Genomic DNA, 72,089 nt, shown 5'->3' on the forward strand with positions numbered 1-72,089 from the left:
ATCCTCTGTCTTTTGGCTCGTCCAGTCTTGGAGTCGACTCGAGCTTCCTCGGAGTCGACTCGGCTCTCAGTTTCCGAAACTTGGTCTTCTGCCTTTTTGATGTGAAGCTGTCTTGGAGTCGACTCGAGCTGTCTGGGAGTCGACTCGAATCTCAGAGGCAGTAACTTGGTCTTCTGTCTGTTGATGGTCGCGGATTCTTGGAGTCGACTCGCGTATTGCGGGAGTCGACTCGAATCTCAGAGTCAATAAAATGCTCTCTGACTTTTTCTTTGTGTACCGCTGAGAGTCGACTCTTGCTTTCTTTGGAGTCGACCTGCCAACCATCGGAGTCGACTCGCGTTCCACTGGAGTCGACTCGAATCTCAGACCCGAAAACTGCTCTCTGACTTTTTCTTTGTGTTCCTCTTGGAGTCGACTCTTACTACCCTGGAGTCGACTCGGTGAACATCGGAGTCGACTCGCGCACTTTGGGAGTCGACTCGTTGACAGGTTCTGAGTTGAAGCTTTCTGTTCTTCTGTCTGTTCTCAGTCGGAGTCGACTCGTACTGATCTGGAGTCGACTCGAGCTCGTGCCAGTGAACTTGATACGCTTGGAGTCGACTCGTGATACTCTGGAGTCGACTCGAGTCTCAGACTTTGGTTCAGGCTGATTTCTTAACTTATCCAAAATACTATGAACCAAGTCTAGAGACACGTAGACAGGATTTTCACTGAAACACTTAATTGAATTCATTAGTAAACAAGAATTATACTCAAATGCTTTGAGCTCATCAAAATCAAATGGGGTTTTAATCAATCACTCCACAATCTCCCCCTTTTTGATGATGACAAAACATTGAGTATATGTAAAGTGAATTGCACAATAAACAATGAAATAAAATCCATAAATGAATTCAAATGTCTGGTAATTCAATTTATCCAAGCTTGAAAGGAGTGAAACAATAAATTTCGGAGTCAAAGCTCCCCCTTTCATTTGGAATTATATAAGCCTTCATATCATGCAATCAATTGTTTGGCTTATATATGTTTAATAATTTAGCTTGCTTAAAATTCAGATTCTCCCCCTCAACATATGCATTCTACTATGTTTTGATTCTCTGAATTTCCTTTTAATGCTTTGAAGTTTATGAACTGAAATTTTTAGTTTTTAGAGAGAAAATCTGTCAATTTGTTCTTGAGTAGGATTCAGCTAATCTCCGAATATTTCTTGAATAGATTCTGGAGATTACTCCATTAGGAGCCCCAAAAGAGAGATAATGAGCCTCGAGGTACCGAATCCACTAAGAACAAATTTGTGTGTTTTAAGAGTTTATCTTTTTATTGATTTCCATTGATTCCTTTTACATATTTTATGCATATTTCTCCCCCTTTTACATATTTTATACATATTTCTCTCCCTTTTTGTCATCATATCAAAAAGGAGGTAATCAAAACACACAATCAAACATAAATCAAAAGGCACAGTATTGAATAAAAATGCGGCTACTCATTGTATTAATTTGTATGTAAGTACATTTCAGAATACAATAAGTAACGTAAAGCAATACATGTCAAAGCAAAATACAAAAAGTAGCTACGGTCTCCTCGAGGATGTAGCTCCTCCTCTCGAGGATGTATCTCCTCCTCTCGAGGATGTGGCTCCTCCTCTCGAGGATGTGGCTCCTCCTCTCAATCTGTTCTCCTCCATGAGGAGGGTGACCGCATCTGTAAGATGCCCGAGCTGAGTGATGATGGATGAGGTGGCCCTGCTGTGTGTAGTGGAGAGCTCAGTCACCGACGTCTGAAGTGTATCCAGCTTGTCGATGAGCACATTCGACAAGCGCTCGGCCCCCTGGGTGGTGGTGCTCATGTCCTTCCGGATGTCATCGCGCATCTTCCGAGTGATGCCCGTGACCTCACTCATACTGGAGGACTGACCCTGGACCAAACTCCGAACATTGTAGATCTCTTCCCGTACATGAGCCGTCATGTCAGTCACGGCTGTCAAGGAAGGGACCAACTGAGAAGATACGGGTGCAGGAGTGGGAGCAGGCACCGAACCTCGGAGCTCCTGGAGCAGATCTCGGACTATCTCCTGCCGCAGCTCCCGGAGCTGCTCAGACGAGATCCGGACCTCCATAGGCTGTGTGGGTGGAGCTGAGGAGGAGGGTCCGGCGGAGGTGGTAGGAGCAGGAGGAGTGGATGGAAGGTCTGGATGGTCTGGAAGGTCTGGGTGGTCTGAATCGGGCTCAGGACTGGGGGAAGGTCTGGTGGTCTGTGAGGTGAGGGACGACTTCCTAACCCAGATCCCCTCTCTCTTCCGAAACCCCATCCTGTGTAGGGTCCCTGCACGCGTGCGATCAGTCCATCGCAATGCGCGAAAGGGCTCCCCCTCAGGAATGGGAATCTCGTACTCCCTAAACAGAAGGGTGAATATCATGCCGTATGGGAGGGTGAGCCTAGGTCTATCTAGGGGCTCACACATATACCTATAGATGAGTTTGGGGAAGTTGATCGGGGTGTCCTGAAGAATATAAAACATAAGAGCTAGGTCTCTCTCATTTACAAAATCAAATCTCCCTGTCTTAGGGAAGATGGACCTAGACAGTATACTCAAAAGGATTCTCACCTCAATCGGAAGTGAGCTAGCAGAAACCTCGTCTAGAGGTGACTGGGGTGGATGCCCTAGAACGGCCGTAAGGGCCTCAACCCTGTCCTCAGGGTGTGTGGGAGCCACCCCTACTAATGGAAGGTGGAGGATGTGGGCAATAAGATCCTCCGTAACAAACAGAGGGACACCGGCTACTGTGCCCTCGATACCCCCATCTCTCCGATGGACGGTACCATAGAACTCTCTAACAAGGCCAGGGTAAGTGGGGAGATCTAAAGTGAGGAAGTACTCTAATCCCTGTGTCCTAAGCCTATCACCTATGGTGAACCCTTCCCGGGAGAGATAGTCGAAGTCGACATATCTCCCGGTGGTGACGGCCTTCCCGGCCAATGGCCTCGCGGGAACCGCCCTAGGCGGGGAACGAGCCGGAGGTGGTTGCCTCGCGGGATCGTGCCGCGCCTTGGAGCGCCGCTCGGGACCGGCCTCGGGTCGGGACCTCTTCCGGACAACGGTCTTACGCGGCATTATGACCTAGATGGAATGAAAAACCTAAAGGACGGAGAAAGGTCGACGGAGGAGGCTTGGGACCGACCGGGGGCGACCTAGGAAGGGATGAAAAATCGAAGAACCGGTGAATTCGACGGAAAAGGGGTTGGAGACGATCGGGGACGACCTAGGAGTCAGCTCTAGGGCTTTTGAACAGTGGCGGCTTGAGAGAAAAGTGTTTTCGAAACGACAAATCTAGGATTAAAAAGTCGGATCCCGACTGCGAGTCGACTCCACTGAGTCGCGAGTCGACTCGACCTCGAGTCGACTCCAGAATATGCGCGAGTCGACTCTCCTTATGCGCCTGTAGACTTCGAGTCGACTCCGACTATATGCGAGTCGACTCCCCCTCTGCTGCCATCTTTGCGAGTCGACTCCCGCAAATGCGCGAGTCGACTCCCCCTTAGGAGCCGACTCTGAAACTTACTCGAGTCGTCTCTAACCTTGGCACGCACCTAAAAATCATGCTATAATCGTGCCAAATGAGGGAAAAACACTAAAGTATGATTTGATTTGATGATTATTGAAAAGAAACTCTATTTTAACCACAATCTAGTCATCAAAATCAATGAATCTAGTGGAAACCACCACTAGGATGGATCAATCACTCCTAATCCCCTCCTAAGCACACTAAACCTCTCTTCACTTAGGGATTTTGTAAAAATGTCTGCTAATTGATTATCAGTACAAACAAATTGGAGTGTCACATCACCATTCAATACATGATCTCTTATGAAGTGATGTCTTATCTCAATGTGTTTAGTTCTAGAATGTTGAATTGGATTTTTAGTTAGATTAATGGCACTTGTATTATCACAATTAATGGAAATTTTATCTTGTTTAATGCCATAATCTTCTAATTGTTGTTTAATCCACAAGATTTGAGCACAACAACTCCCGGCTGCAACATATTCAGCTTCAGCAGTAGATAATGCAACCGAGTTTTGTTTCTTGCTAAACCATGAGATAAGATTTTCTCCTAGAAATTGACACGACCCACTGGTACTTTTTCTATCAAGCTTACATCCAGCGAAGTCTGAATCTGTGTATCCTATTAAGTTTAGGCTAGATTCTTTAGAGTACCATAGCCTTATGTTCTTAGTTCCTATTAAGTATTTAAAAATTCTCTTAACTGCAACTAGATGTGATTCTTTAGGATTAGCCTGATATCTAGCACACATGCAAACACTAAACATAATATCAGGTCTACTTGCAGTAAGATACAATAAGGATCCTATCATACCTCTATAAAGTTTTTGATCTACAGATTTACCTGATTCATCTTGATCTAATTTGCATGATGAGCTCATGGGGGTGCTGATTGACTTGTTTCCCTCCATATCAAACTTCTTGAGCATCTCCTTGATATACTTGGCTTGATTGATGAAGATGCCTCCTTCAGACTGTTTGATTTGAAGCCCGAGGAAGTAGTTCAGCTCTCCCATCATGCTCATCTCAAACTCACTCTGCATCAAATCAGCAAATTCTTCGCAGAGGCGATTGTTAGTAGCACCGAAAATGATATCATCAACATAAATCTGTACTAATAACATATCTTTGTTTTGCTTTTTCAGAAATAGGGTTGTATCTACATTTTTCCTAGAGAATTCATGTTCTAATAGGAATTTGCTAAGTCTCTCATACCATGCTCTAGGTGCTTGTTTTAAACCATAAAGTGCTTTGTTCAGTTTATATACATGATTAGGGTATTGATGATTTTCAAAACCAGAAGGTTGTTCTACATATACCTCCTCATTAATATACCCATTTAAAAATGCACTTTTTACATCCATTTGAAAAAGTTTGAAGTCCTTAGAGCATGCATATGCTAATAATAGTCTAATAGTCTCAAGTCTAGCTACAGGAGCAAAGGTTTCATCAAAATCTATACCTTCTTCTTGATTATAACCCTTTGCTACTAGTCTAGCCTTATTCCTTATAACAATTCCATTTTCATCAAGTTTATTTTTATAAATCCATTTCGTGCCTATAATAGGATATTCAGAAGGTCTCTCTATTAGATTCCATACCTTGTTTCTAGTAAATTGGTTTAATTCTTCTTGCATTGCATTTATCCAATTTACATCATTTTCGGCCTCTTCTATGTGTTTGGGCTCAAAGTGTGAGACAAAAGCTAGATGGTTATTTAAATTTCTAAGGGATGCTCTAGTCCTAACCGGTTGAGATGGATCATCTAGAATTAGTTCCTTAGGATGCCCGTGAGCATACCTCCAAGCTTTAGTTAGCCCATGATCCACAATAGCCTCTTAGCTTGATGGTGCTCCTTCACTCAACTTTTGATTATCATCTTGTAATGCCATCTCATCTATCTTTTCTTCAAGAATTTCAACATCATCATCAAAATTAACTTTCTTACTAGAGGAGATGTCACTAGAGTCATCAAATACAACATGTATAGATTCTTCTATAACTAAGGTTCTTTTATTAAAGACTCTATAGGCTTTACTAGTTGTAGAGTAACCTAAGAATATTCCTTCATCCGATTTAGAGTCAAATTTACCTAGATTATCTTTCCCATTATTATGAACAAAACACCTACATCCAAAAACATGAAAGTAATTAACTTTTGGTTTTCTGTTTTTCCACAGTTCATAAGGTGTTTTCTTTATGATGGGTCTTAATAAAACTCTATTTAATATATGGCAAGAAGTATTAATGGCTTCTCCCCAAAAGTACTTAGGAAGGTTACTTTCACATAACATAGTTCTAGCCATTTCCTCTAGAGTCCTATTTTTCCTTTCCACAACTCCATTTTGTTGTGGTGTCCTAGGTGTAGAAAAATTATGGGTTATCCCCTTTTTACTACAAAATTCCTCAAATGACTGATTTTCGAATTCAGTTCCATGGTCACTTCTAATGGCTATGACTGAAGACTCTCTAGCATTTGTTACTTTCTTATGGAACTTCTTAAAAACAGAAAATGCTTGATCCTTATGTGCTAGGAACATGACCCATGTGTACCTAGAGTAATCATCTACAATAACTAGACCATATTTATTTCCACCTAGGCTTGTTGTTCTAGTTGGTCCGAATAGGTCCATGTGTAATAATTCTAGAGGCCTAGAGGTAGAGACACATTTTATGGATTTAAATGAGTTCCTAGATTGTTTGCCAAATTGACATGCTTCACATATTTTGTTCTTTTCAAATTTTAATTTTGGCAAACCTATCACGGAATCTCTTTTAACTAGTTTAGTTATTGTGTCCATGCTTGCATGACCTAACTTACGGTGCCATAACCAACTAGCATCATTATCTTTAGTTTCATTAACAACTAAACATTGGTTATGTTTTGCAAGATCTTCTAGGTCAACAACATATACATTTCCACGTCTAATCCCTTTAAAAACTAAACTATTGTCATTAGGGTTTGTTATAATGCATAGTGATGGTTTAAACATAACATCATATCCTTTATTACATAATTGACTAATGCTTAACAAGTTATGCTTAAGACCATCAATATATCTAACATTATCTATAAAAGTTGAAGGGGTGATTTGAACTTTACCAATACCAATGATGTGACCTTGGTTGTTGTCTCCAAAAGTCACAGTACCTCCCTTCTTAGCTTCAAGGGTGAAAAATTGATCCTTATCACCCGTCATGTGCCTTGAGCAGCCACAATCCAAATACCAGCAGTTTTTGTTGACCTTGGCTCCAAGACACTCCTACACAAGCAAATCATGTCAACTTAGGTACCCAAGTTTTCTTGGGTCCTTCATGGTTAGTCAAGTTGGTTCCTTTTGGAACCCATACCCTTTTAATTTTTCTTCTTGATTTACCTTTCTTAAAATTACACATATTTGCTTTATGACCTATAGTTCCACAACAAAAGCAGGTTACTTTCTTAGTTTTAGTTTCTCCAGCTTTAACAAAGAAGTTACTAAGAAGTTTTTGTTTATTTCTTGGTTTATATCCTAAACCCGCTTTATTAAATACTGCTCGTTGACTATTGAGTATCATATTTAACTTTTCAGAACTATATGTAAATTTTTCAACTAAGAGTTTGTATTTGTTAAGTTCTTTAGTTAGTGTTTGATTTTCTGTTTTTAGATCATTTAGTTTGTTTGTTAGATCCTTGTTTAAGATTTGTTTATGGTTTTTAAATTCTGAAAATTTCTTAGTTAGTTTTTCATTATCTTTAGTTAAGGTATTAGTCTTTTGAGTTAAAAGTTGGTTGCTTGTCTTAAGTTCTATATTTTCTTTGGTGATTAAATCCTTATCCTTAACTAATTTATCGTATTTATGTAGGTATGATTGATTAGTTATTTTTAGTTCTTTATTCTTAAGATTTATTGTCTTATATTCTATCATTAATTCATTAAAAGCATCATAAAGTTCATCAAATGTAAAATCAAGCTGTGTTTCGGAAGTTACCTCATTTTCATTGGCCATAAAGTAGAAATTGGCCTTCTCTTCTTGTTCTTCATCCGATGATGAAGATGATGTGTCGGAGTCCGATAGGGTGGTGACAAGGGCTTTCTTCTTCTTGTACTTGCTGCCCTTCTTTAGTAAGGGACACTCAGCTCTGATGTGTCCCGGCTTTTTGCACTCATAGCACCCAATCCCCTCATTTTCCCTTTCCTTACCTTTGTCCTTGCGGTAGGAATTTGAGGGGCCTCTCCTTTGATGATAAGCCTTCTTGTGGTTGATGAATTTTTTGAACTTGCGCACAAGAAGTGCCTCACCATCATCTTCCTCATGTTCTTCTCCTTCACTGCTGCTACTGCAAGATAATTCCTTGTTAGATGAAGTAGATTTTAGAGCTATTACCTTTTTCTTGTGGGAGGACTCTTCCTCGTTGTGTTGCTTCATGGTTAGCTCATGCGTCATTAAGGATCCAAGAAGCTCCTCGAGTGGTAATTTGTTCAAGTCCTTGGCTTCTTGGATTGCCGTCACTTTAGCTTCCCACGACCTTGGTAGACACCGAAGGATTTTTCTGACAAGCTCACTGTTAGTATAGTTCTTGCCAAGGCTTTTTAGGCCATTGACAATGTCAGTAAACCTAGTGAACATGCTAGTGATTGTCTCATTAGAATCCATTTTAAATAGTTCATACTTATGAACCAATATATTAATTTTGGATTCTTTAACTTGATTTGTGCCCTCATGGGTCACTTCAAGTCTATCCCAGATCTCTTTTGCAGAGTTGCAAGTAGAGACCCTATTGAATTCATTTCTGTCTAAGGCACAGTAAAACACATTCATAGCTTTAGAATTTAGTTGTGCCTTTCTCATGTCATGTTCATCCCAATCCTTTTCTAATTTGGGTACCGTGATACCCTCTACATATGTGGATGGGATGTATGGGCCATTTACTACAATGGTCCATATCTCATAGTCTTGAGCTTGGATGAATATTCTCATCCTAGCCTTCCAGTATGAGTAGTCGGATCCATTAAAGAAAGGGGGTCTTTGGGTGGACTGACCCTCAATGTGGGAAGATCCAAATGGGGTTGTCATTTTGATCTTTTAACTCTTGGGTGGAAGAGTTTAGGCTCTGATACCACTTGTTGCCCAGATAGACAACCCAAGAGGGGGGGTGAATTGGGTTTTAAAATAATTTGGGTATTTAAAACGATGTGGATAAGTAATTAAAACTAGTGTAAGTTATTTAATTAATTACTATGTGCTGTGAGTGATATGAAAGGAAGAAGAATAGAGACACGCAATCACAAACACCAAGTTTTATAGTGGTTCGGAGCTAACCCTTGCTCCTACGTCCACTCCCCAAGTCTCACTTGGAAATTCACTATAACCCCCTTGGATTACAGCCGGTTGTTTTCCAAGCTCACAACCAAACTTGTTGTTTTACGAGCTCACAACGAACTCGGTCGGTTTTTCCAGGCTCACCGACTAGAACCACCCCGATTGTTTTCTCGGGATCACAATCGAACCCTTACACACGTTGGTTTTACACTCGGCTCACCAACCAACCTCAAACCCCTTGATTCAGTCCCCCGATTGAACCAAGCAAATACAATGTGTAAATAAAAAGAAGAAACAGAAAAATACAGCTTCTCAAAAGCAGATAAAAGACAATATGAACAATAAATGAAGTTAAGAAGCCTCAAACGCTTTTAGGTTGGAGAAGAGGAATGGCTTCTTAAACTTCTGGTCTCCTCTTGAGTGAGTAGTCGACTTGAATGCAGGAGGAGAAGGCTTTAATTGCTGGGAAGATGTAGGTGGATGCAGTAAATGCAGATCTTCCTCTTTTTCGTTGAAGAACACGTTGCAGAGCTTGAATGCTTGATTAGTTGGAGTGGAATAGTTCTTCTCTACCTTGCTACAGTCTTCTGTGGCTATTTAAACCAACCCCCACGGAAACTAGCCGTTAGAGAGCTTTTTCTGCCCGTTCTGCACACTCTGCGCACCCTGACAATGTGTCCGTTGGTGGGTTAGAGTCGACTCACGCGATCAGGAGTCGACTCGGCTGTAGCGGGAGTCGACTCAAGCTTTTCCGGAGTCGACTCGGCAACTGTTCCAAATTTGAATTAAAGTTGCCTTCACGACTGGGAGTCGACTCGTCTTGACCTGGAGTCGACTCGCCAACTTCTGGAGCTGACTTGGCAATTTCGGAGTCGGCTCATCCACTGAAGTCCGTGGATCCAATTTTGAATTTGATCCACTCGAGTCGACTCGACTGTCCTGGAAGTCGACTCGAATCTCAGAGCCCGAACTCCCGATCCTCTGTCTTTTGGCTCGTCCAGTCTTGGAGTCGACTCGAGCTTCCTCGGAGTCGACTCGGCTCTCAGTTTCTGAAACTTGGTCTTCTGCCTTTTTGATGTGAAGCTGTCTTGGAGTCGACTCGAGCTGTCTGGGAGTCGACTCGAATCTCAGAGGCAGTAACTTGGTCTTCTGTCTGTTGATGGTCGCGGAGTCTTGGAGTCGACTCGCGTATTGCGGGAGTCGACTCGAATCTCAGAGTCAATAAAATGCTCTCTGACTTTTTCTTTGTGTACCGCTGAGAGTCGACTCTTGCTTTCTTTGGAGTCGACCTGCCAACCATCGGAGTCGACTCGCGTTCCACTGGAGTCGACTCGAATCTCAGACCCGAAAACTGCTCTCTGACTTTTTCTTTGTGTTCCTCTTGGAGTCGACTCTTACTACCCTGGAGTCGACTCGGTGAACATCGGAGTCGACTCGCGCACTTTGGGAGTCGACTCGTTGACAGGTTCTGAGTTGAAGCTTTCTGTTCTTCTGTCTGCTCTCAGTCGGAGTCGACTCGTACTGATCTGGAGTCGACTCGAGCTCGTGCCAGTGAACTTGATACGCTTGGAATCGACTCGTGATACTCTGGAGTCGACTCGAGTCTCAGACTTTGGTTCAGGCTGATTTCTTAACTTATCCAAAATACTATGAACCAAGTCTAGAGACACGTAGACAGGATTTTCACTGAAACACTTAATTGAATTCATTAGTAAACAAGAATTATACTCAAATGCTTTGAGCTCATCAAAATCAAATGGGGTTTTAATCAATCACTCCACAGAAACATTTGGATGAAATAGGGGGAGACTTCACTCTCAAATTTGAAAAGCTGAAATTCAGCAATTTGAGCCCTTTTTAAAACTAATTTTAAGATAAGTATCAATAGGCTCATACTCTATATTTTGTAATCATCAAAAAGGGAGAGATTGAGGATGATAGTGGTATTTTGATGATTAATACAATAATCAAGAGTATGTTACAAATTAATTCGATACTTCATTTATAAGTCTGTTACTCTCAGTATATTCGTATAATAAGATAAAGATGCATTTCATTGTTTATATGGATGAATCTAACCTTGAGTTGCAGCAAAGTGTGGATTGAGTCGACCCCAAGGTTGATTGGGTCGACCCCGGCACATCAAGAAAGCAGTCTGGCACACTTCTGCAAAAATGGCACGGATGAACAGTAGTTGGGTCGACCCAAGGAAAGCATGAGTCGACCCAAACCTCAAGCCTCTCAAGCCTCAAGAAAGCAGTTCTCTGGAAACACTGAGAGGGTCGATCCAAGAGGAAGTTGAGTCGACCCAACCTTGAGTCGACCCAAACACTGAGAGGGTCGACCCAAAGGCAATGACATTCAAAATAGGTTCTCTGGAAACCCTGAGAGGGTCGACCCAAGTGGAAGTTGAGTCGACCCAACTGCACCTTGAGTCGACCCAAAAAGATGTTGAGTCGACCCAAGTGAAGGAAGGCTGAATTGCAAGGTTCTATGTGTGGAGTGATTGATTATAACCCTATTTGATTTTGATGAGCTCAAAGCATTTGAGTATATCTTTTGCTTACTAATGAATTCAATCTAGTGTTTCAGTGAAAATCTTGTAAATTTATGGTTAAGTGTCTCTAGATTTGGTTCAAGACATTTTGGATAAGTTAAGAAGTCAACTTGAACCAAAGTCTGAGACTCGAGTCGACTCCGGAATTTTACGAGTCGACTCCAAGCGTATCAGAAGCATTGGCACAGGCGCGAGTCGACTCTGGAACATTACGAGTCGACTCCGACTGAGAACAGACAGACGAACAGAAAGACCCAACTCACAACCTGTCAGCGAGTCGACTCCTGAAGAGCACGAGTCGACTCCGATGCTTGCCGAGTCGACTCCAGAGTAGTATGAGACGACTCCAGGGAGTTACAGACAGAAAGACAGAAAAGTCATTTTGGACCCTGAGAGCCGAGTCGACTCCTGAGGAACGCGAGTCGACTCCGATGGTTGGCAGGTCGACTCCAAAGGAAGCGAGAGTCGACTCTCAGTGTTATACAAGGCAAAAGTCAGAGAGCAACTTTCGGGCACTGAGAGCCGAGTCGACTCCCACAAAGCCCGAGTCGACTCCGAGACAGCGCGACCCCAAAAAGACAGAAGACAGTATTTTTGTCTCTGAGACGCGAGTCGACTCCAAGACAGTTCGAGTCGACTCCAAGGCAGCGCTACTCCAAAAAGACAGAAGACTGGCTTTCGGATACTGAGAGCCGAGTCGATTCCGAAACAGTCCGAGTCGACTCCAAGACTGCACGAGCCAAAAGACAGAAGATCGGGAGTTTGGGCTCTGAGCGCCGAGTCGACTCCCAGAATTTTAGAGTTGACTCGAGTGAGCGAAGTTGAAGAATGCCTCTATGGATTCCTTGGAATGAGCCGACTCCAAAAGTGCCAGGTCAGCTCCAGATTTTGGGGAGTCGACTCCAAATTAAGTCGAGTCGACTCCCAGTCGAGAAGACCACTTTAATTCAAATCCGGAACAGTTGCCGAGCCGACTCCAGAAAAGCATGAGTCGACTCCTGCTACAGCCGAGTCGACTCCAGATCGCGCGAGTCGACTCCGATCCCAACGGACACATTGTCAGGATGTGCAAAATATGCAGAACGGCTAGTAAAGTGTGTCTAACGGCTAGTTTCCGTGGAAAATGGCTTAATTAGCCACAGAGGACTGTAGCAAAGCAGAGAAGTGACACTCCTTACAAAGAAAACACATATTCTTCATCTGCCAAAAAGGATTTCAACGAAAAGAAGGAAGAGGGCCATTAACTACATTCAACCAACTCTTCCCAACATTAAAGAAGTCTCCTTCAGCCTTCAAGTCTTCAAGACATTCAAGAGGAGACCCAGAGTTCAAGAAGCCCTCCACTACATCATCATAAACTTGTTTGAGGGCTCTTAACTTTTCTCTTATTTATATCGCTGTACATCTGCTTTTTAGAAGCTCTATTTTTCTGTTTGTCTTTGTTCAAACTGTTTGTTCCTTACTTGATTCAATCAGGGGATTGAATCAAGGGTGTAAAGGTTTGTTGGTGAGCCTAGGTTGAAACCAACAGTGTAAGGGTTCGATTGTGATCCCAGAAAAACAATCGGATGGTTCTAGTCGGTGAGCCTGGAAAAACCGACCAAGTTCGTTGTGACCTTGTAAAATAACAAGTTTGGTTGTGAGCTTGTAAAACAACCGACTGTAATCCGAGGGGTTATAGTGAATTCCCAAGTGAGGCTTGGGGAGTGGACGTAGAAGCAAGGGTTAGCTCCGAACCACTATAAATTCCTTGTGTTTGTGATTGCTCTATTGTCCCTTATCTTCATTTCATTCACAGCACATAGCATCTAATTAATCAACTTGCAAACGGTGTTAATTAGTATTTCATAAATCATTTAATTGTTATAATTATTTTTAAAACCCAATTCACCCCCCCCCCCTCTTGGGTTGTCTATCTGGGCAACAAGTGGTATCAGAGCCGGAACTCTTTTACCCAAAGAGTAAAAGATCAAAATGACAACCCCATTTGGATCTTCCCACATTGAGGGCCAGTCTACCCAAAGACCCCCATTCTTTAATGGATCCGACTACTCATATTGGAAGGCTAGGATGAGAATATTTATCCAAGCCCAAGACTATGATGTGGACCATAATACTAAATGGACCATACATCCCTTCCATTTATGTAGAGGGTGTCACTGTACCCAAACTTGAAAAAGATTGGGATGACAATGACTTTAGGAAGGCACAACTCAATGCCAAAGCAATGAATGTGCTTTACTGTGCATTAGATAGAAATGAATTCAATAGAGTCTCTACTTGCAGTTCTGCAAAAGAGATTTGGGATAGACTTGAAGTGACCCACGAGGGCACAAATCAAGTAAAAGAATCCAAAATAAATATATTAGTACATAAGTATGAATTATTTAAAATGGACTCTAATGAAACAATTACTTGCATGTTCACTAGATTTACTGATATTGTCAATGGCCTAAAAAGCCTTGGCAAAAATTATACTAACAGTGAGCTTGTTAGGAAGATTCTTCGTTGTCTACCAAGGTCATGGAAAGCCAAGGTGACGGCAATTCAAGAAGCCAAGGACTTGAACAAGCTTCCACTTGAGGAGCTTCTTGGATCCCTAATGACGCACGAGCTCACAATGAAACAACACAGCGAAGAAGAGTCCTCCCACAAGAAAAAGGTAATAGCATTAAAATCTGTGTCTACTAACAAAGATTTGTCTTGCAGCAGTAGCAGTGAAGAGGAAGATAATGAGGGAGATGATGATGAGGCTCTCCTTGTAAGAAAATTCAGAAGATTCATCAACCGGAAGAAGTCATCACATCAAAGGAGAGGCCCCTCAAGTTCCCATCACAAGGATAAAGGTAAGGAAAGGGAAAATGAGGGGATCGGATGTTATGAGTGTAAGAAGCCGGGGCACTTCAGAGCTGAGTATCCTTTGCTGAAGAAGGCCAGCAAGTACAAGAAAAAGAAGGTCCTCGTCTCCACCCTATCGGACTCCGATAATCATCATCATCATCGGATGAGGAACAAGTAGAAAAGGCCAATCTGTGTTTTATGGCTAATGACAATGAGGTAACATCCGAAACACATTTAGATTTTACTTTCGATGAGTTATATGATGCGTTTAATGAATTAATGGATGAATATAAGACAATAAGCCTTAAGAATAAAGAGCTAAAACTAACCATTCAATCTCACCTCCATAAATATGATAAATTAGTTAAGGATAAGGATTTTATCACTAAAGAAAATTTAGAACTTAAGACAAGCAACCAAATGTTAATTAAGAAAAATAATACCTTGAGTAAAGATAACGAAAAACTAGCCAAGAAAATTTCTGAACTTAAAAAGGATAAACAAACTATTGAAAGTAATTTCACAAAAGACTTAGATGTACTAAAAACTGAAAAACAAAAGTTGGCACTAGAACTTGAGAAGTACAAGTCTTTTGTAGAAAAATTTACTTATAGCTCTGAAAAATTAGAAATGATACTTAATAGTCAACGAGCTGTGTTCAATAGAGCTGGTTTAGGGTATAAACCTAAAAAAAGGCAAAAACTCCTTCGTAATTTCTTTGTTAAGGCAGGAGAAAACAAAACTAAGAAAATAACATGTTTTTGCTGTGGAACATTAGGACACAAAGCAAATGTATGTGATTATAGAAAAGGAAAATCTAAAAGAAAAATTAAAAGGGTTTGGGTTCCAAAAGGAACCAACATTACTAACCATGAAGGACCCAAGAAAACTTGGGTACCTAAAATAGTATGATTTGCTTGTGTAGGAGTGTCTTGCAGCCAAGGTCGACAAAAATTGTTGGTACTTGGATAGTGGCTGCTCAAGACACATGACGGGTGACAAGGATCAATTCTTCACCCTTGAAGCCAGGAAGGGAGGTGCTGTGACTTTTGGAGACAATAACCAAAGTCACATCATTGGTATAGGTAAAGTACAAATTACCCCTTCAACCTTTATTGATAATGTTCGATATGTTGATGGTCTTAAGCATAATTTACTTAGCATTAGTCAATTGTGTGATAGAGGTTTTGATGTTTTGTTCAAACCATCACTATGCATCATAACCAACTCAAATGACAATAGTTTAGTTTTTAAAGGAATTAGACGTGGGAATGTGTATGTTGTAGACCTTGAGAATCTTGCCAAACATAACCCATGTTTAGTTGTTAATGAAACTAAGGATAATGATGCTAGTTGGTTATGGCACCGTAAGTTAGGTCATGCAAGCATGGACACAATATCAAAACTAGTTAAAAGAGATTCCGTGATAGGTTTGCCAAAACTAAAGTTTGAAAAGAATAAAATATGTGAAGCTTGTCAATATGGCAAACAATCAAGGAACTCCTTTAAATCCATAAATTGTGTCTCTACATCTAGACCTCTAGAACTACTACACATGGATCTATTCGGACCAACTAGAACCACAAGTCTAGGTGGAAATAAATATGATCTAGTTATTGTAGATGATTATTCTAGATACACTTGGGTCATGCTCTTAGCTCATAAAGATCAAGCATTTTCAGTTTTTAAGAAATTTCATAAGGAAGTAACAAATGCTAGAGATACTTCAGTCATAGCTATTAGAAGTGACCATGGAACTGAATTTGAAAATCATTTATTTGATGAGTTTTGTAGTAAAAAGGGGATAACTCATAATTTTTCTACACCTAGGACACCACAACAAAATGGAGTTGTGGAAAGAAAAAATAGAACTCTAGAAGAAATGGCTAGAACCATGTTATGTGAAAGTAACCTCCCTAAGTACTTTTGGGGAGAAGCCATTAATACCTCATGTCATATATTAAATAGAGTTTTATTGAGACCCATTATAAAGAAAACACCTTATGAACTTTGGAAAAATAGAAAACCCAAAGTAAATTATTTTCATGTCTTTGGTTGTAGGTGTTTTGTTCATAATAATGGAAAATATAATCTAGGAAAATTCGACTATAAATCTGATGAGGGTATATTTTTAGGGTACTCTACAACTAGTAAAGCCTATAGAGTTTTTAATAAAAGAACCCTAGTTATAGAAGAAACTATACATGTTGTTTTGATGATTCTAGTGATATCTCTTCTAGTAAGAGAGTTAATCTTGATGATGATGCTGAAATTCTTGAAGAAAAGATTGATGAGATGACATTACAAGATGATGAACAAAAATTAATTGGAAATGCATCATCAAGCCAAGAGGGTATTGTGGATCATGGGCTGACTAAGGCTTGGAGGTATGCTCACGGGCATCCTAAGGAATTAATTTTAGATGATCCATCTCAACCTGTTAGGACTAGGGCATCTCTTAGGAACTTAAATAATCATCTAGCTTTTGTCTCACATTTTGAGCCCAAACACATAGAAGAAGCTGAAAAAGATGTAAATTGGATAAATGCAATGCAAGAAGAATTAAACCAATTTACTAGAAACAAGGTATGGAATCTAGTTGAACGACCTTCTGAATATTCAATTATAGGTACCAAATGGATATATAAAAACAAACTTGATGAAAATGGAATTGTAATAAGGAATAAGGCTGAACTAGTAGCAAAGGGGTATAATCAAGAAGAAGGTATAGATTTTAATGAAACCTTTGCTCCTGTAGCTAGACTCGAGGCAATTAGATTATTATTAGTATTTGCATGCTCTAAGGATTTCAAATTATTTCAAATGGATGTAAAAAGTGCATTTTTAAATGGGTATATTAATGAGGAGGTGTATGTAGAACAACCTCCTGGTTTTGAAAATCATCAATACCCTAATCATGTGTATAAACTGAACAAAGCACTTTATGGTTTGAAACAAGCACCTAGAGCATGGTATGAAAGACTTAGCAAATTTCTACTAGAACATGAGTTCTCTAGGGGAAATGTAGATACAACACTGTTTCTAAAGAAGAAAAACAAAGATATGTTAGTAGTGCAAATTTATGTTGATGATATTATTTTCGGTGCTACTAACAATCGCCTCTGCGAGGAATTTGCTGATTTGATGCAGAGTGAATTTGAGATGAGCATGATGGGAGAGCTGAACTTTTTCCTCGGGCTTCAAATCAAACAATCTGAAGAAGGGATCTTCATCAATCAAGCTAAATACATCAAGGAGATGCTTAAGAAGTTTGATATGGAGGGAAACAAGTCAATCAGCACACCTATGAGCTCATCATGCAAATTAGACCAAGATGAATCAGGTAAATCTGTAGATCAAAAGATGTATAGAGGTATGATAGGATCTTTATTGTATCTCACTGCAAGTAGACCAGATATCATGTTTAGTGTATGCATGTGTGCTAGATATCAGTCTAATCCTAAGGAATCTCATCTAATTGCAGTCAAGAAAATCTTTAAATACCTAATAGAAACAAAAAATATAGGTTTATGGTATTCTAAAGAATTTAGCCTGAACTTAATAGGATACACAGATTCAGACTTTGCTGGTTGTAAACTTGATAGAAAAAGCACCAGCGGGTCGTGTCAATTCTTAGGAGAAAATCTAATCTCATGGTTTAGCAAGAAACAAAACTCGGTTGCATTATCTACTGCTGAAGCTGAATATGTTGCAGCCGGGAGTTGTTGTGCTCAAATCATGTGGATCAAACAACAATTGGAAGATTATGGAATTAAACAAGATAAAATTCCTATTAATTGTGATAACACTGGTGCTATTAATCTAACTAAAAATCCAATTCAGCATTCAAGAACTAAACATATTGAGATAAGACATCACTTCATAAGAGATCATGTACTGAATGGTGATGTGACACTTCAATTTGTTTGCACTGATGATCAATTAGCTGATATCTTCACAAAAACCCCTGTGTGAAGAGAGATTTAGTGTGCTTAGGAGAGGATTAGGAGTGATTGATCCATCCTAGTGATATTCTCTTCTAGTTCATTGATTTTGATGATTACCTTGTGTTAAATATGGAGTTTCTCATCAAATCAGATCATAACTTAGTGATTGTCCCTTGGTTGGTACGAAAATAGCATGATTTTTAGGTGCGTGCCAGAGTTCGAGTCGACTCGAGTAAGTTTCAGAGTCGGCTCACAAGGGGGAGTCGACTCGCACATAGACGGGAGTCGACTCGAGATCGATGGCAGCATAAGGGGAGTCGACTCGCCCATAGACGGGAGTCGACTCGAGATCGATGACAGCATTAGGAGAGTCGACTCGCGCATATTTTGGAGTCGACTCGAGGTCGAGTCGACTCGCGACTTACTGGAGTCGACTCGCAGTCGGGATCCGAGTTTTTAACCCTAATCCAAGCGTTTAATCAACACTTCTATTCACCGCCTCCACTGTTCACAAACCCTAGAGCCGTCTCCTACTTCGTCTCCGACCGTTATTAGGGCTTTTCCGTCGACCTTCTTCCGTCCCTTAGGTTTTTTTACCCCATCCCTAGGTCAACCATGCCCCATAAGTCGGTTGTCCCAAGCCGGAAGAGGCCCCAACCCGCGAGCGGCACCGAGCGACGGTCCAAGGCTCGGAACGATCCCGTGAGGCCACAACCTCCGGTTCGTTCCCCGCCAAGGCCGGTTCCCTCGCGACCGTGCGCCGGAAAGGCGGTCTCCACCGGGAGATACGTCAACTTCGACTATCTCTCCCGGGAGGGCTTCACTATAGGAGATAGGTTGAGGGCCTAGGGACTCGAGTTCTTTTGTTCACTAGATCTCCCCACATACCCAGGTCTAGTTAGGGAATTCTATGGAACAGTACATAGGGGAAATGGTGGGATACAGGGAACCGTAGCGGGTGTCCCGTTATTTATTTCGGAGGATTTCATTGCTCAAATCCTCCATCTTCCCCAAGTAGGGGTATCTCCTACTCATCCTGAGGATAGGACTGAGGCCCTTACGGCCATTTTAGGGAGTCCACCCCAGTCCCCACTAGATGAGGTGTCCGCTGGCTCCCTTTCTATTGAGATGCGGCTACTCCTGAGCATTATTTCTAGGATACTATTTCCTAAAACCGGCCGTTTTGACTTTGTGTCTGAGAGGGACCTAGCCCTCATGTATTACATTCTCCAAGACACACCTATTAACTTCCCCAAGATGATCTACAAATACCTCTGTGAGCCACTAGACAGACCTAGGCTCACCCTTCCGTATGGGATGATGTACACCCTGATCTTTAGAGAGTCCGAGATCCCCATTCCTGAGGGGAACCCTCTCGCGCACTGCGATGGACAGATCGCATGGGTGAGGGAACCCTACACAGGATGGGATTTCATAAGGTAGAGGGAACCTGGGTCAGGAAACCATCCTCCTCCACACCTACTACTAGACACTCCCCCAGTCCTGATCCTGAATCTGACTTTCCCACCTTTTCCTCCACCTCAGCACCATCCACCTCAGCCGGACCCTCCTCCTCAGCTCCACCCACTCAGCCGATGGAGGTCCGGATTTCTCCTGAGCAGCTCCGGGAGTTGCGGCAGGAGATTGTCCGAGATCTTCGGGACGATCTACTGAGGGAGCTCAGAGGTCCAGCCCCTGCCCCCTCTTCTGCATTAGTTCCGTCCCTATCAGCCGTGACTGAGATGACGGCTCATCTGAGGGAGGAGATCTTCAATGTCAGAAGCCTGATACAAGCCCAATTCTCCAACATGAGCGATGTCACAAGCAACACACGGAAGATGCGAGATGACATCCGACATGACTTTGGCACTCAGAGTCGGGGGGCCGAGCGCTTGGCGAATGTGGTGATCGCCAAGTTGGATACACTTCAGGAGACTCTGACTGAGCTATCCACGACGCACAGTAGGGCCACCTCGGCCATCATCACCCAGCTAGGGAACGTCACTGACGGGGTCAGTCTCCTAATGGAACAATCCAGACTGAGGGGAGGAGCCACATCCTCGAGGAAGCCCTAGCTTATTTTATTTATTTTGACATGTATTTACTGCTTTACTCTTTGTATTCACAAATGTAACTACAAATACATCAATACAATGAGTAGACAATTTTCTTCAATATTGTGCACATTAATTTCTAATTGCTTGTGTGTTCTGCTTACTTCCTTTTTGATACGATGACAAAAAGGGGGAGAAATATCTTTAATAGATATGTAAAAGGAATCAATGAAAATCAATAAAAAGAAAACTTTTAATACACACAATAATTTGTTCTTAGTGGATTCGATACCTCGAGGCTCATTATCTCTCTGTTGGAGCTCCTAATGGAGTAATCTCCAGAATCTATTCAAGAAATATTCGGAGATTAGTTGAATCATACTTAAGAACGAATTGGCAGATTTTCCCTCTAAAAATCAAAAATTTAAGTTCAAAAGCTTTCATACACTAAAAGAAATTTCAGAGAATCAAAACAAAGTTGAATGCATGTGTTGAGGGGGAGAATCTGAATTTTTAAGAAAGCAAAATCATTAAATATATATAAGCCAAACAATTGATTGCATGACATGAAGGCTTATATAATTCCAAATGAAAGGGAGAGTTTTAACTTCAAAATTTATTGTTTCACACCTTTCAAGTTTGGATAAATTAAATAACCAGACACTTGAATTCATTTTAAAATTTTATTATAAATTTCCTTATTTGTTGAGCAATTCATTTTACATATACTCAATGTTTTGTCATCATCAAAAAGGGGGAGATTGTGGAGTGATTGATTATAACCCTATTTGATTTTGATGAGCTCAAAGCATTTGAGTATATCTTTTGCTTACTAATGAATTCAATCTAGTGTTTCAGTGAAAATCTCGTAAATTTATGGTTAAGTGTCTCTAGATTTGGTCAAGACATTTTGGATAAGTTAAGAAGTCAACTTGAACCAAAGTCTGAGACTCGAGTCGACTCCGGAATTTTACGAGTCGACTCCAAGCGTATCAGAAGCATTGGCACAGGCGCGAGTCGACTCCGGAACATTACGAGTCGACTCCGACTGAGAACAGACAGACGAACAGAAAGACCCAACTCACAACCTGTCAGCGAGTCGACTCCTGAAGAGCACGAGTCGACTCCGATGCTTGCCGAGTCGACTCCAGAGTAGTATGAGACGACTCCAGGGAGTTACAGACAGAAAGACAGAGAAGTCATTTTGGACCCTGAGAGCCGAGTCGACTCCTGAGGAACGCGAGTCGACTCCGATGGTTGGCAGGTCGACTCCAAAGGAAGCGAGAGTCGACTCTCAGTGTTATACAAGGCAAAAGTCAGAGAGCAACTTTCGGGCACTGAGAGCCGAGTCGACTCCCGCAAAGCCCGAGTCGACTCCGAGACAGCGCGACCCCAAAAAGACAGAAGACAGTATTTTTGTCTCTGAGACGCGAGTCAACTCCAAGACAGTTCGAGTCGACTCCAAGGCAGCGCTACTCCAAAAAGACAGAAGACTGGCTTTCGGATACTGAGAGCCGAGTCGACTCCGAAACAGTCCGAGTCGACTCCAAGACTGCACGAGCCAAAAGACAGAAGATCGGGAGTTCGGGCTCTGAGCACCGAGTCGACTCCCAGAATTTCAGAGTCGACTCGAGTGAGCGAAGTTGAAGAATGCCTCTATGGATTCCTTGAAATGAGCCGACTCCAAAAGTGCCAGGTCAGCTCCAGATTTTGGGGAGTCGACTCCGGATTAAGTCAAGTCGACTCCCAGTCGAGAAGACCACTTTAATTCAAATCCGGAACAGTTGCTGAGCCGACTCCAGAAAAGCATGAGTCGACTCCTGCTACAGCCGAGTCGACTCCAGATCGCGCGAGTCGACTCCGATCCCAACGGACACATTGTCAGGATGTGCAAAATGTGCAGAACGGCTAGTAAAGTGTGTCTAACGGCTAGTTTCCGTGGGGAATGGCTTAAATAGCCACAGAGGACTGTAGCAAAGCAGAGAAGTGACACTCCTTACAAAGAAAACACATATTCTTCATCTGCCAAAAAGGATTTCAACGAAAAGAAGGAAGAGGGCCATTAACTACATTCAACCAACTCTTCCCAACATTAAAGAAGTCTCCTTCAGCCTTCAAGTCTTTAAGACATTCAAGAGGAGACCCAGAGTTCAAGAAGCCCTCCACTACATCATCATAAACTTGTTTGAGGGCTCTTAACTTTTCTCTTATTTATATCGCTGTACATCTGCTTTTTAGAAGCTCTATTTTTCTGTTTGTCTTTGTTCAAACCGTTTGTTCCTTACTTGATTCAATCAGGGGATTGAATCAAGGGTGTAAAGGTTTGTTGGTGAGCCTAGGTTGAAACCAACAGTGTAAGGGTTCGATTGTGATCCCGGAAAAACAATCGGGTGGTTCTAGTCGGTGAGCCTGGGAAAACCGACCGAGTTCATTGTGACCTCGTAAAACAACAAGTTTGGTTGTGAGCTTGTAAAACAACCGACTGTAATCCGAGGGGTTATAGTGAATTCCCAAGTGAGGCTTGGAGAGTGGACGTAGGAGCAAGAGTTAGCTCCGAACCACTATAAATTCCTTGTGTTTGTGATTGCTCTATTGTCCCTTATCTTCATTTCATTCACAGCACATAGCATCTAATTTATCAACTTGCAAAAGGTGTTAATTAGTATTTCATAAATCATTTAATTGTTATAATTATTTTTAAAACCCAATTCACCCCCCCCCCCTCTTGGGTTGTCTATCTGGGCAACACTATGGTTCTGAGAGGGTCGACCCAAGGAAAGGTTGAGTCGACCCAAGTGAAAGTTGGGTCGACCCCAGTAAAAGTTGAGTCGACCCAAGCACGGGCAGAAGCATAACGGCTAGTTCTGCAGAAGTACTTTTTGTCCTTCCAACAGTGAGTAACGGCTAGTTTTTGAATTCTAACCATTGGGGCTTGTCCAATGGATGAAGGAAACTATTTAAAATGGCACTATTCATCAGAGAAAACATCCTTTTGCAAAATATCAAAGAGTATACAAGAAAGACAAGTGCCCTAATCTTCTTCATCCAAGTGCTTCAGTCAAGAGTAAAAAGAAAGTGGTTGAGCAGATTCCAAGAGTCATTAAGAGCTCCATCCACCCTTGAAGAGTGAAGCATCCTTGAAAAAGAAGAGAGAAGTCTCATCAAGCAATAACTATTCTCTAAACTCTTCTTTGTAGATTATATTGTTATATTTGCTCATCTAGGAGCTTAAATCTTTTTTCTTCTTTTATTAATCACCTTGTAAAGGTTTGTTGGTAAGCCCGCAAAACCAACGGTGTAGGTTGATTGGTGAACCCGTAAAACTAATTGTAAAGATTCGTTGGTGAGCCCAGAAAACCAACATAGGTTCGTTGGTGAGCCCGTAAAACCAACATAGGTTTTTGGTGAACTTGGAAAACCAAAGTGTAAAGGTTTTTGGATTGTGAGCCCGAAAAACAATCCAACTGTAATCCGCGGGATTATAGTGAATTCCCAAGGAGTCGCTTGGGGAGTGGTCGTAGGTGCTTAGGAGAGCACAGAACCACTATACTTCTTGTGTGTTTGTATTGTGCTTTGTTAAATTCCACTAACTCATCAATTGACATAAGTAATATAGTAAAAATTAAGAGAAACCAATTCACCCCCCCCCCCTCTTGGCTTGTCACCTTGGGCAACACCCGGCAACTTCCCCAGCGAGAGCCACTTGAGCCGTCTGCTCGGCCTCGGCGACCTCTCCCTCGACCTCGGTCTCGGCGGCCTCTTCTTCGGCCTCAAGTGTCGAGAGCAGATCGAACTCGCTCTCCTTGCCGACCCTCGATCTGGGCCGAATCCCCGAGAGGTCGAGCTGGGGGCAGAACCTGTGCATCTGCCTCCAAAAATTTTTGAAGCCGCGGAGAAACCCATCCACGGTCTCCTCCTCCAACATATCACGGAACTCTTCCGACTCCTTGAAGAGTTCCACGGCGTTTTGGGCCTTCTCCAGCTCCCTCTTCTCTCGAGCCTCGAGCTGCTCGACTTTTAGGCGGAGGACCCCGCCCTCGTATTTATGGTCAGCGGCCTCCGAACGGGCCTCGGCCAGACGCGCCTCGGAGGCGCGCAACTCTGACCACGCCAAAGTATGCGCGGCCCTTTCCTCCTCGAGCTGATCGACTCTCGATCGCCGCTCGGTCACGACAGCCTCCATCTGCGCGACGGCCTCAGCCCGCGTAACCTCGGACTCGGCAAGCCTCTTCTTGGCCATTTCCAACTGTCGTTGGAATCGCCGAGCCTCATCCTGGCATCCCGAGGCTATGAACACCAGCGTATCAATCTCGTGGATATGTTGCAGGAAAAGCGACGATAAGTGAGAATCAAGTGAAGGAAATAACTAGAGCGAGAATGAAAAGGTAGCTTACCCGAACAGCGTTACAATAGGTCTGGTCAACGATGTCCCCGAGCGCGATGCCTGCGAACTCGGCCCGGTCGGCCGGGAGCATCGCTGTGCGAAATACCGCGCGCGCGACATCGCTGTTTCGTAGGGCCGAGCTGCCCTCAATCGGGGACTCTGAGTCACTGGACCCCCTCCCGGAGCGATCTCCAGCCCTCGACGAGCTCGGGACCCTGGGGCCTCTGCTCGGCTCAGGGCCCGAACGCCGCAGACGGATAACAGGTCGGCCTGCCCGTTGAGAAATAGGGACGGGGCAGGCAGGGGCGTCGAGCCCGCCGCCCCTCGCGAACCCGAGCTTGCCTACTCGGTAGCCGGGGCTTCCACCCAGACAGACCTGGAAGGTCCGGCTCCAGAGCCCCTCGCCTCGGCAGGGGCGGAAGTTGAGGCCGACCTGGCCTTCCTCCTAGGCTCGGGAAGAGCCTCGCCAGCTTCGGCCGCCCTCCTCTTGAGATGGGAGAAAAGCGCGGTATTGCTCGTCACCATGTTGGGAATGTCTGAAAAGAAAAAAATTTCTAAGTGTTAGATCAACGCTAAGAAGAGGAGAGAAGCAAATAAAATAGAAAATAGCGAAATGAAGAAGGAGCAGTACAACTACTCTTACCCTCGGGGGCGCGCCGAGCTCAAGCCGACATTCACCAATGCCTCCTCGCTCAGGAGGCCGGTCAGAAGAATATCGCCCCCCGAGACCGCGTAGAGCATCAAATGCCCTCTGCTCATCCGCCGAAAGCTCAGTAAGCCGGTTGAGGGCCTTCAGTCGGGGATGCCCCATCTCGGGTCAAATCCCCATGACAGCTCGAAAGAGAGGAAGAAAAACTTCTCCTTCTAATCATAAATAGAGGAAGGGGCACCTCGGAAGAGTGACATACCGCCCCGAAAGGCGAAGTAGAGCCACTCCCCATCCGCCGGGTTTGACTTCAATAAGAAGCACCGGTGAAAAATGCTTATCAGGGTCGGTATCCCGTGCGCAAGGCAGAGGGATACGAACCCAATGATGGTCCTCCACGAGTTCGGAGCAAGTTGTGCTGGTACGAGCTGATACTCTACCAACAAATCGTTCACGAACTCGTGAAGAGGAAACCGTAGGCCGGCCCAGAGTGTCTTGACGTACACTCCGATCCAACCTGGAGGAGGTTTTGTCACCCGGTCCTCCGACCCTGCGAGCTCGAGATGAAACCCGGGCCGGAAGAAAAATCGGGAATGAACCAACTCTTGTTCCTCCTCAGTCAGGATAGACCCGACCTCACCGGGACCAAGACCCATCCTAGAAAAAGAAAGAAAAATGAAGAAGAAAACAAAGAACGAAGAAAGAAAGGAAGAAGAAGAGGGATCCCTGAGCCTACGTGGGAAAATGACCTATGGAGGGGTCGCCAGAAATCGCCTCAACACACCGCCGGGGAGACTCGTCCACGACAGTGGAAGAAAGAAGGAAGCGAAAGGAAGTGGGAAAAGACAGTGACGGCCAAGCAATACCTTTCTAGGGCTAAGTCGAAGGGTTTATATAGACCCTCCCGATGGCCCAGATCGGCGGGACTGGATCCCGCCTTCCATCCCGATCATACCACGTGTCGGACCCAAAAATTGAAGCGACATATTTAACCTGGATCGACGCTTCGAATACAGAATCAAGGCAGTGTCCCATCGGATCTCGGAGCCCCATCATGAGCCCACTACACGAGGCGACCTCGAAGGACGAAAGGGCGTCGCCCCGTCTTCTTTCATTAAAGATGCCCCGAAGCGCGCGGAACGCCGGAATAATTTAAGGCTCACTGGCCCCCACTAATGCAATAAAGGCAATTACTTTCCGAGCCCGAGCTCGCAAAATGGCTCGAACTCGGAAGTCGAGGGGTAGTGTTGGGGGAATATAAATCGCCCCAAAGCACGTGAACACATTGCCAGCACGTGATTGGAAACGCCCGACGTCGGACACCCGGTCTAGCGCTCGACCTCGGAAGCGCCCGACCTCGGACGCCCGGTCTGGCGCTCGACCTCGGAAGCGTCCGACCTCGGACGCCCGACCAAGCGCCCGACCTCGGATGCCCGACCAGGCGCTCGACCTCAAAATGCCCGACTAGGCGCCCGACCTCGGAGCTCTCGACCTCGGGAGCCCGACCTTGCTACCCACCTGCAGCGGTCACATCCCTCTGCAGCTCGGCCGAGGACCATATCCTGCCACCGCTGTCAACAATTAATGCACATGGCCTCTGCAGACCTTCGGCTCACTCAACAATTAATGTGCATGACCTCTGTAGACCTCCGGCTCACTCAACAATTAATGCGCATGCTATCTACGGATCTCAAGCCCTTCACGGCAACAGCTGACCTGCTCGGTTACGTCCGATCAGCCACGACGACTTACTGGCTTCGGCCTGATCTCCTACGGTAATGCAATAATTCACACGATCGTGCATTAATTCGGACGACATGCTCAATTATGACGGTAACCCGCTCGCTCCGTCACATCGCAGGTATACCTATATCCCTCTATAAAAGGAAAACCCCTCCTCCTTAGAGGGGGTTGGACTCTGAAACTCGGGAGACATATTTTCTCCCTCCTTCTATACATTAGCCCCATCTGACTTAAGCATCGAAGGGTCGGCGTCGGAAACTCCGGCCACCGACTTTTTGCAGGTCCCTTGGAGGACGCCACCCGCCGACAGACCACCACCCGCCAACTCTCGCCGGAGCTCCTCCTTCTCAGCCGAGCGGTCACCCGGGGTCCAAATTCCAGCAACATCTATATCCGTACTTGTATTCGTCAAACAAAATAAATATAAATATGGATATACTAGTATCAAATCCGTATCTGATCCAACATACTTAGCTCTTGGATGAATTAGGTGTAGTGCAATTCATGTAGGGTCAAGGCATTGGTTTAGGGCACTCAAAAGAAAGATGATAATTGACATGCAGCCAGCTTGCGTCTCATTATGCCTCTAACATCAGAGTACGATGGTAGATGCTTCTGTAAGTCATGCATAAAGATAACATAGTGACCGCAATAAACACAATGAAAAATTTGAAAAATTTGAAAAATAAAAAATAATTAAATTTGAGACAAACAGGTGAACTAATAATAAAGCTTAACCTAAATACAAGTCAGATGATTTACCAAGAACATGATACGGACAAATTTGTGAAAGCCTCTTATCAAAAGAAAGGAGAGCTGCAAGCATTTTCCTTTCTAGAAATATAATATCTGAAAAGCAGATTTCTGTAAAGAGGATACCTAGAAAAATACTTTTGGAATGTTTAGTTGACAATGGAAAAGTAACAGATTTTTAGAGTGCTTATGTTTGGTTGATCATCCACTTTTCTAGAAAAGTTATGTATAATTCCTATTATACCCTTAATAAAAATTAGGTACTTAATGTCTCTTTAATGCTGAAGTGCCTTTTTAAGAAAAAAATAAAAATAGAGTAATTTTCGGCTCATGAGAAAATAACTTTTTCATGTTTTTCATGGGAAAGACTTTCCCATGAAGGATTCGTTTGGTTCGCGGAAAGCATTTTCCTTCCTAAAAATATGATTCCTGAGAAGCAGATTCTTAGGAAGAGAATGCCTAGGAAAGTACTTTTGGCATGTTTGGTTGACCATGGAAAAGTGACAAATTTACAAAGTGCTTATGTTTGGTTGACCATCCACTTTTCTGGGAAAGTTATATATAATTCCTATTATACTCTAAATAAAAATTAGGTATTTAATGCCTCTTTAATGCTTCTTTAATATTGAAAAGCCTTTTTGGAAAAAAATAAAAATGGAGTGATTTCCGCTTAATGGGAAAGTAACTTTCCCATGTTTCTCATAGAAAAGACTTTCCCATAAAATGTGAGAATCATATTCCCATGCGAATACAACTTTTCCATCTCTCTGCTTTGAAAACTCCAACCAAACAAGAGGCATCTTGTTACTTTCCCGTTGACCACACTTTCCCCCCTTCTTTTTCCGTGAACCAAACGAGCCCGAAATGTGGGAATCATATTCCCATGGAAATACAACTTTCACATCTCTCTATTTTGAAAACTCCAACCAAACAAGAGGCATCTCATTACTTTTTCGTTGACTACACTTTCCCCCTACTTTTCTCGCGAACCAAACGAGCCCAAAATGTGGGAATTATATTCCGATGAGAATACAATTTTTCCTTTTTTCTCTCTTGAAAGCTCTAACCAAACAAGAGACATCTCATTACTTTCTCGTTGACCATATTTTCTCCTCTTCTTTTCTTGCAAACCAAATGAGCCCTTAGAGAGGACATGTATTCTTTTGAAGCATGGGAGGAAAAAAAAAAAAACCATAGCATTCCGAACGCAATAAGATAATTGAAATCAAGTTCGTGCAAGCTCTGTTAAGATACACCTATGGTCATTGAAATCACTGACCAGAACTTCCTAGGAACTTGGACCCGCGCCGAGAAAGCTGGATTCTGACCTGAGAAAAGGTTGTTGCATCAGGCAGTACAAGGAGAATTATTTATTGACTTCGCGCCCTAAAAGAAAGCTTGTTTCCAAAATGATGGCCGGAGGTTGTGAGGGCAATTTTTTTTTTTTCAATTAGTATTTTGTTTTCCAAATCATGTCATGTTGATCGTCAATGTATTTTTAAATTTTTATTTTTGTATAGAAGAATTAATTTTAGGATGAAGTTTAACATTTTGGAGCTTGAATTTACCACCTCACATATGACCTCCCTTGTGTATATAAGATGCTTTCTACTGTGTATGTTGGACTTTGACCAATCTATTCTATTATTTTTTATTTATATCTAAAATGGGGGTATCATAAATGTAGAGCCCTCCATTCATGTCGTGGCACCTATATTAATAACAATAATATTAATATACTCGTATCATTAGAGTTCATTCTTAATATACAATATATATTAATGGTATTAGTTTTAATACATAATTTATTGCTAAATATGCAACAAAAGTTACTGACACCTTCTATATATTATAATTTATTGCATTGTCACATTGTCTTTTAAAAATAGTTTTAAAAGAAAGAGAAAATATATATCCCGCTATCATGCGGGAGTGATATTAATAACATTAATAAAAAAATTTACATGGAGACTTAGCGTGTAGAGAGTTCTCCATCTAGCATTAACAATGTTGGTATTAATGCTGAAGTTAAAATTTATTACTTTATGTGTAACATAAATTTAATTAATGAAGTATTCTGGTTATTATAATTTGTTACACTATTATATTGCATTTGGAAAAAAGATAAAATCATACCCCATGTATCATGTACGTTATATGCTAGTCATATCCTAATCGATGTTTGTCATATTTATGTGAGGCAAGCTGTATTAACGGGTAATCACTTAGGTTTACAAGATATTCTATCTTGCTCAAAAAATTCTTAAGTACGCTTTAGTAATAAAAAATATGGTTGGAAGATTTGTTTTTGGGAGGCTATAATAAGAAGATTTGATAATTTGAAAGTTACTCACCATGATATTGATGTTTTTTGAAAAAAATCCAACAAAATGTCGTGATGTTTGATAAGATGAGTAGAAGCCAATAATAGAAAACTAGCCCTAACCACAATTTCTTTGATATCGGATGAATAAAAGAGGTGCAGTGAAGAGGATCTTATTTAGTTTCTAAAATATTTGAGCTTGATTGCAAAAAGCTTGGCAATGCCACAATAGATGAAAAGATAGAGAATGGTAGGTAATCATGTATCATGCAACAATTTCATTTCCAGTATTATAATGACAACTTTGAGAATTGAACTTCGACTTCATTTTATTTTATTTTCCTCAATGCCTAAATGATCATAACGTCAGTATTTTTTTTTAGGATAACTCAGTAGATCTCACCATCCATAAATCATTTTACTTTCTAATGTGCTTTAACCTGTGCTCTTTCCTCATGATTAATTCATATGTAAGATCATATGCATTGCATGTACACCAAGCTAGTATGATGAAAACTAGCAGCAAAATGGGCATATGAGCCAACACCTGCATTAATTTTATAGGTCTCATTGTGAATATGGCGCTTTCTAACTGTATCTACCTTAATTGCTACTTCATAGCTACTCAAATTTAAGCCCTTTTTCAATGCTTTTGTTTGCGAATCTTTTTTTTTAATATATATATGTATATATTCATGATCCTTTTTTTTTCTTTTTCATAACAAATTAGGTGTCACGTAGTCCTTAACCTTCATTGAACTATAAATTGGATGCAACCATACTAGCCCTAAGGCACTGGATCCCATCGGAACCACAATATAACTTTGAAATTCATCTAAGATAATTGCTCAATTCTTCAACCTGCCTTACCTTCACTCATGCATTGGAGCTCTCTCATAGTTAAAACGTGAACCTCTATTCAAGTACCGATGACAAAATTGGCAACTTTTGGCACCTCCCCAGATGGCGCCCATTTATGGAAGTGGTAATATCAACCGACCCAAATATAATTTTATCCGTTTACGATTCCTCCCTCCTCCCTCGCATTCCGCCGCGCTCGAAACGACTTCGTTTTTTGTTTTTTTGGGTAAGCCCAACGGTCCGAAAACCCCTTCAAATTCCTCTACCCTCTGCCCCCTCATTTCTCTCCAATTCCGGCAAAAAAAAAGAATTTAAAAGAAAACTAGGGCTAGGGTTTAAAACATCTTTACCGGAGCTCTCGCCATCCCCGTTCGTAATCGTATTGTAGATGGGTACGAACCAGAAGAACGACTCTAGGGCTTCCGTGCCGGAATGGCCAACGCCGGAGGTCGACGGCTTCGAGGTCTTCTCCGGCGATCTCGAGCGCTTCTCCACCGAGGATCTCGTCTTCTTCTTGGAGTCCTCGTTCCGGAAGTCGGAGTACGAGAAGGTCGCGGCGATTCTGAGTTCGCGGGAGAAATCCCTCGAGGCCGAGATCGAGAGGATGAGGGCGGCCGGAGGTGGCCATCCGGATGCGAAATGTAAGAGCTTGGATGCCCAAGTGGAGGCCGTCGCAGAGAGGTGCTTGGAATTGGAAGAGAAGTCCAAGAAAGGAGAGGCGGGGCTTGGAAGAAGAGTCTCCGAGCTAGAGCAGAAGCTTGTCGAAGAGAGGGACAGGAGTGCTTCGCTGGAGGCGAAGCACAGGGAGTCAGAGGTCGGGAAGCTCATCGCAAGTGAGGAGTTTGAGAAATCCAGGAGGAATTGTGCGAGGCTTGAAGAGCAGTTAACCAGAATCAAGGAAGACCTAGGGGTAGTGCAAGTGAGGGAAAAGAGGGCTCTAGAAAGAATCGATGCTTTATCAGCAGAGCTTGAGAAGAAGGAGAAGGAGAGGAGGGAAGAGTTTGTTGAGCTCAAGGCAGCGATCGGGGACCTAGAGTTGGCAAAGAGAAGGGCAGAGCATGAACGGGATGAGTGGAAGGAGAAGTTTGGAAAGTTGCAAGTTCGGGCTTTGCGGCTGATCGAAGAGAATGCTGGTATAATAGAGGGGCAAAAGTCGGCAAAGAAAGAGAAGCGGGGGAAGCAGTCAGAGGAAAATAGCAGCCAACGGAATGTGGAAGATCGTGGAAGCCATGCTAGAATGCGGTGCTCGACAATGCTTCGAGTGGGTTCTAAGAGAAAAGAGGCTTCTTCCATGCAGGTTAAGGCAAACGCTCCATCAGAAATGTTCATTGATATCACTGGTAGCAGCAGCAGTGATGAAGAGATAAGCGCCACTGCCAACACTTTGAAGAGTGCTGAGAAGTCCAATTCTTATTGGAGAAAGGTTGGTGAATTGGACTATGGAAATAAGCAGTACAAGGAGAATTGCTTATGCACATCATCTTCCAAAAGGAAGCATGTTTCTGAAATGGTGGCCAGTGGCAGAAAGAGAAAGAATGATGATAAGGACGATGACGATGATGACGACAATGATGATAGGATTCCAATTGGGAAACTTAAAATAAAGAGTCTTGAAGAGGCAACGACAGTAGGTGAAATGCTTGGTGATTCTTAATCTTTCTTCTAGTTAGAGAAAGTGGAGGAAATATGGCCACTTTAAGGAATTAATTGGGTTCAATGCAACAATTCGAAGGAGCAAAAGGTGAGCAGAAGGAAGCTTCTATCACAGAGCTAAAGGCTAAAATTTTGCTACCATATGATGCTGGATTCGATAATGGTTTTGAAGAGAAGCTGGTGATTTAACTTCTGATGGAGAGATATGCATGGAAGAATCATTATAGAAAGGAAACTATGAATTGGGAATATGGGAGAGAAATGCTTTTCACGGCCGGGGAAATGGTTTTATACGCAATTTCCTCTTCTAGTGGATCCTGATCTCTGCATGGAAGCTCTTTGTGCTATATACCATCAATCAATCAAGGAATCAGTGAAGGGAAAACAACATCCCAGCAGGAGATTTAGCACCTTTGATGCATACAGGTATTGACTTTCTTTTAAAAACTTTTTTTTTTCTGTATTCTTTCTTATTCAAACTAAGCAATGCTTCTGGATGTGCTTACTACCTCTAATATGATGGTATAGCGAACATCCATCTCTGGTTCGCTGAACCAAATACATGAGCATAGAGATTTAGCACCTTTGATGCATACAAGTATTGAATTTCTTTTAAAAACTTAAATTTCCTATATTCTTTCTTAATCGAACTAAGCAGTACTTCTGGATACACTTACTACCTCTAGCGTGATGCTGTAGCAAACATCCATCATTTGTTCACTGAGCCAAATACATGTGCATTTTTAGTTGTTTCTCTCTATTCCAAGTCTTAAATTTCTCAATTCTTTGGATATTACAGTTTCAGAATAAGTTGAAAGGCTTGCTTCAACAGATTGTTTCTTTAGATTTTCCCATGATGCAGAGAGTTCATTCACAACCATTTATTGCTAGAGACTGAATTAGTGTCTTTACAATGTACAATAGCTTAACCCACATTATTTGATCATTTGATCAGTGTTGATGATTGAAACTGATCGTCATGATTGATTTAAAAACAACCATTACTATGATATCACCATCATAGGCCTTGTTTGATATAATTTTCTTCATAATTCTTCAGAACGTTGTCAAATTTGTAAATTGGATATTTGGTTGCATACTATTCTATTCAGATTTAAGCATGCATTAGCTGTTTTTTCATGTCATTCATCAAGATATGACTATGAGCAACTAAAATTCTTCTTCTTATATGATTCAGAATGCATGATTTATTTGACCAAGTCTATTGTGAATTCAGTGATTTAAATATTGAGGGCATGTCTATTCATTATCATACTGCACAGAAAAGTGAATTGAATAAGAGAGAGATATAACTTATCATACTCTTTGGAACCTCTAAGTTGACCATTGAAATGATTTGCATCTTTCTATATCTATATGTGTGTATGCTAGACACATTATGATGTATTGATATATTTTCATTTTTATAGAGACCGATGCCAAACAGTTGGAATAGGGCTTGATGCTTATGATGATGGTTATTTTTTTTTTTTTTTGATAGAGATCAATTCTGGCTCACTAAGTGGCACTTAAAATTTTTTGTGGGTCATTTCTTGTTAATTTTGTTGCCAAAGATCATATGTAATGAATCTGTGAAGGAAGGCCATTGGTCATTTAATTTTTAATGTCATAAAGTGTAAAAATTTGATTTGTTGATGAAGGTAACTATAAGATGAATGGCAAGAAGATGAGCAAGAGGACTCCGCCTATTACTTAAAGTTGCTTGGTTATTCATTTAGGATGGCTGTTATCAGTTATTGTGGTGAGAAGCTCATGCTGACTATGAATTTTATTGGATAGTAACATAGAAGAGCAACTATGAACCAAGAGGAAGGACTGTATAACCTGTTATTTGACAGAAGTTATGAGAGTATAATCTTGCAAGAGATGGTGGTCAAACTCCCTAAGAAACTTTATCACATTTGTAGCTGAACCACTTGGGCTGACAAGTGACAATGCCTTGTTTTTTTAACTAGAACAATATATCTGGGTAAGATATTTGTGATGTTGTGAGCATGGTGTTGGCATGTGGTATTAGGTTCACTACAGTGACACGGTTGTAGGACCATCCATCTCAATGGTTAGAAAACTTATGCTATCCATGAGGATGACATGTTCACTTCTGGAGGGATGAGGGCTTTTCCAAGTTAAGGGGACGAAAAGTTTAGTAACATTACATGGAAGTTTTGATGGATTTTAGACCAGATTTTGTGCTCCTAGTGACACAAAATGGTGCTAAATTAGACAAGCCTTATACCAAGGAGTTTGATAAGTTCTTTAAGAGATGGTCATTGGAGGTTAGCCCCCATGGATCTTGTCTTCTCATGCTTTGATGCTAATTTTTGATGACACATAATTTCAGATATGTGGATTTGAGTTATTAACAAGATGTCAATCTTAGATGTCCTCTGCCTAAATTGGATTTGATCTTGGTATGTCGAATGGAAGGTCATCTATAGGGTTAATCTAAAGAGTTGTTACAAAATTCAGTTAGGAAGGTGACCCAAGATTGTTTTGTTAATTCCTTTTTTTATGCTTGGTAACAGAAAAGCTTAGCAATAAGATTAGTTGTAAAAAGATAAGCTGTTTAATGGATGTCCATGTCTGCTGAAAAAAGTGAAAACAATTTGAAATAAGCTTCTTAGTAGTGTTTCTTACCCTTCATCTGGCATCACTTTGATAAGATGAGTTTTGTTTCTTATGCTTATGGGCCTTTAGATCATGTTTACTTCATACCATGGCTGGCCTGAACATGGAAATGGATATGGTTTTTAATTGTCGATAACACTTTAAAATTGAAGAAGAATGTTCATAAGCAGAGAAACTATGCACAATAACTTTCTGATATAGTTTTATCACAAAACGAAATGATTAAACTACTTTTTTTTGAAATTCAATGCTTGAGTCACTTTGTGTTGTAGCAGACTTATTTGGTGCATTTGATTTGATTAGGTTTCTATTTAGCATGCTGCCTCTGTCCTTTATTGGACGGCACTTGTAAATCATAAATGTGATATTGTTTCAGGGGAACTCTGTCTTTCTTTTGGATGGTGATCCAGATGGCTGATTAAAAAAGTCTGTTGAGGAATTAGAGAAGCATGATCCTTAGGGTCTCAACTACTGCTGCAAACTGGCTACCTGTTACTCCAAACAGCTGGGTGAGATCTACAAAAATAAAGAGGATCCTCGTTGCTTTCCACACTAATGTTTTGTCTTGTTACTGCTAAAATAGACAGCTTGAAAGCAGGCTGTCTTCTGTTTCCCCTCTTTGTGTGCCAGCAATCCCTTCTTCATGTGAATCAAAACAATACAGACAAGCAGAGCACTTATGATTTTCTGTGGTAATACTGCCCTTATCACTTTTTATCTGTGAATATAAAGGTTCATGCGTAAACATCAAGATATTGAGTTTTCTTTTTGAAAGACAATATATATTTTTAATACTTTTATACAATGCTCCATCAGGACATGGTATACCTCAGCTTTATTTTGTAATAAGATTATGTAATGGTTGGACAAAAACAAAAGGTCTTACACATCAATGTAGATCTTTGATCTAGCTAATAGTAAATTTTATATTTCTCACTCCTTTTAGATTATTTTAAATGCTTGCCAAGAATGAAGCGCTGGATGGGTACCTACGTGAATGTAAAGCTGAGATTAAGAGCCGTAACTCGCCAATTGAAGTACAGGGACTGGGAGAATACTTTAATGATGCATGCTGTTTTCTTCTCCTAGAATCACCAGTTTACACTATGTTACACGATTTCTAACATTTAGTAATATTCATGGGAAATTGTTGTTGCTTATTAATGGTTAAAGTCTTTCTTTCTGGAGTATGGACATTTTTTTTAAAGAAACAAATTTTGTTTGGTATGCAAGTTGGACCACTATGATATCTTGTGCGCAAAGCATTTCTTACAGTGGCAGATGATCTAATACTTGAAGACAAGTGGACAGAAATAGGCCAGGGAAAGTGGATTGCAGATATTCTGCCTTGTGCCCACAGTTTATTGCAGGGATTGTTCATTAGGGTAGTTGTAGCTGGTGCCTTGGAATCTTCTTCCGGATTTGCCCAACACAAGTAACTCGGTAGTCATAACAGCAAGCTATCTAGATAATCTTTATTGTGTGTTTTATTTTCTAGTTGAAATCATACTGCTTAAGTAACCTGGTGATTACGGACATACCTGGTTCTTTATGGCCTAAATAGACACAGAATCCATGATATCAAAGGTGATGCACACCTGCTCTTTTTTTTTTAATCTTCTCTGTAGTATTAAATGTTGAGTGGTACATTGTATCTGGTTCAGTGCTAAATATGCAATCTCTAACTTCCAAACCCTGCTCTTGTTTCATGATCTTTTAGTTGAGCACTAAAAGGAAGAGTTAGCCTCCTATGATGATCTAATAATAGTACCTGGTACATCATACGAGGCTTTATAACATCTATCATCTTTCTTTTTTTTGTGGTGAAAAATAGAAAGGGCGGGGAGAGAACTTCACCCGCGTAGCAGCCTCCACTGGCCCTTCTTCCATCAGAAAATGTTCGATGCAGGCTGCAAAAATTCCGTGTACCCTTCCCGACCTGTGGATTCTCCTCACTAGGTTCCTCATCCACGTGTGAGTACGTCATTCCAGCGTCATCTCGGTACCAGCGGATTAGTAGCGCTTCCACCGAAAGCATCCAGGCATGGAGCATCCGATCTCCAAATTTAATCGACGTTCGTGCGTTTCGAATCTAGACCATTCCTGTGGAAATAAAGCTCCGTTCCATCTGTGCTACCACTTTGGTGGCATCACCATAGTTATTTTAAGGCTCATTTTGCCACCACCCAGAAAGCGATAAACAGGGAATCATATTGCAGTTGAAATCATGTCCTACATAGATTGGGTTTAGATTTTTTTAGTTAGCAGGTTGGATTTAGTTTAACACCATAAGGAGACACGTTGGTGAAGATAGATTATTCTAACAAATTGCTGACGCTAATATAGTATTGCTGATGTGACTAGAAGGGAAGCTAGTTGTCTCTTCCCTGATTTTGTTATTTTCTAGCCTTCTTATGTGGCTTCCGGGCATGTGAATGCCACTTAGTAGTTCTTGTGTTGCCACAACCCACAAATTTTCAAAAGTAAAAGGTCATCTAATACATGGCACTCACAAAAAAAGCTAGCAATTCTTCTATAGAAAAATAAATAGCAGGGACATATATATTTGTTCCCGAGTGTTGCCTAAACTAACACACTCACTAACCCATTGTTTTGGTCCACATACACAGTTTTGTTATTAAAATCATCTGCGATGAGACTTTTTAAACCACTTCTCTTACACTATAATGCCAAAAAGGGGCATGCATGCATGTTCTTGCTGGCAAAACCCACATGATATATTGATAAGTAGCGAAAAGCAGGCTGTCAAAAATTCTCAAAATCTATTGCAACATTTTAAAGATAATCGTCACTATTGTAAAAATAAAAAATAAGAATAAGTTGATGAAAAGTATAAATATGCAATAATACATTACTAACTTGGAACAATGGTATTCATGCCTCCATGGATGATTATAGAATGCAGAGTACTATGTTATGATGTAAAGCTGGTTCGCAATAATGTTTGTGAAATCTAATGATCATATCTCCATCAAAAAAGGCATTGAGTTCAGATGAAAAAAAATGATAGTATACATGGTAAGCAACAAGAAAAGAATTAAATACAACAGGGATGACAAAAGTGACTAGAGATTAGGAGATAAGGCTATACGGGAGAGAATGGGTATGCAATACTTATAGGGCTCGTTTGGTTCGCGGGAAGTATTTTCCCTCCTAGGAATATGATTCCTGGGAATCAGATTCCTAGGAAGAGGATACCTAGGAAAGTACTTTTGACATGTTTGGTTAACCATGGGAAAGTGACTAATTTCCAAAGTGCTTATGTTTGGTTGACCATCCATTTTCCTAGGAAAGTTATGTATAATTCCTATTATGCCCTTAATAAAAATTAGGTCTTTAATGCCTCTTTAATGCTTCTTTAATGCTGAAGGGTCTTTTTGGGAAAAAATAAAAAAGGAGTGATTCCCACCTCATGGGAAAGTAACTTTCCCATGTTTCTCATGGGAAAGACTTTTCCATGAAATGTGGGAATCATATTCCCATGGGAATACAATTTTCCCATCTCTCTCCTTTGAAAACTCCAACCAAACAAGAGGCATTTTATTACTTTCCCGTTGACCACACTTTCCCCCCTCATTTTCCTGCGAACCAAACGAGCCCATAGTGAAATGCTAATTCCTTTGTGAAAGTGAAAAGTTCAAGAAAGGCTAGATAGATATGGGGGAAGGTAATAAGAAACGGTGCAGCTCATTTCAAGAGTATAACACATACGATGAAGTGAATTTAAGCTTCTCCTGTGGGATAATGAAAACATATAATAAATTGCCATTTCCTATATGAACCATGGTAACTAGATTATGCTCTTCTTTGCTCTTCATGATAAAATAACAAATTTATACTTGTCTTTCTCTGCCAATCTCGTCACTTACTTGAATTTTTCCGCAAAAAACTACTCCTCTCATTTTAACAAGTCATCTTAAAAGCAATATCTTAAAATCAAAATACAATAATAAGCATATCCTTGTCTTGCTTTGTCAAACAAATAATCTGTTCAATTTTTCTATAATTACTCTTTTCATGTTCCTAAGTCTTCTTAGAGCCCTCGCCTTTCTAGAATGCTATGATTTTTTTCCCACGGATAAGGACTAAGAACAATGCAATAATCTTTTTGATGGATGCTACTTTGCCAATACAATCGATGCAAATTATATAATAAAATAAAAAAAAATGGAGGCAAACTTTTCGAGAGCAGTAAATATGCAACATTATTTGTCCAGACTGCGCATGATGCCATATAATGCATCTCTACTCAAATTCCTACTCAGTCGGCTTGTATGCTCTCCATTCATCATCCTACTATAGGTAAAAAATACATATATGTTATATAATTCAAAATTTCTTTGTAGTTACATAATCTCCTTTTATCTTCTTCACTGTTACAGTTTTTTTAGGGGACGGAATTATGATGTCCTCAACATGGTCCCCTAAATCATCCCCACACTATCCGATCGACCATGTGGAATCCGCCCTACCTGATGATATGGCAGGTCCCTTCGCCGTTCATTCCCTCGTGGCCCCACGACTGCCCACACGATGTGCCTTTGTCCCCACTTGCCGTGCACATGGTGACAAAACATATGATTTATATAGTTCTAATATGGATATATTCAATAAAATTAAAAAAATATATATTTTGAAGTGTTTTAAGCAATTCTTCTTTTCCAACTTACAGAGTTTCCGTTTGCCTTCCACTCGTTTCGGCCTGTTCTTTCCTGGCCTCCCGGGCCGAAGGCCCACTTTTTTTTTGGTCAAGCAGAACTTGGCCCGCCAAAAAGAACACGTTGAAACTGATGCTGACGTGTCCGGTAAGGAAGACTTCGGAGAACTCCATGCGGGATGGGGCCGCCGATGAAATGAGGGAAACTCTCCGGGTCTTGGAGCGCGGGCCCCACTTTGTGGCCTTTGATATCTGCGGGTTAGAAAACATTATGATCTCTTGAGCTTTTTCTCAATCCTCTAATTTGAAGTGACTTGGCGTGTTCACGAGAAGAGAAAGGAAGGCATACAGGAACCTGAATCAACAAAAAAAAAAAAAAGGGACAAAAACAAAAACAAAAGCAAAGAAACAAAACGCAGCAGCAGCAGCTTGGGCAAAATATAATATCTTTAAAGAGTATTTTTTTAACCCTTTGGTAGTGGGCAACAACAAGTGGCAAAATAAGTTAAACATAAGACAAGTTAAAATCTAGTCATGATGGCACACCATACATGTGTCACATTGAACAAAGAAAGAAAATGAACCTAAAAGAAACTATTTTTTAAAAAAAATACAAAAGTTGCTATTACTGTTTACAAGTGACTTACGACCCCCCTGTCCTCCATAAGATACAATCTTTAGCCTCTCTCCCACATAGTTTTCAGCCAAGAATGCCGTCTCTGTCCTGAAGGGTTGCCATGCTTGCACAGAAAGAAAGAGAAGGCAAGGAATAGAGTGTGCTAGATCGAGCTTACATTTCTAGGAAAATTCCTCATCCATGCAAGCTTAAATCTTAAACTGCATAATTAACCCATGGTCCAGTATAGCTGAAGTACGAAAAGTGACAGGAAAGATTTATATCATAGGTGAATTCCTTGAAAGAATAGATATCAAATGTAGTGATCTCATTTTGGGACTGAATATGTCCATTGCATGATATCTTTGTAACAGTCCTAGAAATTAAAAAGGAGGCATCTCTAGCCATTATTACTATAAGGTGCATCATTATGACTCTAGATTTTGAAAGCAATAAAAGCATGTCTCTATTAATGTGGCTTATTCATATAACAATTACAGAACCCTTTGAATGTCTGGTAAATCAAAAGAATATTTTCTTATAAATCTTCTGCCAACATGATGGAAAGTTGGAATCACCAAACCAACTCAAGAGCTGACTGGTAGCCACCATTCATTCATTATATTCCATACAATCTACCCCTATTACCATAACCAAACATGCAAAAAAAAAAAAAACCAAAAAAATAAATAAAGGCCATCAAAATCATTTACCACACACCTTTTAATGTTGGGCTCCTAGTAACAGCCATCTAGGCAGGACTTCACCAAGTGAGCATCTAACAACCTAATGCCGGTGGATTGTACAAGCTAGAGCGATAGATCGAGGTAGACGCCGTGGGACAGAAATCTTAGAGATACTCATGGGATTCCTCTTCTTGAGATGAAGGGTTGGGGTTTCCAGGCGAGGTCAAAGAAGAAGAGAACCTTAAGCGATCGAGTCGGGGGAGTAGAGAGGAGAGGAAGGATTTGTAGGAGGCCATTGGACAAGAGAGGGGACGCTCGAGAGAGCGATCTTGGAAGCATTGAAGGGAGGGCCAGAGGCTTTGATTGCTGGGCATGCGGCTGGATTCATCCTGGAGCCCCAGTGCTTTTCGAGTCACGTGATGGCATCCGGTATGGTCCAGCTCGGGTTGGCGAGACACTAGCTAGGAGTCGGCGATGCTCCCCCTTGTGGCAGGAGATCAACAGATATGTGCCTTGATTTTGTCTAATTGCAGGTGGTTGATCGGTGACGGACAGAGTATGGAGTAGTGGTAGACTCTTGGGTGGATTCGTTTCCAGTAGGGTGGTGGCCGACCATGGTCAGCATCGACGCTCTAGAAGGGCTGCAGGTTTGTCCCTTCGGCCATGTGGGGCAGGATGGGATACTATCCGCTTAATCCAGCTGTTTAATGACCAGCTTGCTGAGAAGATCCGTCCGGTACTAGTTTCAAGTTGTTCCGGCCCCGATGTGCGGGTATGGAGCTCGACATGCAGATCTAAAGTTAGGGTTGGCGATGTCCTCAGCCTTCTTCAGAGTGTGCAGCACATAGGGGTTGTCTGTGCTTGGGTCTGGCGCTTTGGTCTACATCTAAGGGTGGCCTTGTTTCTTTGGAGGGTGGCCTGGGGCAGACTACCAACAAGGCTCGTCTTGAGTGGTAGGAGCTTGGTGATCCATTCTCAGTGCCTCTTGTGCCAGGTGGATGAGTCTGTGGACCATACATTATTCTAGTGCCAACATACGGGGAGGATTTGGGAGCTTGCCAGGTGTCACAACCCCCGCCCCGCTTTCGGTGGGCCGCCGCGACGGTCCTAGGGTGCGGGTAGACATAAGGCCACCAGCCACCACGTAGAATCCTACTACCTATCAATCATCAATAAATTTTGAAAATTTTGGCATGATATATGCACAAAATGATTATATTTTCTATATTGACCTGTCAGGATTATCTCAATACATACAACACTATCTGTCAGAGCAGCAATCATATAATCTGTCACATAATAAACCTGAACAATATATAGCAATACATTATCACAGGCACACAACTGATCCGCACATATATATATGTACCTGCTTCCCAATCCATCCATGGTCAACCCATATCCACAATAGGATCTATAACTGTAACTATACACTATATACAACAGAAGGTTTATAATACACCAAAAGGTATAAACCTCTATCTACATTATACTATGGAGCGGTACAACTAGCAGGCAATCTCTAACCCTACTCCTCTCTAAACAACACATGCTCTGCAATCAAAAACACCAAACAGGGGAGTGAGCATATGAATACTCAGTGAGTGGAGTAGAAAGTACTATGCACATAAAACAAGATATAATCATTGCTCGAGGTGAAATCTCAAGAGCATATGAGCAGTCATCAATAACAGGATATACATAACTCAACATAAGAAATATGGAATAAATTATCAATATCGCTACAATCAATATCAACTCATCTGAAGCACATATGGAATAATCAAGTAAACATATATGCTACTCATGAATATGCTCGACAGATCATAATACTGAAATGTGTAAATCAGGGTGTCAATATGCGAAGTCATCACTAGACAGCTGCCGGAAGGTGGGTCTTACGCCCCAGGCGAACCACAACAACTTCCTACTATCACATGCGCAGAATAAGACACCACACTGATCATGTAAATGCTGGCCAATATTCAGAACAGAAATTCATAGAAAACCATGAGACTCATTTCACATCTGAATACTAAATGGCACCTCGCGGAAATTCTACATCCGCGGAAAGCCATACTGCACCTCGCGGGCTCTTACAATGCCCGGCGGCAAGCAGATATATAAGTCGCAGGACCGGCCAATCCTACGCCTAGGGCCGTGTCCCCCTAGGAAGGGACTGGGCTCCGCTCACCCAGAAGGCTACTATGTACACATAGGCCGATGTCTAACCCCATCGACTATGGTTGTCCTGTAGATACTGCCAAGCCATGCATGAATACCATAATGCACTCTCCCAATACTCTACTAAAAAGGAGCATAATCAAGACTACTACTCACTCGACCACGACCCAATCATAACTAACATCAGGGTTGGGAGTGAGGAATTATAGGAGTGCAATGCAACTCAATATACCACTGAAAAGTGTGGAGTGATTGATTATAACCCTATTTGATTTTGATGAGCTCAAAGCATTTGAGTATATCTTATGTTATACTGATGAATTCAATCTAGTGTTTCAATCAAATACTTGTAAATTTATGGTTAAGTGTCTCTAGATTTGGTTCAATACATTTTGGATAAGTAAAGAATTCAATTTGAACCAAAGTCTCAGACTCGAGTCGACTCCGGAAGATTACGAGTCGACTCCAAGCGTATTAGAAGCACTGGCACAAGCTCGAGTCGACTCCTGGACATTAAGAGTCGACTCCGACTGAGAACAGACAGCCGGACAGAAAGATTAATCTCAAAACCTGTCAACGAGTCGACTCCTGAAGAATTCGAGTCGACTCCAATGCTTGCCGAGTCGACTCCAGCGTTGTACGAGTCGACTCCAGGGAGTAACAGACAGAAAGACAGAGAAGCTATTTTGGACTCTGAGAGCCGAGTCGACTCCCGAAGAACTCGAGCCGACTCCGATGGTTGTGTTGCCCAGATAGACAACCCAAGAGGGGGGGGGGGGTGAATTGGGTTTTTAACTTAACTTAGCTAATTAAAACTTTGTGGATGATTAACGAAATACTATAGCCAGTTATTTAATTAAAGCTAAGTGCTGTGAGTAATGTGTGGGGAAGAAGATGAGAGACAATGCACTACAAACACAAAGTTTTATAGTGGTTCGGAGCTAACCCTTGCTCCTACGTCCACTCCCCAAGTCTCACTTGGGAATTTCACTATAACCCCCTTGGATTACAGCCAGTTGTTTTGCAAGCTCACAACCGAACTTGTTGTTTTACGAGCTCACAACGAACTCGGTCGGTTTTCCCAGGCTCACCGACTAGAACCAACCCCGATTGTTTTCCCGGGCTCACAATCAAACCCTTACACTCGTTGGTTTTAAACCGGCTCACCAACCAACCTTAATCCCCTTGATTCAATCCCCCGATTGAATCAAGTAAATACACGAGATAGAAGAAAACAGAAAATAGCTTCTCAAAAAGCAGATTTAAAACAATATAATCGTAAAGGAGTTAGAAGCCCTCAAACGCTTTTAAGATGGTGAAGAGGTGTGGCTTCTGGAACTCCGGTCTCCTCTTGAAAGAGTGATCGACTTGAAAGCAGGAGGAGGAAGCTTTGAATGCTGGGAAGATGTTGGTGGAGCAGTAGATGCAGATCTTCCCTTTTTCTCGTTGAAGAGCACTTAGAGAGCTTGAAGACTTGAATGCTAGGAGTGGAATATGTGTTCTCTACCTTGCTACAGTCTTCTGTGGCTATTTAAGTCAACCCCCACGGAAACTAGCCGTTACTCTGCTTTTTCTGGCCGTTCTGCACACTCTGCGCAGCCTGACAATGTGACCGTTGGTGGGTTGGAGTCGACTCGCGCGATCAGGAGTCGACTCGGCTGTAGCAGGAGTCGACTCGAGCTTTTCCGGAGTCGACTCGGCAACTGTTTCCAGTTTGAATTAAAGTTGCTGTTTTGACAGGGAGTCGACTCGTCTTGACCCGGAGTCGACTCGCCAACTTCTGGCGCTGACCTGGCAATTTTGGAGTCGGCTCATCCTCTGTAGTCCGTGGATCCAAATTTGAATTTTGTCCACTCGAGTCGACTCGACTGTCCTGGGAGTCGACTCGAATCTCAGAGCCCGAACTCCCGATTCTCTGTCTTTTGGCTCATCCAGTCTTGGAGTCGACTCGAACTTCCTTGGAGTCGACTCGGCTCTCAGTTTCCGAAAGTTGGTCTTCTGCCTTTTGACGTGAAGCTTGTCTTGGAGTCGACTCGAGCTGTCTGGGAGTCGACTCGAATCTCAGAGGCAGTAACATGGTCTTCTGTCTGTCGATGGTCGCACAGTCTCGGAGTCGACTCGCGTACTGCGGGAGTCGACTCGAATCTCAGAGTCCATAAAACGCTCTCTGACTTTTTCTGTGTGTATCGCTGGGAGTCGACTCGCATTCCACTGGAGTCGACTCAAATCTCAGACCTGAAAAACTGCTCTTCTGTCCTTCTGTCTGTTTTCAGTCGGAGTCGACTCGTACTGATCAGGAGTCGACTCGAGCTCGTGCCAGTGACCTTGATACGCTTGGAGTCGACTCGTGAAACTCGGGAGTCGACTCGTATCTCAGACATTGGTTCATGCAGACTTCTTAACTTATCCAAAATGCTATGAACCAAGTCTAGAGACACTTGGACAGGATTTTCACTGAAACACTCAATTGAATTCATTAGTAATCACAAGATATACTCAAATGCTTTGAGCTCATCAAAATCAAACGGGGTTTTAATCGATCACTCCACAGGTTGGCAGGTCGACTCCTAAGGAAGCAAGAGTCGACTCCCAGAGAAATACAAGGCAAAAAGTCAGAGAGCCAATTTCGGACACTGAGAGCCGAGTCGACTCCCGCAAAGTCCGAGTCGACTCCGAGGCAGCGCAACCCTAAAGACAGAAGACGGTATTTTCGTCTCTGAGAGGCGAGTCGACTCCAAGATAGTTCGAGTCGACTCCAAGGCAGCGCAACCCCAAAAGACAGAAGACTGTTTTTCGGATACTGAGAGCCGAGTCGACTCCGAGACAGTTCGAGTCGACTCCGAGATGGCACAAGTCAACAGACAGAAGATCGGGATTTCGGGCTCTGATTGGCGAGTCGACTCCCAAAATATCCGAGTCGACTCGAGTGAGCAAACTTGAAAGAGAGATCCCTGGATTTCTTGGAACGAGTCGTCTCCAAAAATGCCAGGTCAGCTCCAGACATTGGCGAGTCGACTCCAGGTTCAGTCGAGTCGACTCCAAGGCAAGACTGCACTTTAATTCAAATCCAGAACAGTTGCCGAGCCGTCTCCAGAAAAGCATGAGTCGACTCCTGCAATAGGCGAGTCGACTCCGATCCCAACGGAAACATTGTCAGGAGTTGCAGAACGTACAGAATGGCTAGATCTTGGGGTCTAACGGCTAGTTTTCTTGGGGAATGGCTTAAATAGCCACAGAGAACTGTAGCAAGGGAAAAAAGTGACATTCTATTCAAAGAAAACAAGTAATCTCCACCTACCAAAAGATTTCAAAGGGAATACACGTGATAGAAGGAAGAGAGGCATTAAACTCCATCCAACCAACTCTTCCCAGCATTCAAGAAGTCTCTGTCAGTTATCAAATCTTCTAGACATTCACGTGGAGACTCCGAGTTCGAGAAGCCCTCCTCTATATCTTCATAAATCTGTTTGAGGGCTCCTAACTTCTCTCTTATTAATATCGCTGAATATCTGCTTGTTAAGAAGCTTCCTTTTTCTGTTTGTTTTCAAACCATTTGTTTCTTACTTGATTCAATCAGAGGATTGAATCAAGGATTGTAAGGTTTGTTGGTGAGCCTAGGTTAAAACCAACGGTGTAAGGGTTTGATTGTGATCCCGGAAAAACAATCGGATGGTTCTAGTCGGTGAGCCTGAAAAAACCGACCGAGTTCGTTGTGATCTCGTAAAACAACAAGTTGGGTTGTGAACTTGTAAAACAACCGGCTGTAATCCGAGGGGTTATAGTGAATTCCCAAGTGAGGCTTGGGGAGTGGACGTAGGAGCAAGGGTTAGCTCTGAACCACTATAAATTTGCTTGTGTTTGTGATTGCTTTATTGTCTCTTACTTTCCCTTCATCCACTGCATATAGAAACTAATTAAACCACTTGCAAAAAGTTTTAATTAGTTACTCACAAACCTTTTAATTGCAACAAATATTTTAAAACCCAATTCACCCCCCCTCTTGGGTTGTCTATCTGGGCAACAAGTGGTATCAGAGTAGGAACTCTTGTATTAAAAAGAGTTAAAGATCAAAATGACAACCCCATTTGGATCTTCTCTTATAGAGGGGCAGTCCACCCATAGACCTCCATTCTTCAATGGAACCGACTACACCTATTGGAAGGCTAGGATGAAGATATTCATCCAAGCTCAAGACTATGAAATTTGGAGCACAATAGTTAATGGACCATACATTCCTTCTATTCTTGTAGATAATATTACCTTACCCAAGCTTGAAAAAGATTGGGATGACCATGACATAAGAAAGGCACAACTAAATGCCAAAGCAATGAATGTGCTTTATTGTGCCCTAGACCGCAATAAATTCAATAGTGTCTCTACTTGCAATTCAGCAAAAGAGATATGGGACAGACTTGAAGTGACCCACGAGGGCACGAATCAAGTCAAGGAGTCTAAAATAAACATGTTAGTTCATAAGTATGAACTATTCAAAATGGATTCCAATGAAAGCATCACTCACATGTTTACTAGATTTACTGATATTGTTAATGGCCTGAAAAGTCTTGAAAAAAGCTATGCTAACAGTGACCTTGTCAGGAAGATTCTTCGATCTTTGCCAAGGTCATGGGAAGCCAAGGTAACGGCAATCCAAGAAGCCAAGGACTTAAACAAACTGCCACTCGAGGAGCTTCTTGGATCCCTCATGACGTATGAGCTAACAATGAAACAACACAGTGAAGAAGAGTCCTCTCACAAGAAAAAGGTAATAGCCCTCAAATCTGTTTCTACTAACAAAGATTTATCTTGCAGCAGCAGCAGTGAAGAGGAAGACAATGAGGGAGAGGATGAAGAGGCTCTTCTTGTAAGAAAATTCCGAAGATTCATCAACCGGAAGAAGTCCATACATCAGAAAAGAGGTTCAACAAATTTCCACAATAAAGATAAAGGTAAGGAAAGGGAGAGTGAAGGGATCGGATGTTATGAGTGTAAGAAGCCGGGGCATTACAGAGTTGATTGTCCTCTGCTGAAGAAGGGCAGCAGGTCCAAGAAAAAGAAAGTCCTCGTCTCCACCCTATCGGACTCCGATATATCATCATCATCATCGGATGAGGAACAAGAAGAAAAGGCCAACCTGTGTTTTATGGCAAACAAAAATGAGGTAACATCTGAAACGCATTTAGATTTTACCTTTGATGAATTGTATGATGCGTTTAATGAATTAATGGATGAATATAAGATAATAAGTCTTAAGAATAAAGAGCTGAAACTAACCAATCAATCTCACCTTCATAAATACGATAAATTAGTTAAGGATAAGGATTTTATCACTAAAGAAAATTTAGAACTTAAAACTAGCAAGCAAATGTTAATTCAAAAAACTAGTACCTTAATTAAAGATAATGAAAAACTAACCAAGAAAATTTCTGAACTTAAAAAGAATAAACAAACTATTAGAGATAATTTCACAAAAGAATTAAATACACTAAAAACAGAAAAACAAAAGGTGGCACAAGAACTTGAAAAGTACAAACCTTTTGTAGAAAAGTTTACATATAGTTCTGAAAAATTGGAAATGATACTTAATAGTCAACGAGCTGTGTTCAATAGAGCTGGTTTAGGGTATAAACCAAAAAATAAGCAAAAGCTCCTTAGTAATTTCTTTGTAAAAGCAGGAAAAAGCAAAATTAAGAAAATAACCTGTTTTTGCTATGGAACAATAGGACATAAAGCTAATGTGTGTGATCATAGAAAAGGAAAAGCTAAAGAAAAAATTAAAAGGGTTTGGGTTCCAAAAAGAACCAACATTACTAACCATGAAGGACCCAAGAAAACTTGGGTACCTAAAATTGTATGATTTCCTTGTGTAGGAGTGTCTTGCAGCCAAGGTCGACAAAAACTGTTGGTACTTGGATAGTAGCTGCTCAAGACACATGACGGGTGACAAAGAACAATTCTTCACCCTTGAGCCTAAGAAGGGAGGTGCTGTGACATTTGGAGACAATAACCAAGGTCACATCATTGGTATAGGTAAAGTACAAATCACCCCTTCAACCTTTATTGATAATGTTCGATATGTTGATGGTCTTAAGCATAACCTACTTAGCATTAGTCAATTATGTGATAAAGGTTTTGATGTTCTGTTCAAACTATCTTTATGCATCATAACCAACTCAATTGACAACAGTTTAGTATTTAAAGGAATAAGACGTGGCAATGTGTACGTAGTAGATCTTGAGGATCTTACCAAACATAACCCCTGTTTAGTTGTTAATGATACTAAGGATAATGATGCAAGTTGGTTATGGCACCGTAAGTTAGGTCATGCAAGTATGGATACAATATCAAAACTAGTTAAAAGAGATTCCGTGATAGGTTTGCCAAAACTAAAATTTGAGAAAAATAAAATTTGTGAAGCCTGTCAATATGGCAAACAATCAAGGAACTCCTTTAAATCCATAAATTGTGTCTCTACCTCTAGACCTCTTGAACTACTACACATGGATCTATTTGGACCAACTAGAACCACAAGTCTAGGTGGAAACAAATATGGTCTTGTTATTGTAGATGATTTTTTTAGATATACTTGGGTCATGTTTTTAGCTCATAAAGATCAAGCATTTTCAGTATTTAAGAAATTCCATAAGGAAGTAACTAATGCTAGAGATGCTTCAGTCATAGCTATTAGAAGTGACCATGGAACGGAATTTGAAAATTATCTATTTGATGAATTTTGTAGTAAAAAGGGGATAACTCATAATTTTTCTGCACCAAGGACACCACAACAAAATGGAGTTGTAGAAAGGAAGAATAGAACCCTAGAGAAAATGGCTAGAACCATGCTATGTGAAAGTAACCTCCCTAAGTATTTTTGGGGAGAAGCCATTAATACATCATGTCATATATTAAATAGAGTTTTATTGAGACCCATTATAAAGAAAACACCTTATGAACTTTGGAAAAATAGAAAGCCCAAAGTAAACTATTTTCATGTTTTTGGATGTAAGTGTTTCATTCATAATAATGAGAAGGATAACTTAGGTAAATTTGATTCTAAATCTGATGAGGGTATATTTTTGGGGTATTCTACAACAAGTAAAGCCTATAGAGTTTTTAATAAAAGAACCTTTGTTATTGAAGAGTCTATACATGTTGTTTTTGATGATACTAGTGATATCTCTTCTAGCAAGAGAGTTGTTCTTGATGATGATGCTGAAATTCTTAAAGAAAAGATTGATGAGATGACATTACAAGAAGATGAACAAAAACTAATTGGAAATGCATCATCAAGCCAAGAGGCAATTGTGGATCATGGGTTGACTAAGGCTTGGAGGTATGCTCATGGGCATCCTAAGGAATTAATTTTAGATGATCCATCTCAACCTGTTAGGACTAGAGCATCTCTTAGGAACTTAAATAATCATCTAGCATTTGTCTCACCCTTTGAACCTAAACACATAGAAGAAGCTGAAAAGGATGTAAATTGGATAAATGCAATGCAAGAAGAACTAAACCAATTTACTAGAAACAAGGTATGGAACCTAGTTGAACGACCCTCTGAATATTCAATAATAGGTACCAAATGGATATATAAAAATAAACTTGACGAAAATGGAATTGTAGTTAGGAACAAGGCTAAACTAGTAGCAAAGGGCTATAATCAAGAAGAAGGTATAGACTTTGATGAAACCTTTGCTCCTGTAGCTAGACTTGAGGCAATTAGATTGTTACTAGCATTTGCATGCTCTAAAGATTTCAAATTATTTCAAATGGATGTAAAAAGTGTCTTTTTGAATGGGTATATTAATGAGGAGGTGTTGGGGGGAATAAGATTTTTTCCCCAAATGACACAAATGCCCCTAAGAAGCCGCACAACCTCCGACCCTGGACGGCCGAAGTCGGCGTCCGACCTCGGAACGCCCGACCTCAAGACGACTGACCTTGAGACCTCCGATCTAAGAAAAACTCCGATGTTCGAGGTCTACTCTTGTCAACCACCTACTACGGCCGTGCACCTCTGAGGTCCGGCCGAGGACCATACCCTGACGCCCCTCTGGCATTTATTGCGCATGGCCGCTGTAACCCTCCGGCTCACTCCACAATTAATGCGGATCTCCGGCTTACTCCACAATAAATGCGGATCTCCGGCTTACTCCACAATAAATGCGGATCTCCGGCTTACTCCGCAATAAATGCGGATCTCCGGCTTACTCCACAATTAATGCGCATGGCTCCTGTCATCTACGGACTCTCAGCTCCCCACGGCAAATTAGCCCAGCAGAGTCTAGTCGACTATGATAAGTCTCTGATCTCGGCCATACCTCCGACACCAATGCAATAATTCGCCTGGTAGCGTGCTCGTTCGGGTTGTACGACGCCCTCACCGCCGACATCAGTGCAATAATTCGCCTGACCGTGCACCGACCTGAACAACATGCCGAGCCGTACTACGGCTTCGCCCTGTTACATCGCAGGTAAACCGACCCCCGCCTATAAAAGGGAGCCTTCGCCTCTCAGGAGGGGGTTGAAAAAATGGATACACTCTACAGATACTGTTTATCTCTCTTTTTACACTATTTGCCCCCTCCCTGACTTGAGCGTCGGAGGGCCGGCGCCGGAAAACCCGGCCACCGGTTCGTGTGCAGGCACCCAGGTGGAGGACGCCGCCAGCTGACGGATCGCCGCCCCGCCGCGAGGATCTGCTGCTCCTTCTCTCCGGCCGCCCCAGACGGAGGACGCCGCCCGCCGACCGGACGCCGCCCCGCAGTGGTGACCCGCTGCTCCCTCTCCCTCGACCGAAGATTGCCTCCGGGTCCGATTTCCAGCAACAGTTGGCGCTAGAGGAAGGGCCCGAGTAGCAGTCATGAAGTTGAGAAGTAAGGGAGCCTCTAACATCTCCCGGCGTCCCCCGCAAAGTCCCGGACACTCCGTCGGGAATTCCCCAACTCCGGCACGGCCCGGTTCTCCCCGGCCAGAATCTACATGGCTCCTCCAGAGCCAACAATGAAGAGCGAACTTCTCCCCGGAGGGAGCTACCGGGGGAAGATTTCAACAGAAGACTCCAGCCTTCTGAGGCTGAGTCAGCCCCGGACCGCCGTGAGCCGACGCAGACCACGGCGACAGTTCCGCGGGTGGGAGAGCTCGACAGAAAGGTTGAGCACTTGGAGCGCCAAATCGCAGCGCTCCACGGTAAGAAGGCGAGGCAGGAGGGAGACTTTGAGTTCACCACCAAGTCTCCCTTCTCCCGCCAGATCGAGGACGAGCTGGTTCCCGCGAGGTTTAAAATGCCTCAGGTGGAGCCCTACAGCGGAATCACCGACCCTCTCGACCACCTGGAGAGCTATCGGGCCCTCATGGCCCTACAAGGGTCCTCGGAAGCTATACTTTGCAAGGCCTTCCCAGCAACCCTCCGAGGGACCGCTCGGCTTTGGTTTTCTGGACTGAAGCCGAACACGATATCCTCCTTTGAACAACTCGGCAGGCAGTTCGCCACCAACTTTGCTGCCAGCCGACGTCAACAACGGATGTCAGATTCCCTCTTGGACATCAAACATAAGGAGGGGGAATCTCTTAAGGAGTACCTGGACCGCTTTACCGCCGCCACATGGGAGGTTCGCGAGCTCGACCAGTCGATAGCCATGTCGGCTCTGAAGACTGGGGTTCGCTCCTACCGACTCCTCTTCTCCATCGAGAAGAGCTTTCCGGCCGACTTCACCGAAATGTTGGCCCGGGCCCGGAAGTATGCCAAGGCCGAGGAGGCAGTTGCCTCTAGGCGGGGAGCAATTGAGCCCGCCTCTAAGAAGCAGAAGAAGCGCCGCGAGGAGTGCGGCCGACAAAGGAGCCGATCCCCCCGTCGAGAGAAGAATCTCCCCAGACTGAGGAGCCCGCCCCGTCAGCAGGGGCGACCTCAGCAGAGGACCCCTCCTCGACTGAGGTCCCCACCACGGCCTCGGATGTACCCGGGGAGATACGAGAACTATACACCCGTCAACGCCCCCCGGGCCGAGATCCTGATGGAAATCGAGGACCGGGACTTCTTCCGACCCCCGCCGCCTATGCGAGACAGGGGATTCCCCCGTAATCCCAAGAAGTACTGCCGCTTCCACTGAGATCGTGGGCACGACACGGAGGACTGCTTCCAGCTCCGGGACGAAATAGAAGCACTCATCCGTCGAGGAGTACTCAACCGGTTCGTGAGGAACCGACATGAAGAAAGGAGGCCGGCGGAGAATACCATACCATCCGAGAATCCGGACGATAACAGGCCCATTGCCGGCACCATCAACATGATTGGGAGGGCCTCGGTAGGAGCAGCCGCCCAGGGAGCATCCCCGAAGCGCCCACGCACCGATGAAGTCATCTCGTTCTCGGATGAGGACTTAGAAGGGGTCGAGACCCCCCACGATGACGCTGTGGTCATCTCAATGATTGTAAATAGGTTTGATGTAAAGCGTGTCCTAGTTGACAATGGAAGCTCAGCCAACATTTTGTACTACCATGCCTACCAAAAAATGGGGCTGCCAGAAGGACATCTCCGGAGAATTAATGCCCCGCTGGTCGGGTTCACCGGAGATTCGGTCCCGGTTGAAGGCGAGGCCAGCTTCCTTGTTACGGTTGGCCTCGCCCCCCGGGAGAGCACTGTGAGGACGGACTTCCTGGTGGTCCGTCTGCCCTCGGTCTACAACGCCATCCTTGGGCGGCCAGGGCTAAACGCCCTTCGAGCCGTGGTTTCAACCCGCCATCTGCTCATGCGATTCTCCACCGGCCAAGGAGTAGGCGAGGTCCGCGGAGACCAGCTGGTCGCCAAACGATGCTACATGGCGGCCCACGGAGCAAAGCAACCAGCCGAGGCGACGATTCAGCCTACGGGCCCCTCATTGCCCATAGAAACCCTCGATGTGAGGGACACCCTTTGGAAGAAGCAAGTAGAGCCCGGTGAGCTCCTTATTCAAGTTCCACTACAAGAAAATTTTCCCGAGCTAACCGTGCAGGTCGGCTCCGGCCTCGGCGCCCACGAGAGGGATCGCCTCGTCAGCTTCCTGCGGGACAACGCTGACGTCTTCGCCTGGTCGCCCGCGGACGTGCCAGGAATTGACCCTGAGGTCATGGTCCACCGACTCCAGGTGAGGCCAACCAGCAGGCCTGTAAAGCAGAAGAAAAGAGGCTCCGCCCCGGAACGACAACGAGCTGCGGCTGAGGAGGTGGACAAACTCCTCGGGGCCGGCTGATAAGTGCTAAATAATGCATAAATTAATATCTTATCCATAGCACTTATCATTATTTTAATTCATATATTTTATAAAATCAACTAAAAAAATGTGTTACCTTCATCATTGCATTTTAATAAATTATTAAAGGTAATTTACTGGTTGAATCTAACGTATGCAGGTCAAGTCAAATTCATTCTGAACCCAAATCGCATGCAGCCCCGCAAATCAAGACCCTTTTAGATTCATCCCAACTCCCTGGGTCCTTTCCTGCATTTGGCTCAACAAAATTTCCCTGTGTCACATATCAGTCAATTAATTCCCTTCCCACACGTTCCAACCAACTAAATAGGGTCACATTCCCTGTATCAAACACCCATGATACAACCCATGTGTTCTCAGCCGTATCCATCGAGTCTCCCACGTCCATTTCATCCCGCATCCAACCAGATCCTCAACATCCTCCCAACCGTGAACTTCTCCCGTTCGGATCAGCATCCCAAATTCATCTCGCATCCACGTCATCCCTCCCACGCTCACATCTAAACTTCCCCTCCGCGTCCGAGATAATCTCCCAACTTCCCAGATCTTCTCCGCGTTCTCTCCGTTCATCCCATTCCAAATCCAAGGAACAGAAACATCCATCGTCCAAGATCTTCATTCCGATCTCCTTCTCAGCCGAATGCACCCATCCCCTGTTTAACAACTTCCCAGCAAATCTAAATCCCAGTCTTCACGGAAACAAAAAGAGTGGCTCACGGATTTCCTTTTCCATGAGTTCATCCCAGATTTTATCCTAGCTCCCATGAACGGAACCAATGCCAGCTCCAACCGCCCCCGCGTCCGTGAATCATTCTTCCCCTGTTTCAGCAACAAAACAAAGCCAACGGCAGCATCTTCTTCCGTGATCCCAACTCCATCATCTCGGCTAAATCCCCTGTTTCGAAACAGCAACAATCAGCTCATGAATCCATTTTTTTTCCCGTTCGGAATTGACTCCATCTTCCACGGATAAGATCCAGATCCCCCAGCTCATCCCGACTTCATCCCTTCCATCAGCCGCATGGATTCGATTCCATCCTCCCAGCTGTTCGTCCACGCGATTTTCCAACCGTGAACAGCATCGCCAAACCAACCATCTCCTTCGGATTCCTTCCACGTCCGTTCCAGCTTGCAACCTTATCTCTTGAACAAAACCAAGCCAGCAGCCACCCTCTTCTTCCGAATTCCAAGCTTATCCCGTGATCCTCTTCGCCCATATCTCCCAAACATCCGCAGCCTATCCCGTTTGGAACAGAGTGTCAGCTTATCCACGGGATGAACCAGCTATCTCTCAGCTAATCCCGTCCGCAAATCAAGCTCCGTCATTCTGTTTTCCTCCCAGCATCTGCAACGATTCGGCTTCATCCTCAATCATCTGCGATCGAGCTTCATCTCCCTGTTATCAGCCGAGATCCAAACAGCCCCTGCATCCCAACAGAACAGAGGATTAACTTCTCCGAAAATCAAGCATTTCATCCCGCGTCCAAGGCTTTCGTCCGCATCTCCTCCGCGTGGAAGCAGCGTCGGTTTCTTCCTCTACGCACGCGGCAGCCGTTCCTCTACCCTTATCCCTTCGCTGGTGAAGCTATAAAAGGGGGTTGAGACGGATCCCATGGCATCTCATCTCCTCGCAGGCCGAGTACCAGAGAAATAAAAAAATAAGGAGAGAGCCGATGGAGGAAGGAGCCAATCATTATGAAGTCCCCCTGCAGTGCAGCTGTTCAATTTTCCATGGAAGGCTGATCTCCTCTCTAGGGCTGGATGCAGCCCTAACAAAGGGACACGGGTTTTATTTTTGATTTTTATTCTTGGAGTTGTATAAACTTTAGTTTGCTCCTAATGAATATTTTATTTCATCTCATATTTAATTTCTGTGATTTTAAGTATGATGTTTATACAACTGTTCTTCATGATCACTAAGTAAATATAAGATAGTCCATGCTTAGGGAAGATGCGATGTGCTGCCACCTTAGATTAGGGTAGACATTTCATGCCAACTGAAGATGGATTATGCCCAAATTACTTTTGTGAAATTTTATTCGAATGCTTATTAGGCTTGTAGCCAATTTGCATGCTTATCCAAGAATAAATTAAAAATATAATTAATCCTTGTTCCAATGTTAATGGTGAATTCCTTGCCCTAGGTTTCTCCCAACTGATATCATTATCAATTGCATTTTTTATTAAATTCCTTAGTTTAATTTTCTTCACAAACTCTTCCTTTTAAATATTTTTATTTTTAAGAAAACAACTATACCCCAATCCCTGTGGATCGATACCCGTAATCACTATTCTACCAGATACGTGCTATTGCGTGGTCTTTAAAGTTGACTATCAATTTTTGAAGAAAAACAACTATGCTAACAATCCCCGGCAAGAACGGCTTCATTCGGGAGGTCTCCTACCCGGATTGGCTCGCCAACGTAGTCCTCGTAAAGAAGGCCAACGGAAAGTGGCGTATGTGCGTGGACTACACCGACCTAAACAAGGCCTGCCCGAAAGACAGCTTCCCCCTTCCGAGCATCGACCAGCTCGTCGACTCCACTTCAGGACACCAACTGCTAACTTTTATGGACGCCTTTTCAGGGTACAATCAAATCCGAATGGCGCCGGAAGACGAGGAGAAGACGGCCTTCATCACTGACAAGGGCACCTACTGCTACAAGGTGATGCCCTTTGGCCTGAAAAACGCTGGGGCCACCTATCAGAGACTGGTCAGCCAAATATTCAAAGACCAGATCGGCCGAAATATGGAAGTCTACGTGGACGACATGCTGGTGAAAAGCCGAGCGGCGGAACACCACATAGCCGATCTCAACGAGACATTCGCCAAGCTCAGGAGATACCAAATGAAGCTTAACCCGGCGAAGTGCGCGTTCGGGGTCACCTCGGGCAAGTTCCTGGGTTTCATAGTGACCCAGCGCGGAATTGAAGCCAACCCGGAGAAAATCCGGGCACTGCAAGAGATGTCACCTCCAAAGACAGTTAAGGAGGTGCAGCGGCTCGCGGGGTGGGTTGCCGCCCTGGGAAGGTTCGTCTCTCGGTCAGCCGAGCGCTGCCTCCCCTTCTTCAAGAGCCTCAAACGGCCGAAAGACTTCCGGTGGACAGAAGAATGCCAGCAGGCCTTTGAAGAGCTTCGGAGCCTTCTGGCCTCTTCCCCACTGCTCACCAAGCCCCAGAAAGGCGAGATCCTTTACTTATATTTGGCTGTCTCCCCAGCTGCAGTGAGCTCAGTCCTCGTCCGAAAAGAGGACAAGCTCCAAAAGCCGGTCTATTACACCAGCCGGGTTCTCAGGGATACTGAGACCCGATATTCTAAACTTGAGAAGACCATCTTCGCTCTCATCATCTCGGCTCGGAGACTCAGGCCTTACTTCCAAGCCCACACGATAGCTATATTGACCGACCAGCCTATGAAGCAAATATTGCAGAGGTCGGATCGTGCGGGGAGGATCGCCAAATGGGCGGTCGAGCTCGGAGAATTCGACCTCGAATATCGGCCCAGGCCGGCTATCAAAGCTCAGATACTCGCCGACTTCATCGTAGAGTGCACCCTTCCGGACGACCCCGAGAGGCCACCCGAATCCGTGGAGGAGGCCCCGAGGCAGCCATGGGTCCTGCACTCGGATGGGTCTTCGACCTCGGGGGGCAGCGGGGCCGGACTTATCCTCACCAGTCCAGACGGAGTGGTGGCCGAGCAAGCTTTGCGCCTCGAATTCCCGGCCTCGAACAATGAGGCCGAGTATGAGGCTCTCATCGCCGGGCTCAAGCTGGCGAAAGAACTAAAAGTGGAAGACCTGACGGCCTTCAGCGACTCCCAGCTGGTAGTGAACCAGATCCAAGGAGATTTCGAAGCTAAAGAGCCATCCATGCAAAAGTATCTCCAAAAGGTGCGGGAACTCATATCTGCCCTGAATTCTTTCAATATTCAGTATATTCCCAGAGCGGAAAACCTCAGGGCAGACCAGCTATCCAAATTGGCAACCTCCCGCATGAGCGAGCTTCCCAAGGGAACAGCGCTCGAGTATCTTCAGATCCCCAGCACGGAGGAACCCGAGCCCACCATGTGCATCGACTCCGAGCCAAGCTAGATCGATGGGCTCGTCTGCTACCTACAGGACGGAACTCTACCTCATGACGAGACGGAGGCTCGCCGAATCAAGCGCCAGGCCCCCGGTATGTCTTGTACGAGAACAGACTCTATCGGCGATCATTTACTTCTCCCCTTCTCAGATGCCTCCGCCCTCCGAGGCGGACTATGCCCTCCGAGAGGTCCACGAAGGGATCTGCGGAAATCACCTGGGGGGTAGGGCATTAGCCCATAAGGTCCTGCGACAAGGATATTACTGGCCCACACTCCAGAAGGATGCAACGGATTTCGTCCAGAAGTGTGATCGGTGCCAACGAAACGCCAATATCCAGCGCCGACCTTCAGCTCTGCTGACCTCCATCATCGCCCCCTGGCCGTTTGCCCAATGGGGGATCGACATCCTGGGGCCCTTTCCCCTGGCCACCGGACAGAGAAAGTTCCTGGTCGTCTCCATCGACTACTTCACCAAATGGGTCGAGGCCGAACCCGTCGCCCGGATCACCGAGCAAAAGATGCGGGACTTCGTGTGGAAGTCCATAATCTGCAGATTCGGACTACCCCGTATCCTTATATCTGACAATGGTCGATAATTTGACAATGTTCATTTCAGGGAATTTTGCTCTGAGCTCGGCATTGATCACCGTTTCACCTCGGTCGCTCACCCCCAGACAAACGGGGAAACTGAGGTAACTAACCGCACTATTTTGCAGGGACTCAAGGCTAGGCTTGATCGGTCCAAAGGACAGTGGGTCGAGGACTTGTACAATGTCCTTTGGGCGTACCGGACCACGTTCCGACTGCCCACGGGAGAGACCCCCTTCAACCTAGCATACGGCACTGAGGCCGTCATCCCGTTGGAAATCGGCCTGCCTTCTCCAAGGGTGGAGCATTACGACCCCGACTCCAATTCCTCCCAGCTCAGGAGCAACTTGGACCTCGTCGAAGAGACAAGAGAGGTTGCCCGGGTCCGCATGGCGAGATACCAACAGCGAACGGCCCAATACTACAACTCCAGAGTCAAGCCCAAGCTCTTCAAAGTGGGGGACCTCGTCCTCAGGAGAGCCGAGGCTTCTCGACCAGCCGAGCAAGGAAAGCTCGCCCCAAATTGGGAAGGGCCGTATCGGATCGCCCGGGTGCAACGACCAGGGGCGTACAAATTGAAGTCCCTAGAGGGGACCCTGATCCCGCGAAGCTGGAACTCCGAGAATCTACGAATGTACTGCCAGTAAAACCCCTGGGGGTTCAAGACAATCAGGACAATGGACTCAGCTTCCTTTTCGCAAATAATTCTCTTATCTTGATGGCTGTAATTCTCTTCTAATGTTGGGTCGTCTGTGATCCTCAGATTTCCCGGCCAAGGTCAGGATGCCCGAGGGTCGACCGTAGAGAACCAGACTCCCTCGACCTCGGGAAGAAGCCGCGAGGGGTGGAAAGGGTGGCTCCACCCGGGGCGCCACGAAGTGGACCCCCGGAGCGGTCGACGATCTCCGATCCCCGAAGCGAGCGATCCTCCGACTAAGGTCGGGATGCCCCGAGGGTCGACCGTAGAGAACCAGACTCCCTCGACCTCGGGAAGAAGCCGCGAGGGGTGGAAAGGGTGGCTCCACCCGGGGCGCCACGAAGTGGACCCCCGGGAGCGGTCGACGATCCCCGATCCCCGAAGCGAGCGATCCCCCGACTAAGGTCGGGATGCCCCGAGGGTCGACCGTAGAGAACCAGACTCCCTCGACCTCGGAAAGAAGCCGCGAGGGGTGGAAAGGGTGGCTCCACCCGGGGCGCCACAAAGTGGACCCCCGGGAGCGGTCGACGATCCCCGAAGCGAGCGATCATCCGACTAAGGTCGGAATGCCCCGAGGGTCGACCGTAGAGAACTAGACTCCCTCGACCTCGGGAAGCGTCACAGGTCGGTAGAGCGTGCCCAGACCCGCCGACCTGACGAACAACCCCTCGACTAAGGTCGGGATGCCCCGAGGGTCGACCGTAGAGAACCAGACTCCCTCGACCTCGGAAAGAAGCCGTGAGGGGTGGAAAGGGTGGCTCCACCCGGGGCGCCACAAAGTGGACCCCCGGGAGCGGTCGACGATCCCCGATCCCCGAAGCGAGCGATCCCTCGACTAAGGTCGGGATGCCCCGAGGGTCGACCGTAGAGAACCAGACTCCCTCGACCTCGGGAAGCGTCGCAGGTCGGTAGAGCGTGCCCAGACCCGCCGACCTGACGAAAGATCCCTCGACTAAGGTCAGGATGCCCCGGGGGTCGACCGTAGAGGACCAGACTCCCTCGACCTCGGAAAGCGTCGCAGGTCGGTAGAGTGTCCACAGACCCGCCGACCTGACGAATGATCCCTCGACTAAGGTCGGAATGCCCCGAGGGTCGACCGTAGAGTCCCAAACTCCCTCGACCTCGAAAGGCACTACGGGTCAGCAAAGCGTCCACAGACCCGCTGGACCTGACGCAAGATCCCTCGACCAAGGGTTGGGACGCCCCGAGGTCCGGTCATAGGGTCTCAAGCTCCCTTGACCTCGCAAAGAGCTTGCAAACCAATAAAGCCTCCCCAAATCCTCTCAGCCTCGGCGGGCGCCGTTGGGGTCCGTGAGAAGCCCCGAGCCCCCCCTAAAGTCAAAAATGACTCCGGAGGTCGACGAGGAAGGGAGGCAACCTACTCCACCATGCGAAGCATAACTCCGAGAATGCAAGAGGTACATCTAACTAGACGCCCTCGTTGTCAAATTTTATCTACATACTGCTGAAACGGAATCTCATCCAATGTTGGGAGTCTTATCTCACCCAAAGCCGGCTTCTCCAATAGGTCGGCTTAAGGCCGACCTCCTAACTACATTATGCGTGCTCCGTCCGCCAAGTCTCCACAATTTGTACAAAGTCTCCACAGATTAGGGTCCAACTCGGTTCCCCTACGTAAACTCCGATGTTTAGCTGAGAAAGTGGTCCCGGCCGCGAGTATACCAGCCAAACACAAATACCGAGGCAACCTTTGGAAATCCCAGCCTTGCTTACCGAAATCTCGGCAGAGTCCGAGAACGATAACTATGAAAACATTCGGCAATAACTTGTTTATTAGCCCGCGCTCCCTACGAGGGGTTCGGAGTTGAGTTCGAAAACCCGACCAAACTCCCGAATAGCAGCAGTGCATAGACCTAGTCCGGTCTTACTTGAAGGGCTAAGGCCCGACTCAATGCCTTGGGATTTCTCCGAAGGCTGAACGCGACGACTTTCGCGATTCAAAGATCCGAGTTATGGGACTCAGAGAAATTTGCTAGAAACCCAAGTTCGGGGCCCCCTCTGGTCGGAATGACTGAAATCGAGGAGGCCAAGGCACAATTCGGTAAAAAAGGGGCACCTTCGTTTAAACAGCCCGAAAATCAAATACGGAGTCAAGAGGTCGTCGAAGGCGATTAGCCTAAGGCTCTAGCCACATTCACGACAAAAAAGGGTGGAACGAGCACAGAATGACAAAAGCATTTTTCATTGACAAAAGGCCGGAAGGCCGATTACAAAATTGGAGGTCGGACCATTTAAGAGCCAACCCCGGATACAATGAAAAAGAAAAAAATACGCTAAAGTCCTAAGCGGCGGGGAGCAACGTCCGGGGGTCGTCTGGCACATTGATGATCTCGGGATCTTAGCCGGCACAGGCTCGGGGTCGGGGGCAGGGGCCTCAGGTACCGCCTCCGAGACGGCGTCCGTCTCGGCCGCCGGAGCCCGCCTCCATGACGCCGTCCGCCTCGGCCACCCCCGTCGAAGGCTCGGCGGGGGTCTTGTTCGTATATTCCCGCCTCGGATGTCAAAATGTAGGAAGGCCTTCCGTGTCGGACCCCCAGCCCAGGTCCTCCCTCGACGGACCGTCGAAAGGTCGTACTGGGGGCAGTACCGGCGCATCTGCAGCCGGTAAGTTCTCGAAGCCCCGGAGGAACCCGTCCACCGTCTCCTCTTCCAACATGTCGCGGAACTCTTGCGACTCCTTGAAGAGTTCCACGGCATGTTCAGCTCGCTCGAGTGCCCTCCTCTCTCGGGCCTCAAGCTGCTCGATTCGGAGGCGGAAAACCCCGTCCTCATATTTGAGGGCCCGCGACCTCGGACTGGATCTCCCTCAAAGCGCGCCTCTGAACCGGCGCATGGCCGACCTGGTCAGGGCGTGAGCAGCCCTTTCTTCCTCCAGCGCCCCCGCCATAGGCAAGGTGCTCGCCTCGGGGGCCTCTCGCCGAGCCTCGGCCTCGGGCAACGCCGTCTCCAGCTCGGCGACTCTCCTCTTGGCCGGCTCTAACTGCTGGCTGAGCTGTCGGGGCTTCCTTCCTGACACCCATGGGCGATGAACGCCAAGGTGTCGAGTTCGTGAATATGCTGAAAAGAAGGAAGCGAAGACATTGTGAGTTGAAAAGCACACAAGGTCGCTAGTAACTCAAGGAAATAAGAAGGAAGCTTACCCGGGCGGTGTTGCAGTAAGCACTGTCAACGACCTCCTCCAGCGAATGTTCCGGACTCGGGCCCGGTCCGCTGGAAGCATCGCGCGCCGCAACACGGAGCGTGCGACCTCGGCATCATAGATGGCTGAGCCCCCCTCGGGAATAGGGGAGCCCGGCTCGGCTGACTTCTCCCGGAAGACCCGGGAAGGCCCGGCATGCCCGAGCCCGGGTCCAGAGCCGCTCGCTTCGGGGCCCGAGTCGCTCGGGCCCCTGGGCGCTGCAGCGGATCGTAGACGGCCCCTCCGCTGGCAATAGGGGCGGGAACAAGGAGGGGCCGATGGACCCGCCTCGATGACGACCCGCGCCCGCCTCGGGTCAGCTGTGGAGCCCCCGCCTCGGGGCCACTCGTCCCGGCCGACGTCGAAGCGCCGTCCAAGCTCGCCCTCTTCCGAGGTTGGGGCATGCCCCCCGACCTCGGCCTCTCGCCTTCTCAGGCGTGAAAAAAGCGATGTGTTGCTGGTCGGCATATGGGGAATATCTGAAATCAAAATTTTGTTAAGTGTCAGACCAATGGCAGTAAAAGCAAAGGACAAGGAAAGAAAATAACGCAACCACCCTTACCCTCGGGGCGCGCCGAGCTCAGACCCACGCTCGCCAGGGCGTCCTCCCGCAGGAGCTCGGTCAGGTCGTTGCCCCTCCCGAGGGCTCGCAAAGAGTCCAGGGTCCTCAGCTCCCTCCTCGAGGGCTCGGAGAGCTTATTGAGGGCCTTCAACCGAGGGTTCCCCCACCTCGGGTCGAACCCCCAAGGCGCCTCGGACGCCAGGAAGAAAAACTTTCCCCTTCCACTCATGAATCGAGGAAGGGGCCCTGGAAGAGTGACATACCGCCCCGAAAGGCGAAGTATAGCCACCCTGCGTCCGCCGGGTTCTTCTTTAACAGAAAACACCGGCGGAAAGGCCTACCGAGATCGGGATCCCGTGCCCGAGGCACAGGGACAAGAACCCGATTATGGTCCTCCACGAGTTCGGAGCCAACTGCGCCGGGACAAGCTGGTACTCGGCCAGCAGGTTGTCACGAACTCGTGGGCGGAAAACGCAGGCCAGCCCAAAGTGTCTCGCGGTAGACCGCGATCCGACCTGGGGGCGGCTGCGTCACCCTGTCCTCCGGCCCCGCAGTTTCAAGACGAAACCCGGGCTGGAAGAAGAACGGGAGCGGATCAGCTCCAACTCCTCCCCCGACAGGCTCGACCCACTTCCTCAGGACCCAAACCCATTCCCACAGAAAAAAATAAAAGCGGAATGGAAGCTGGGGAGGAAGAAAAGGAAGGAAACTCTAGATAAAACAGGGTGAAAACCTACTGGACATCGCCGGAAATCGCTCCGGGCACCACGGCAAGGTTCGGTTGAGGAAGGAAGTAAGGGAGAAAGACAACGAAAATAAGAAGCAGCCAAACAAGACCTTTAGGGCAACCTCGAGGGGTTTATATAGACCCCCCTGACGGCCCAGATCAACGGGGTCGGTTCCCATCCCCCGATCGGGTTGCGCCACGTGTCGACCTCGGAAGCCGAGGCACCGTATTCACTCCGGATTAATAAATCGGGTACGAAATCGAAGCGTTGTCCCATCGGATCTCGGGGCCTCATCATGGGTCCGCAAAATCAAATCGTCTTGAGGAACGAGCGGACGCCCCCCGCTCCCCTCATTTAATAAGATCTGGGACACGTGGAGCCCGATGTGGCCTCCACCTCCGAATTATGATCCAGTAACACGAAATCGGAAGCGTCCGACCTTCGCCGCGTGTCCGTTTTGAAACCCCGTAACGGCACACTCATTAATGAGCGGAGCCTCGATTACGGGATCGAGGCACCGCCTCGACGAGCTCGAGGACCCCATCATTAATCCGCCGTAAAAGGACCTGGCGATTCAAGAGACGCCACCCCCGCTTCAAGAAGCGTAATGATACGAGCTTCATCATAAGCTCGCTGAATAAAGCAGCCTCGAGACGCCAAAGGGCGCAGGTTTCACCATGAAAACTCCGAGAAGCGCAAGGGGCGGACGAGACTCGCCCCCCAACTTTAGCATAGACTTTACTTCCCACGTCCGAGCCCACAAGCCGCTCGAACTCGGAAGTCGGGGTAGTGTTGGGGGGAATAAGATTTTTCCCAAATGACATAAAATGCCCCTAAGAAGCCACACACCTCCGACCCTGGACGGCCGAAGTCGGCGTCCGACTCGGAACGCCCGACCTCAAGACGAGACCTCGAGACCTCCGATCTAAGAAAAACCCCGATGTTCGAGGTCTACTCTTGTCAGCCACCTACTACGGCCGTGCACCTCTGAGGTCCGGCCGAGGACCATACCCTGACGCCCCTCTGGCATTTATTGCGCATGGTCGCTGTAACCCTCCGGCTCACTCCACAATTAATGCGGATCTCCGGCTTACTCCACAATAAATGCGGATCTCCGGCTTACTCCACAATAAATGCGGATCTCCGGCTTACTCCACAATAAATGCGGATCTCCGGCTTACTCCACAATTAATGCGCATGGCTCCTGTCATCTACGGACTCTCAGCTCTCCACGGCAAATTAGCCCAGCAGAGTCTAGTCAGACTATGATAAGTCTCTGATCTCGGCCATACCTCCGACACCAATGCAATAATTCGCCTAGTAGCGTGCTAGTTCGGGTTGTACGACGCCCTCACCGCCGACATCAGTGCAATGATTCGCCTGACCGTGCGCCGACCTGAACAACATGCCGAGCCGTACTACGGCTTCGCCCTGTTACATCGCAGGTAAACCGACCCCCGCCTATAAAAGGGAGCCTTCGCCTCTCAGGAGGGGGTTGAAAAAATGGATACACTTTACAGATACTGTTTATCTCTCTTTTTACACTATTTGCCCCCTCCCTGACTTGAGCATCGGAGGGCCGGCGCCGGAAAACCCGGCCACCGGTTCGTGTGCAGGCACCCAGGCGGAGGACCGCCGCCAGCTGACGGATCGCCGCCCCGCCGCGAGGATCTGCTCTCCTTCTCTCCGGCCCCCCAGACGGAGGACGCCGCCCCGCAGTGGTGACCCGCTGCTCCCTCCTCCCTCGACCGAAGATTGCCCCCGGGTCCGATTTCCAGCAACAGGAGGGTATGAGAACAACCTCCTAGTTTCGAAAATCACCAATACCCCAATCATGTGTATAAACTAAACAAAGCACTTATGGTTTGAAACAATCACCTAGAGCATGGTATGAAAGACTTAGCAAATTCCTACTAGATCATGAGTTCTCTAGAGGAAATGTAGATACAACATTGTTTTTAAGAAGAAAACAAAGAAATGTTAGTAGTGCAGATTTATGTTGATGATATTATTTTCGGTGCTACTAACAATCGCCTCTGCGAAGAATTTGCTGACTTATGCAGAGTGAATTTAAAATGAGCATGATGGAGAGCTGAACTATTTTCTCGGCTCCAAATCAAACAATCTGAAGAAGGGATCTTCATCAATCAAGCTAAATACATCAAGGAGATGCTTAAGAAGTTGATATGGAAGGAAACAAGTCAATCAGCACACCCCATGAGCTCATCATGCAAACTAGACCAAGATGAATCAGGTAAATCAGTAGATCAAAGATGTATAGAGGTATGATAGGATCTTTATTATATCTCACTGCAAGTAACCTGATATCATGTTTAGTGTATGCATGTGTGCTAGATATCAATCTAATCCTAAGGAATCACATTTAATTGCAGTTAAGAGAATCTTTAAATACCTAATAGGAACAAAAAATATAGGTTTATGGTATTCTAAAGAATCTAGCCTAAACTAATAGGGTATACAGATTCAGATTTTGCTGGTTGTAAACTGTGAATAGAAAAAAGCACCAGCGGGTCATGTCAATTCTTAGGAAGAAAATTAATCCATGGGTTGAGCAAGAAACAAAACGTCGGTTGCCATTATCTTACAGCTGACAAGCCGAATATTTGCTGCCGCGGGAAGTTTGATTGTGCTCAAATCATGTGGATCAAACAACAACTTGAAGACTATGGCATTAACAAGAATAAAATTCTCATTAATGTGTGATAATACAAGTGCCATTAATCTAACTAAAAATCCAATTCAGCACTCAAGAACTAAACATATTGAGATAAGACATCACTTCATAAGAGATCATGTACTGAATGGTGATGTGACACTTCAATTTGTTTGCACTGATGATCAATTAGCTGATATCTTCACAAACCCTTGAGTGAAGAGCGATTCTTGTGTACTTAGGAGAGGATTAGGAGTGATTGATCCATCCTAGTGATATTCTCTTCTAATTCATTGATTTTGATGATTAGCTTGGTGTTAAATATAGAGTTTCTCATCTATGATCGTCAAATCAGCTCATAAACTTAGTGACTATCCCTTGTTTGGCACGAAAATAACATGATTTTTGGGTGCGTGCCAGAGTTCGAGTCGACTCGGATACATTTTAGAGTCGGCTCATGGGGGAGTCGACTCGCACATAGTTAGGAGTCGACTCGAGGTCGATGGCATCATAGGGGGAGTCGACTCGCGCATATTTTGGAGTCGACTCGAGGTCGAGTCGACTCGCGACTTACTGGAGTCGACTCGAGGTCGGGAATCTGATGTTTTAACCCTAATCGAAGCGTTCAATCGACACTTCTATTCACCGCCGCCACTGTTCAAAAACCTAGAGTCGTCTTCGACCTCGTCTCCGACCTTTGTTAGGGCATTTCCGTCGAGTTTCCCTCCGTTCCTCGTGTCCTTTCCCCCTCCTTAGGTCTAGGATGCCTCGGAAAGTTGTTGTCCCGAGCCGGAAAAGGCCCCAACCCGCGAGCGGTACCGAGCGACGGTCAAAGGCTCGAAATGATCCCGTGAGGCCACAACCTCCGGTTCCTTCCCCGCCAAGGCCGGTTCCCTCGCGTCCATGCACCGGGAAGGCGGTTTCCACCGGGAGATACGTCAACTTTGACTTCCTCTCCCGGGAAGGCTTTACCCTAGGGCATAGGTTAAGGGCTCAAGGGTTAGAAATGTTTTGTTCCCTAGATCTCCCGACTTACTCGGGGTTAGTTAGGGAATTTTACGGTACAGTAGCTAGGGGTCATGGTGGGATACAGGAAACCGTAGCGGGTGTCCCAATATTTATTTCGGAGGACTTCATTGCTCAAGTCCTCCATCTTTTCCAAGTAGGAGTGTTTCCCTCTCACCCAGCTGATGCAAAAATAAAATTGTTCTCCCAAGTGCAGGAGAATCGCACAAGTAGTAAATTCTCGGGAGTCCGAGGTCGAATCCTCAGGGAACGATCTATAGATTGTTAGCGTAATTTTTAGATGTAATTTTCAGTTGAATAAATTTGTGGAATTAAAATGATGTTTTGATTTTCAGAAATTAAATGCAAAGAATAATAAACAAAATTCAATAAAATAAAGATGGTAGGGATCTGGAATCCCCCTTGATGATATTGCATCCAAAGAATAAACTCTATGGTTCTTGATTAAAGATTAAATGTAGGATAGATCTAATCATGGTATATGTTTCATGAACATATGAACTCAATTTCTAAGCATCCGTCGTGCTTTCTACGTCTACGGCGAATCAAATACTAAAGCAATCCATATATCAATAATCATAATCCATTAAAGATCTATCTATGAAATAACTACGCATGAATCAAGAACACATCAATAAATATAAACCATTGAAAGCAAAGTTTAGAGTTTACTTCAAAGAGCAATACATCAAAGGTTCCTCCATCACCCTCCCTAAGAAATTAGCCACTCATTTCATGCATTAATCCCCCTTTCATTTTTTCCTCTTTCTTTTCTTTTTTTTTTCTTTTTTTTTTCGAAAACAGGGGCTCCCCTGTTTCCCTAATAGGGGCTCCCCTGTTTCCCTCTCTTCTTTTCTCTAATGACAGGGGGAGCTCCTCTGTTTTTTTCTCGAATGAATGATGATAGACCCCTCTGTTTTCCTTCTCTTTAAACCCCCGAGAGCCTCCCTTCCCTTCCCAGCCGAGAGGGACATGCGGTGGAGATGGCCGGATGAGATGAAATCCGGGAGAAGGGGATGGATGTGGACGGCAGGATGAAGCTGTGGATCCGGAAGAATCGGACGCTGGATGAGGGGTCGCACGCGGATCGACCGCAGGGCGTTGAACGCGGAGATGCGTGTGGGAGCTGAGATGCAGATCTGGAAGACGTGGATGGATCGCGATCTTCGCGGGATGCACGCGGAGGCTGGGAAGATGATCACAGAAGCTAGGATCTCGGAAGAAGTTTGAGGTGCGGAAACTGGATCACGGACGCCTGCGGGATCTTCGAACGCGGACGGCTGTAGGATGTTGGGAGGTTGGGAGGCGAACGGATGAACTCGGACACTGGATGGGAGATTCGCGGATGAGGCAGAACTGGGATGAAGTCGGGAACTTGGATGCTTGAATGCATGGGATGCAGACATGGAAGCTTCACGGGCGGATCACGATCACGGAGCTGGGATCTCGGCTGAACAAATGGACTCGGAAGAGGCACGAAACCATCACGGACGGCTGGCTCACGGACGCGGCAAGGATCCGACGCTGAGAGCTGGAACGTTGCACGCGGGAGAAGCAAACTCGGACGGACGTGGCATGCTGGGAGGGTGCACGCGGATGCTGGGAACGCGGACGAGGTCTGAGAAGGTTGATGTGGCTGGAACTCGGGAGAGCTGGACGTGGAAGCTTGGATGCGGACGGATGAGACTTGGGAGGAGCGGACGGACGCGTGGGATCGCACGAGATTGTCGACGAAGAAGCCTGCCGCGGGATCTTTGGCATGCATTGCGAGAGGGTCGTGGACGGCTGGGAAAGGGAATGCTCAATCTGGGAAGTCCTTGATTTGGAATCAGGAAGCTGACTGCAGATGGCTGGATTGGGGGCTTGGACAGTTGAAGATGAAGCGTGGGATAGCCCGCCAATACTCGGAATAATTCCCCAATTACACGTGATCTTTCTTTATTTGATCCCCAATGTGCTCAAGAAGCTGTGGCATGCAGGCTTGTGCAGCTCCGGTGCAAGTGTGCTTGACCAGGTTCAATTACGCTCCTACATCATCAGGCTTGGAGCCATGCCTTATCCCAAACTATACAAAATGCGTATTTAAACTCTAATTTACGATAACCTGTGCCAACAAAAATATAATATTAAATCAGCCATATTATCATTGTCTTGTTAGCAATAATACTAATTTAAGTGGTATGTAGATCGCACTTTTGTGCTCTCATCATACCCCCCAACTAGCTTATTGCTAGTCTCTAGCAATTCAGAGTAAACAATAACATGAGAGTACAAAAAGTGTTGGTTGATCCTTTGATGTTTTATTAGAACTAATTGCATAAAATTAAGATAAGTACTCACTTTCGTAGGAATCACGATTGCACTTAGCACGTGCAACAAGCCGTTAAACCCCTAGGTTACCCTAGTGGACGAGTGTTGTCTCGTGAGGGTTTTCAGGGATGTTACCCACAAACATCATGAATTATATGGCATGAGATGAGATCCTAATAAAAATGTGAAATAAATTCTAAGCTAATACTCATGTAATTAATTGATATATATTTTCAAGCATGGCAACTGTCAAAGCAAGGAAATAAAAATGATCATATAGTGTGCATGAAATCACATGATTTTCTCAGAGTACTAATACCTCCACCACAACCGGGCACCGCCTGAGTTTTAGGTGCACTACTCAAGCTCACAAATGTTTTCTACAATTTGTTAGAACCTGATCTATTAAATTTTCAGAATATCACATGTTGTCTAAATTTGTCAAGAATGGTTCGCATATAAAGAAAGAGCTATTAATCCCAACTAAACAACCCGGGTACACAAAGGTCCAACACAATGGAGTCAAACCAGTCATTACCACATGTCACTAGGTTCAGCCTAACCAACTCATTCATGCTTATTTTTATTTCATTTCATATATATATATATTTTTTTCAATACACATGACATCTATAGCTATCCAACCCCATTAGGCTCTAGTAAGGTCCATGTAGCGAGCTTTCAGTCAATGACCCCCGATCCAGTTGGCTCAAGACATTAGGTGAAACACCCCTCGGACTGAACCATATAAAAAAATGCAAGAAAAGAAATGGTAGACTGAACCATATAAATATTTTTATTATATATGTGACTGCATCGTGACTATAGGTCAACCAAGGTCGGATCATAAGGCACCTAAGTAATCTAGTCGGGATATTCAACCTCTATCTTTATGTGAAAACCAAATCCTGAACCTTATGGTACGAACAAGGATACTCATACTTCTTTTATGGATAAGGCTAACAAAAATGCAGTTAACAAATATGAACTCCTGAGGCCTTCCTATTGTCATTAAGTACACGTGTGGGGATCTAATAATAGGTCTCTGATCAATCATGGTATGCATGTGTTCCTTGCCTTAATAGTTGCACAAACTCAATATGAAAATACATGTGCATTTGCTCAGAAAAGAAAGTAATAAATCAAATGCAAAAACAAGTTTTTTTTTTTTTTTTGATCAAAATATTTTTCTCCCCCCAACTTAAACATTGCATTGTCCTCAATGTAAAAGATGCAAGAAAACTATATATAAGAGACAATAGAGAAAATAATAGAGAGAAGAAGAATACCTTGAGCTGTTGATTTCTAGAAAAGAAGACCTACAAAATAAGAAAAAAACTAGAAATAAAAAAAAAATAATTCTAACTAATATACACATACCTTGGCCGTCATGCTCAGTCATATGAAGGCTCTCCCAAGGAAAAGGAGTCCTCTTCATCTGCAAAATTCTCAAGAAAAGGTTTTAATTTGTGTCCTACGTTTTCAGGAATAATCATGCATGAAGGTTGACTAGTCCTAGTGGGGTGTAAGT

The 72,089-nt window shown here is 44.6% G+C and overlaps 1 protein-coding gene across 1 annotated transcript; it reads left to right on the forward strand.

Moving 5' to 3' along the window:
* Positions 1-31,209: 31,209 nt before the first annotated feature.
* On the forward strand, positions 31,210-36,161 carry LOC113463129 (apical junction molecule-like). Its single transcript, XM_026807120.2, has 2 exons — positions 31,210-33,057; positions 35,657-36,161. The coding sequence occupies exon 1, from the start codon at positions 31,367-31,369 to the stop codon at positions 32,630-32,632; it is 1,266 nt and encodes a 421-aa protein (XP_026662921.2). The 5' UTR covers positions 31,210-31,366; the 3' UTR covers positions 32,633-33,057; positions 35,657-36,161.
* The last annotated feature ends 35,928 nt before the right edge of the window (positions 36,162-72,089 follow it).

This window comes from Phoenix dactylifera, unplaced genomic scaffold (genome assembly GCF_009389715.1).
Source record: "Phoenix dactylifera cultivar Barhee BC4 unplaced genomic scaffold, palm_55x_up_171113_PBpolish2nd_filt_p 000121F, whole genome shotgun sequence".
Classification (NCBI taxonomy): Eukaryota; Viridiplantae; Streptophyta; class Magnoliopsida; order Arecales; family Arecaceae; genus Phoenix; species Phoenix dactylifera.

Coding starts and splice junctions, on each gene's coding strand:
- LOC113463129 (XM_026807120.2), top strand. CDS start 31,367: ATGGGTACGAACCAGAAGAACGACTCTAGGGCTTCCGTGCCGGAATGG.